Source organism: Balaenoptera musculus, chromosome 1 (assembly GCF_009873245.2).
Source record: "Balaenoptera musculus isolate JJ_BM4_2016_0621 chromosome 1, mBalMus1.pri.v3, whole genome shotgun sequence".
NCBI classification, from domain to species: Eukaryota; Metazoa; Chordata; class Mammalia; order Artiodactyla; family Balaenopteridae; genus Balaenoptera; species Balaenoptera musculus.
Genome location: NC_045785.1, coordinates 26207939 through 26279093, shown reverse-complemented (window position 1 = coordinate 26279093; position 71155 = coordinate 26207939). Strand labels below are relative to the sequence as shown.

Genomic DNA, 71155 nt, shown 5'->3' with positions numbered 1-71155 from the left:
TTACCTCGTTAAAGGCTCTATCTCCAAAAGCAGTCACATACGGGGTTAGAATTTCAACATGTGAATTTTAGGGGGACACATTTCAGTCCATAACACCTCCTTTTGCTCTGGCTATATAACTTTTTATACAACCCTGCCTTCCTGGCTGCATCAATTGGCTGAGGGGCAAGCACCTGATCCAAGCTTGGCCAATCACAGTGCCTTGTTCTCCTCAGCTATGATGATTGGTCCGTCAATAGGCACATGACTCAAACTGGCTTTACAAGGGAATTTATTTTACAATTTGGATCTGGGATCCCGATTTTTAAATAAAAGGCTAGATAGTAAATATTTTCAGCTTTGGGGGAAGGGGAGATATGGTTGCTTTCAGAACTATTAAATCTGTGCTAAACCCTGTCCTTGCAGGTGAAAGCAGCCAAAGACAATATGTAAAGGAACAGTCCTGGCTGGATTTGGCCCATGGTGGGCTGGAGTTTGCTGACTTCTGATCTACAGCATAGAATGATGGATAAAATGTGGGCTCATGCTGTGGTTTCTCCGTTCAAATCCTGACTTCATCATCTGCTATCTTTGCAAAACTATATATATTATTTATCATCTTGGTGTATCAGTTTCCTCATCTGTAAAATATGGACCAAAAAAACACAATTTTGCACTAATCAGACTGGGCAATGCCAGCTGCTGTAATAAACAACCCCAGTATCTCGGTGGTTTAGCACAACAAAGAAGTTATTTCTTAAGCTGTTCAGAGTCCACTGCTGATGGTCAGAGACGGGTGGGACAGTGAGTATTAGCTCTGCTCTGTGAAGTCATTCGGAGACCCACACTCATTCTACCTTGTGGTCCCACCATTTTTTTTTTTTTTAAGATAGCAGTCATCTTCTCTTTTTTTTTTAAAATTTATTTATTTATTTATTTATTTTTGGCTGTGTTGGGTCTTCATTTCTGTGCGAGGGCTTTCTCTAGTTGCGGCAAGCAGGGACCACTCTTCATCGCGGTGCGCGGGCCTCTCACTATCGCGGCCTCTCTTGTTGTGGAGCACAGGCTCCAGACGCACAGGCTCAGTAGTTGTCGCTCACGGACCCAGTCGCTCCGCGGCATGTGGGATCCTCCCAGACCAGGGCTCGAACCCGCGTCCCCTGCATTGGCAGGCAGACTCTCAACCACTGCGCCACCAGGGAAGACCCGGTCCCACCATCTTTAACATGGTTTCAGCGCTGCCCCGTCTTTAGTCAGCTGGAGGACTAAAGGAAGAGAGAGCACAGGAGAGTATTCGCTCTTAACTGCCTTGGACCACAGGTCACTTCTACTAATATTCCATTGGCAAGAACTAGTCACGTGGCCCCACCTAGATGCAGGGGTTCTGGGAAATGTAGTTCACTTGTGGGTCAAGGAAGAGAAACTGGATCTGATGAGCATCCAGCCAATCTCTGCTCTGGACTCCAGGTTATGATAAGGACTGAGAGAAAACCTTAAAGCCTTAGAACAGTGTCTGACTCTCAAAAGCACTCAATAAATGTCAGCTATGATTACTTGTAGTAAAGCCACACTGATGTCATCTTAGAGCAGCTGCGGCCATGGCCCCTACTGAATGGGAAAGCCAGAGTGAGGAAGAGATGCCGACACACAGAAAGAGAAGCCAAGGTGAGAGACAGAGGCCAGAGAGGGAACCCTGATTGTACTAAAGTGCTGCTGCAGTCAAACCTGTCCTTCTCCAGTCTTGCTCGTCTGCAATGAATATCAACAATAATAGGAAGCTAACATTTATTGAGGCCTTATTATGTGCCAGATGTTTTGCGAAGTTCTTAATAGATGTTAATAATTTTCAAACTCAAACCACAACCCATGGCAAGGGGAGGGGTCATGAAATCATTTTAAGGAGTTGGTACCAATATTTTTTCAATAAACAAAACAGACTAGACTAAACTAGAACTGGAACTAGACTAAACTACAACAGAAAATATTGTTTTACAGACTTGTTTCATAGTATGTGTATACTGGGTCATGATATAAAATATCTTTCTTACTGTGGGTTGCAGTCTAATTACTCCTCTAATTCATTGACCCTTCCCAACAACCCATTGAAGGAGGTATTATTATAAATTCCATCCTATAGATGGGGAAACTGAAACACCAAGAAGTAACCTCACTTGCTGTAGGCTGCATTGTTAGGAAGTGGCATAGTCATTATTTGTACCCCCGCAGTTTGGCTCCTGGTCTCACTCTAAAATGTACCTTAATATCCTTCTTTTTTTTAAATTTTTACTTTATTTTTTGGCCACACCACATGGCATGCGGGATCCTAGTTCCCCAACCAGGGATCGAGCCCATGCCCCCTGCAGTGGAAGCATGGGTCCCTAACTACTAGCTGGCCAGGGAATTCCCCTAATATCCTTCTGATAAGCTGATGACTTCCCTTTTGGCTTAAGCTTCTTCAAGTTGGATTTTGGTGCTATGCAAAGCCAAGAGCCCTGACCAATGGAAGCAGAGAGGAGAGAGCATGGACAGAGCACTGGATGTGGAGAAAGGAGGTGGGGTCCTAGACTGGGCTCAGCCTGGAGCTGCCCAGAGACCTTCAGCAGGGCATTTCACCTTCCCGAGTCTCTGTTGCATCCTACTGGAAAACAAAGATGGCAATAATGTCTCCCTCAGAGGCTTTTGCCAGGAAGAAATGAGGTGACCTAGGAAAGCACCAATCCTGTGCTTAGCTGTGAGTACCTGGGGAGGGAGGTATGGGGTGGTGCAGGGGCAGGGACAGCATCTGTAAAGGTACAGAGGTGACACTGAGCAGAGTAAGGTGAAATCAACCAGCCGGAACCAGAGGATGGGAGGCCAGGCACAGCAGGTGTCACAGGCCTCAAAGGCCAGATGAGGGGTGTGGATGGGATCCATTACCCATGCAGAGTCTTGGGAGGTTCTGAAAGGGTGAAGTGGGAAGTTCCCCAGTGTCCTAAGGAACAGACAGACATTTCCTATGAATTATACTTGAAGAATACACAGCATGGTGCCTCCATCACAGGTGGCTAACAGAAGAAAATGGAGTCAAGTATCTCAAACCCATGACTCAAGACTGGAGGTGGGAGGGGGGTGAGGAAGCCCAATGTTCGGGCGGAGGCCTCCGCAGTTCCCAGGGCTGCACTGCAGGCTCTGTGCAGAGCAGGAAGCCAGGAGCTGCTCCAGAGGGCAAGCAGCTGGGAGGCCTCCTCTGGAGAGCCACCCTTTGATCTCCCTGGCAGCCGAGGGGTCCCACTTCCTGCGTCCCAGAATGCCTGCTCTGGAAGGGACCTCAGAGGTCACGGAGCCCAACCCCATTGGACAGATGGGTCCAGTGGAGCCCTGAGAGGTGCAGGCCCTGGTCAAGGTCACACAGTGCTCACCCAGGGCGGCCTCAGCTCCTCAAAGCTCCTCCTGCTTCCTCTAACCCAGCGGGAAGCAAGCAGGGAGGGCCTGCTCTTTCCAGTCTCTGCTGTGGGCGTCCATTTCCCGTCAAAGCTGAGGAAGTTCAAAGGCTCCTGGAATGGTGCTGGGGGGGGCCTGGACAGCACAGGGTGGGGAGTGGGTCTTTAAGTCACAAAGACTACTGTATCCTCTGAGATTTTGAGTGGCCCGGAGCCAACTTCCTAACATCCTTTCTTCTGATGTGGCCCTTGGCAAAAGTTATGACATGGGGTGGAGGCAAGGAAACTTCAGGTATTTGAGCCACCACTATATTCTGGGCTCTGTGCCAGGCAAATCTTTCATAGACATAACAGCCTTTCAAGGTAGGGATTGATTTCTGCATTTTATGGATGAGGACATGGAGCCCAGAGAGGTGAAGTAACTTGCTTGAGGTCACACAGCTAGGATTGGAGCCCAAGTGCGTCTGATGCAAGAGCCTTAGCAGTGTTTAACTTCAGGCCACATCAGTGCCCAAAGAGTTGTGTTCTGGGTATCCGGATTTTCACCTCTGTATTAGGGTTCTCTAGAGGAACAGAACTGGTAGATAGATAGATAGATAGATAGATAGTAGATAGACGATATTTATTATAAGGAGTTGGCTCATTATGGGATTATGGAGGCTGAGAAGTTCCCCAGTAGGCTGAAGACCCAGGAAAGCTGATGGTGCATTTCCAGTCCAAGCACAAAGGTCCAAGATCCAGGAGAGCCAATCACAACAGTCCTAGCCTGAGTGCAGGAGAAGACCGCAGTTCCAGCTCAAGCATTCAGGCTGAGAGCAAATTTGCTTCTTCCTCTGCCTCTTTTTTTTTTTTTCAGGTCCTCCTCAGATTTGGTGATGCCCACCCACATTGGGGAGGGTAATCTGCTTTACTCAGTCTACTGATTCAAATGCTAATCTCTTCTGGAAACACCCTCACAGACACACTCAGAAATATTGTCTAAATATATACCTGGGCATCCCTAGTCAAGCTGACACAAAACACCATCACAACTGCTCCATTCGTTCATTTAACAAATACTTGCTGAATGTCTGGTAGGTGCCAAGTGCTTTGAGTACAGAGGTAATGAAAATAGACAAGATTTATTGGGAACTTGCTATGTGCCAGGCACTGTTCTAAGTATTTTACGTGAATGAACTCATTTAATCCTCACAGTTGTGCAAGGTAGAATCTATTAAATATCCCCATCTTATGGGGAGTGAAATTAAGGCACAGAGAGATGAAGGGATGTACCATAGTCCCATAACTAGGAAGTGATGGAGCTGGCAGTCAAACTCGGGTGCCAAAGTCAGTGCTCATGACAATTGCACAGCACTGCCCTGTTAGGCCTCTAGAAGCTCACAGTCTCATGGGAAGACAAACATGACTCCAGGCAATTCTATAAAGTGTGAGGAGAGGTGGGTGAGGGCATTGCAGGCATGCAGAGAAAGGGCAGGCCAAAGCCAATTCAGGTGGTCAAGAAAGGCTTCTGACAGCAAAACTAATGCCCAAAGAGTAAAGATTCAGAAAGGAAATAGATTATCCTGGGCAGATGGAGCAACATGGGCAAAGGGCACACCAGGGAAACTAGAGGATGTTCGGCTTGCTAGAGTTTGGAGTGAGGTGGGGAGTGCAGAATAGTGAGACTTGAAGCTGAAGAGGGTGGAGGGACCAAGGATCCTGACGGGCACTGAATGCCAGGGTAAGAAGTTTGGGTTTTATCCCATGGGCAGTAGGGAGCCTGGCTGTGTGGTCCTGGACAAGTCATTTTACCAGACAGCAGTTCAGTTTCCTTATCAGTAAGTTAGAAGTAAAAGAATCTACTTTGCAATGGAATAAATGAGACAATGCATTTGTAGTAGGAACCTCACAAATGTTAGTTTCCGCCCCCTAAAGGAAGACTCAATGTGCAGACATCCAGCTGAACAACTAGGCAAATGCCACAGGAGCCAGAGGCTCCCTGAGTGCCAATCTGGAGGCTTTGAACAGCAAGGAACAGAAACTCCAACTAAATATGATTTAAGCCATAGGAGTTCATTTTCTTACATAACAAGGGAGAGACATTCTAGAGTTTGGAAATTCAGTGGCTCAGTGATGCCTTCAAAGATGCATCAGCCTCCTTCCCCTGTTGGCAATGGCTTGCCTCATGGTTGCAAAATGGATGCAGCAGTGCCTGTCATCACCTGCAGACATGACAGTGTTAGATGAACAAGGTGTTTCCTCCTATGCATTTTTAAAAGAAGAAAACCTCTATTTGAAGCCCCCCATTAGACTTCCCCTCAGTTCCCATTGGCCAGGATTAGATCACATAATTTTCATTAAGCCAATACTGGCAAAGGGAATATAATCACCACGACTGGCTTAGGCCAATCGTGATTCATGCCCCAGGGCTGAGGAGGGGCCTGTCTCCTGAGTGCTTGGCCTCAAGAGGGTGGCACCCAAACAAAACAGCCCTTTCCAGCAAGAAAGAAGTAGGGATGGTTTTGGCTAGGCCATGAGCATTAACATGACTCCAAGGACCTGGGTCTAAGCTCTGGGCCAAAAAGGTAATTCCAGGCCACACTTGCTGGTGGGCTCAGGTGCCGAGATCATTTTATGACTCCTGAAGTCAGGACAGGCTGAGCCCAATGCCCTGAGTCTTAGAAAACAACCTCAGTGGGGCTGTGCCGCCTGCATCCAACTCAGTGCCTCTTCCAGAATCCATCACTCATTCATTCAATACACAGATATTAATTGGGCACCTGCTTTGTGGGGGGACAAATAATGAGCAAAACTCAATACAGACCCTGCCCTTGCAGAGCTTACCTTCTAGGTGGGGCGACAATCAAATAACCACACAGGTGTGTGTAAAATGACAATCATGATCCAGTTGTGAGCCGTTTCAGGCACATGATGCTAGAGAGGACATAGCAGGAGGACCTGACCCAGGCAGGGAGGTCAAGGGCTTTGGCTTCAGCTGGTGTCATTTTGAGCCCAGGCTCAGCCACTTACTGGCAGTGTGACTTTCAAAGGCAGTTTGCTTGACATCCCTAGGTCTTTGTCTTCATTGGGAAACAGCAGAAATAATGGTAACCATCCCCTGGGATGGGTAGGAAAACTAAATGGGATGCTGTGGCCTCTTTCGACCATCAAGCAATAATGCAGAAACCTCATGCTATCAACTATCCGGCAGTACAGCAGTGGTTGAGGCTTCCAGCTCAATTCAGACCGCACGCGTTTGAAACCCGGCTCTGCCTCCTTCTTCTAGTTGTGTGACATTGAGCAACTGCCACGTCTCTCTGTGCCTCAGTTTCCCCATCTGGAAAATAGCAATAACAAATAGAGCTGTTGTAAAGATTAAACAGATCATGTATATAAAGCTCTTAGCACAGGGCCTGGCACATAGTAAGCTCAGGAAATGTTGATGAAGGTTATTATTATCATTATTATTATTGTGTTGTTGTTTTGAAATTACTCATAAAAACGAATGTGAAGACATGGACGGATTAGAGACTTTCAGTCTAGCAATGCCAAGTCATTTTTCTTACTGATAGTTTAATGATAAAGGTGTTTGTCCTAGCAGTATGTGTATGGCTATGAATGTTAAACATCCCTGAGCATCTGTGGGTTTGATTACATCTCGATATTCCTCCTGAGTACTGGCCTTCCTATTTCTGTCACCTCCAGCACCATCAGTAACACACCTTGAGAAGCAACCATTGTTAGGTTAAACAAAGCAAGACCCAGCCAGCAGCCAGACGCAGCTGCAGCTTCCGGGCTGCTTCCAGCTTGCAGTGGTGTATAACCAATCGCAAGCCGCGGGATGCAAATTGTGTTCCCTAATTGATCCACCAAGCTACGCGCAGCTCAGGTTATGAAAACCAGCGCTGTGGAGGAATGCTTGCTCATGCAAACACTTAGCACTGGGCCCAGTGGACGTTAACTGTTCAGGGAACGCCAGCTATTGTTTTTGATACTACATACCCTCCAGATGGTGGGAGCATCAGACTTTCCTGTAAGCTGGAGAGAACCCTCACCAGCTTTGCTTTCCCTTCCCTTTGTGAAGCCACTGAAGCCTCTTTAGTTAATTGTGTTATGTTATAACCACACCTACTTCATAGGGTGAGAGTAAGGATTATATGAGTTTGTGCCTGCAGCATGTTTGGAAAGGTGCCTGGTCCAGCATAAGCACTCAGAAACAACAACAATAATAGTAGCTAATGCTTACTGAGCACTTACCAGTTTCACTTTCCAGATTTAATCCTCACAACCCACCAAGAAGGTAGGTATTAATATCATTCCCATTTTACAGGTGAGGAAACTGAGGCATAGAAAGGTGAAATAACATGCTTAAAGTTACACAATAAATTTAAATTAGCTGCCATGATGATAGGTTTTTTCAAAGTAGAGTATTAATCTGAAGAATCAGCAGAAGCACAGCTATACGTACAAAATGTAATCGCTTGTGCACACAAAAAAAGACTGGCAGGAAAACACTTCAAAATGTAAATAGTGCTTATCTCTAAATGGTAGGGATATGGGTGGGTTTTTTCCCCTCTTTTTTCATTGATCTGTGTCTTCTAAGTTTTCCATTGGCAACATGTATTATTTTTATATTGGGGGAAAATAATCAAAATTAATGTTTTAAGCGGCTGCAGCAAGAGCCTAAATGGATGGGGAGCAGAGGGAGGGACACTGGTTAATAGACAGTTGCAATAGTTGACGGGGGAGAACCAGGGCGTTGACTCGGGAGTGTGAAGGAAATGGTGGGTCCAGGAGAATAGAAACGACTTTGTGGCTGACTGGATATGGGTGAGGGAGCTGGTGGGATCATTCCTTCATTCCACAGATGACTATTAAGGTGCCTACTAGTGATCTAGGAGCTGTTCTAGGAACCAGTTTGCACAGGACAGAAAAAACCCTAAGCTCATGGAGCTTCCGTTCAACTGTGAGAAGGAAGGTAATAAACAAGCAGGGCCTGAGAAGTCAGGTGTTAAGTGTTACGGAGAAAAGCAAAGCCAGGCGAGGGGGATAGAGAGTGCCAAGGTGGGGTGTGGGGCAGCTAGGGAAGGATTCTCTTTTAGAAAGAGTTGAGCAGAAATGAAAGAAAAACGAGAGAAGAAGCCTTACACGTATCTTGAGGAAACCCATTCTTGCACAAGGAGCAGCAGTCACAAAGACTTGGTGACAGGAGCGTCTTGGGTGTCATGGAAAAGCAAGGAGGCCAGGGTGGCTGGAAAGAGGGAGGAAAACAGCAGTAGGTGATGGGAGGGAGAGATAAGGGGCCCAAATGACGTCAGCCATCGTCAGGACTTGGACTCCTATTCTGAGTGAGATGGGAAGCCAGTGGAGGTTTCCAGCAGAGGAGTGACAGGCTTGGCCTTCATCAGAAGGATCATGAGGCGGCTATGTGGGAAATGGATGTCGGCAAAGTTGGAAGCAGAGGACCTGTTAGGACGCCTTTGCAATAATCCAGAGGAGAGATGACATTGGCTTCTAGGGTGGTAGAGCCACACCGGGCAGTGTTGGATTCTGAATATACTTTGATTAGAGCCAACAGCATTTCCTGACTTACTGGATGTGCAGTGCAGAAGAGGAGTCAAGGGTAAGTCCAAATTTGTGGCCCATGCAATTGGGAGAATAGAGTTGACATTGCCAGAGAACCCGATTTGTGGAAGGCAAACCAGGAGCAGCTGTTGGACACATTAAGTTTGTGATACCTTTCAGATATCCATGTGGAGATGTCAAGGAGACAGGTGAACATGCTGGAAAGAAGTTCAGAGGAGAGGTCAGAGCTGGAGGCAAAAATATAGGAGTTGTCAATGTGTAGGTGATATTTAAAGCCCAAGTACTGGATGAGAAGGTCCAAGACTGAGTATAGAGAAGATGATTACTGGGTTTCAGGCTTGGGTTGCTGGATGGATGGTTTTCCTTTTTCAGAGATGGAGAACACGGGAGGAGGAACAGATTTTGAAGGGAAGATGATGTGTTCTCTATGGACACACTGAGTCCGAGGGGCTCTAGGACATCACGAGGAATGGGGAGTGGCCTGGCAGGCAGTCGGGTCTTGAGGTCATGAGCTCAGGAGAGAGGTCTGGGTAAGAGACAGAGACAGAGGGTAACTGAAGCCCAGCAAATTTACATTAAAATAATGCAAATCTATACAAACCTGAGCCCTTTTCCCAATTCCCAGAGCCAGGGCAAACAGGTGTCAGTGCAGGTGTTCCAGGGATTAAAACAGGAATTTGAACCCACAGGTGAAGCCATCAACCATATATAATGTGAGGGAAACACTCTCAGAAAAGAACTGGGTGCGGGGAAAAGAAGGACCCTTGCCCTCCCCAGTCCTGAGCACCATCTGCTTCTCCAGGACACCTGAATGAGGGACTCTTGAGGGACCTAGAAGGAATCAGATGGGACAGAGATGGGGCTTGTAGAGTTGGGAGGAGGAAGGTGGCTCTCTGGTTTCTATTGCTGCATAATAAACCACCCCAACTTGGTAGGATAAAACCACATGTTTACTACGCTAATGGATTCCGGGGGCAGGAGTTTGGACAGAGCAAGTGGAAGGGTTTGTCCCTGCTCCAGGATGTCTGAGGCCTCAACTGGGGAGACTCAGTGGCTGGGGACTGGAATCATTTGGAGGCTCCTCCACTCACATGTCTGGCTCCTGGCCTTGGATGGCTGAAGGCTGGTCTTAACTGAGAATGCCACCTGGAGGGCTGATATGTGGCCTCTCAATGTGACTTGGGCTTCTCACAGCATGGCAATTGGGTTCTGAGAGGGAACATCTCAAGAACCAGAGTCTAGAGAGAGCCAGGTGGAAACTGCTACAAGGTGGAGCCTGAGAATTCACGTGTTGTCATTTCCCTCATACTCTATCGGTCAAAGCAGTCACAAGGGTAGGTGACATAGACCCCACCTTTCCATAGGAGGATTTTTTCAAACAATTTGCAGCCAGTTTCTTTAGTAACAGTTTGAGATAAAATTCACATGTCATACAATTCACTCATTTAAAGTATAAAATTCATTGGCTTTGAGTATATGTTCAACCCATCACCACAACCAATTTTAGAATATTTTCATCACTGCAAAAATAAACCCTATATCCTTCAGTTTTCACTTTACCCAATATTCCCACCCCTCTACCCAGCCCCTGGCAACCACTAATCTACTTCCTGTCTCAGTGGATTTGCTTTTTCTGGACATTTCACATAAGTGGAATCACATACATTGTGTTTTGTGACTTATCTCTTTTACTTAGCATAATTGTTTTCAAGGTTCATCTGTGTTGAAGGCACGTATCAGAACTTCATTTCTTTTTATGACCAAATGATATTTCGTTATATGTATATACCATATTTTGTTTATCCATTTATCAGCCGATGGACATTTAGGTCGTTTCTACCTTTGACTCTTATGCATAATACTGCCATGAACATTCACTTATGAGTTTTGTGGCCAATTTTTTAAACCATCACAGACCCACAGACAGGACATCCATGGGTGGACCTCAAACAGGATCTTGACATGTCTTAGCTTTATGACCTTCAGCAAGTCACCCAACATCTCTGACCTTCATCTGCAAAATACAATGATAAAATACCCCTGGACCGGTGAGGATGAGTGAGCACAAGGATGTAAAGTGACTATTAAAATGATAATCTGAGAGATGCTATGTAAGGAATCCTATGGGTTGCCCATCCAACTGCACTCCCTTTCTTGGTGACAGAACCTTGATTTTCATCAGGTATCAAAGCAGCCATCTACCTCATGAGTCTGGACCCCTCCTACAATAGCAGACGAATCATGATCAGTCTAAGCCAATCACAATAATTCATTGTCCTTCCCTGTAAATGGTTTTGGATTGGCCTAGTGATGCAGTCCTGGTCAATGAAACAGAAAAGAGGCCTGCTGAGAGCCCTGCAGAAGATGAGTTTCTTAGCCCTTAAAAAGAGATGGAGAAGAAGAAACTATCCCTCTTTAGCAAGATATTTTCATGTCTTCTTGTGAAACTGTAGTAGCCAGCCTGCTGAGTGTGATCAAATGTGAAAATGGAAAGAAAATTGATGTCAGTCTTGAACTAACACAGGAGAAAGCTTGCCTCTGGATGACTTCTTTTGTAAGATAATAAATATCCTTTTTCTTTAAGGTCACTTTAGCTAGGTTTCCTGTAACATGCAACTGAAAAAATCCATACTTAAACACCTATCAGTTTCTATCCATCTGTCTATCTATCTCTCCCATCTACTTCCAGAGAGGATTAGTCTTATCTTACAATAAAAGACACATGGAAAAATCAGAACAAGGGTAAACAAGCAATGAAGGGAGACTTCTGTTTCTGACATCATGGCATACTAAATATCCTTAATGACCCTCCTGATTTTAAAAAAGCTGGAGTTATTTTAAATATATTTTTAAACCAATCAATTACATTTGTCAGCTTATATTTAAGTCAAGGGAGACAAAAAATCATAAATAAAGTATATAATCTATCAGAAGGTAATAATATATAGAGAAAATAATTCAGGGAAGAAAGATCAGGAATAAGTGGATTACAGTTTTAAATAGGGTGTTCAAGGTAGGCCTCATTGAAATGGTGATATTTGAGAAAAGATTTGAAAGTGATAAGGGCAATAGCCATATGAATATCTAATGGAAGAATGACTCAAGTAGAGGAAACAGCCAATGCAAAGAATCTATGGTGTGAACATGTCTGGAATATACAAGGAATAACAAAGAAGCCGGTATGACTGGAACTACATAAGTACAGGGGAGAGTAGAAGATGAGGTCATAGTAGTAATGGATATAGAATTCTAGACTGGCAGTTTTTTCCTTCAGCAATTTGAGATTCTCATTCATTTCACTGTCTTCCAGCTTCCATAGTTTCTGTGTAGAAGTCTGCTACAAGTCTTATTGCATATTCTTTGAAGATAAAATATTTTTTCCTCTGGCTGTTTTTAACATTCTCTCTTTGTCTTTAGTTTTCAGAAGTTTTGCTATTATGTGTCTGAATTCAGTTTTCTTTGTATTAATTCATCTAGAGTTCATAGTGCTTCATGCATCCTATGACTTGATGTCTTTCTTTGGTTTTGGAAATTCTCAACCATCATTTCTTTGAAAATTGCATCTGACCTATTTTCTCTTTCCTTTCATGAGATTTTAATTACACATAACAGACATTTTCACTGTGTTTCATATGTCTCTTACATTCTTTTCTGTATTTTTTCATCCTTTAGTCTCTCCTTGCTTTAGTCTCGATGTTTTCTTTTTGCCTATTTCTAGCCCACTAATTCTCACTTCAGTTGTGTCTAATCTGCTATCAAACCCATCTGTTGAGTTCTCAATTTCAGTTTTTATATTTTTAAGTTATAGAATTTATTTTTAATAATTTTCCATTTCTCTGCTGAATATCTCTATCTTTTCATTTAATTTGTTGATCATATTAATCACTGTTATTGAAAAGTCTGATAATGCTAATAACTGGGTCTCCTGTGGGTCTCTTTCTAATATACATTTTTTCTCTTGATTTTGTTGGTCAATTCATATCTCTTTGTATGTTTGGAAACTTTTTATTAAAATTTGACATCATGTATAAAAAATGTAGAGATAATTTGAAGCTCTGGCTCATGTTGCCTTCCTCAAGAAAGAATATACTTTCAATTTTGACAAGTAGTAGAGGCAGATCACCTTAATGCAATCAGGGATTGAGCTTACCCAAAGCTGGTCTACAGTGCTTATGATGGCTAGTCTATTTCTGATTCACTCAAAATTACATGAAAAATGCCATGAAGGAGGTAAACTGAATGATAGAGAGCAATTTGGGATTGGAGTGAGAGGTAGATGTTTCCTTAGCTAGGGTACTCAAGGAAGGCCTCTGTGAGAGGTGATATTGAGGCCCAACCTGAATGATGAGAAGGAAACAGCCATGTGAAGACGTAGGTCCTTCCAGATGGAGTGAGAAGCAAATGCAAGTTCCCTGAGATAGAAATGAACTTGGCAGCTTTGTGAAATAGAAAGAAGGCAGGATGACATTACAAGGTAGATAAGTGTCAGATATTAGCAGCCCTGGCAAAGAGCGTGGATTTCATTCCAAGTGCAATGGGAAATTATTGAAGAGTTTTACACAAGGGAGTGACATGATCACTCATGTTTTTGAAAGATTACCCTGGCTGCTATTTATGAGGGAACAAGAACTGAAGCAGAGAGACCATTGATAAGACTATTTGCAGTGATCCAAGTGACAGATGATGGTGGCCTGGACTAGGGTGGCAGTGCAAATAAAGAGAAATAGATGGACCTGAGATATATGTTGGAGGTAGGATTGACAGGGCTTGTTGCTGGGTTAGGTATGGGGTGGGAGGACAAGGGCTTGGGTGGATGGTGGTGCCATATACCAAGATGGGGAAGTACAGGAAAGGCATAGGTTTGGGGGATAAAAGTCAAGAGTTCGGGCTTCCCTGGTGGCACAGTGGTTGAGAGTCTGCCTGCCAATGCAGGGGACACGGGTTCGAGCCCTGGTCTGGGAAGATCCCATATGCCGCGGAGCAACTGGGCCCGTGAGCCACAACTGCTGAGCCTGCGCGTCTGGAGCTTGTGCTCCGCAACAAGAGAAGCCGCGATAGTGAGAGGCCCGCGCATCGCGATGAAGAGTGGCCCCCGCTTGCCGTAACTAGAGAAAGCCCTCGCACAGAAATGAAGACCCAACACAGCCATAAATAAATAAATAAATAAATTTAAAATGCATTAAAAAAATTAAAAAAAAAAAAAAAGTCAAGAGTTCCATTTTGAAGCCATTTACGTGCTATACAAGTGGCATTAAGTTGATGTCTTTTGGTTGCAAGTATCAAAGTGGCTTAAGCAAAAATAGGAAATCGTTGGCTGACCCACTTGGGAAATATACCCTCATGAACAGCTGGATCCAGACACTCTGTCATCACTACACACACACACTTTCTATCTTTCTATTACCTCCTCCTCCTCCTCCTTCTCCTCTCCCTCTTCCTCCCCCTCCTTTTGAGGGATGATTTAAGCTTTGAGTGACTGCAGCCATGCCCCTCTCACTGAGGAAACTGTCTACAGCAGGAGAAAATGCAGCCATCACACCGCCTGTGCTCCTATCACTGTATTCTACTGCCCGATCACTCACACTGTGTGAGATTACTTACCTACCTGCTTATCCCTCTAGGAACAAACTAGACACCCCTCAAGGGTTAGGACCACATCTTATTCCCTCTGAACCCCTAGCTTCGTAAAATGAAAAGTGAATCGGCTTTGGAGTCAGACACCTGGACTCCACAAGGCTCTGACATTTAGTAGCTGTATGGCCTTGGACAAGTCACTTAACCTCTCTGAGGCTTATTTTTCCTCATCTAATGATTAAAAATGTATAATTGGATAGGTTATGAGGATTAAATAAGATCTTGAAGAGAAATGCCTGGTACAGTTCAGGTACTCTGTGCTTTGATAAATGAGGACATAACGAAGGCTGTAGCACCCACCCTGGGTTTGTTGTTAGAGAAATGGGTGGGGAGATGTGAAGCTGGAGTGGAGCCTGGCAGCAGGGGAGGGAAGCCAGCTAGGGGCAGCAGGCAGGGATGCCTGATGCTCACCGCGCAGTTTCCTTGGTCAGCCCCACCCCAAACCTGGCCTCAGGCCAAGCCTGCCTGGTGGGGACACTCTCCAGGGTCCCCACCCTAAGCCAGGACAGGCCCTGGCTTGTACCCCACTCCTCTGCCTGTGGCTGGGGTTTGCTAAAGCCACATGCATTCCTGAGGCATTGATAGGATTCTGGAAGCCACGCCCACCACCCACTGCCTACCTCAGGCTGGATAGGAGATGAGCACAGGCCTTCCCCCTCCACATGGCAGGGGCTGCCGGCCAGGACCCCCCTCCACATGCACACGCCCCTGCCTCTTCCTCCCAGAACCACAGACAGTGCAGCTTTAAGGAGCCCCAAGGAGCCCCCAGCACCCTTCTTCAGATGACCCTGGTGCTGCCAATCTGGTGGGGGGGCCTCACCACATTCCCCAGGTAGCTCCGACCACCTTCATCCTTCCTTTCCTCCGCTCCAAGTCCACATATTTTAAAAACATGCTCAGAATCCTTTGGCTTTAAGGAAACCGTGCCTAGGGTGACCTAATGGTGGACAAATGTACCCATCATCCTCCGGGCATCTTCACCTTGATGAAAGCTCCGAGGACTCTGTGGGCCCGGGACCCAGGTGGGAACCCACTGATCTTGATGGGTGCAGGACACAGTCCAACCATGACTGTGGAGGGTGGTGGGGAAAGAGGAGAGGAGTTCTTTGCCTCTGGGGTCAAACAGAGGGCTGTGCCCTAACTCCCTGACTCTGCACTTGTCACCTGGGGCAAATGGTTTAACCTCTCTGAGCTCCGGTGACCTCATTTGTAAAATGGAGATTGACAATGAGGTAAGCAAGGATTAAATAAAGTAACGTCTGTAAAGAGTTTAAGGAGGCTGGGCACATAGTAAGCAATCTATAAATGATGTTACTGCTATCATCATTAATAGAAACAAAGGAATAAGAGTCTGTAATTCCTGTCTCAGCCGTGGGACCAGGTTGGAGATTGAAGAGACTCCCTCCAACCCTGCTGCCGTTGTAGAGTCCCAGGACCTCATTGCCTCTTACCTGCCCACCTCTCCTCCCCCAAAAGCCTGCCCCTTAGGGGCCTGGGTCCAGCCCTCTCCTGCAGCTCACTGCCTTCTCTGCCTAATGACTGATGATTCATCCCAGCTCCAGGCCATAGTTGTTCCCATCAGAAACCCATTTTTCTGGTTTCCCCTCCTGAGTCGGGGGCCCCTTGGGCCCTGCCTTGCTCCTAGCATAAGGGAGTGGTAGGGGACCCTGAGTCATATAAAGGTCTCCCTCTCGTCCCTCTCCCCAGGCCTGGGATCTAGAGAGAGTTGGGAGAGCAAGGGGAGGGGAGCGATGGGAAAGGAAGCAAGGAAGGAAATGATCCCCTCCCTTGGCCTGAATTAGATCTAGAACAGGGATGAACCCAGATTTTGCAGGCCTGAGGGGTCGGGAGGTAAGGCAGGGAGGAGGGGAGAGGCTAGAGCCATGATTTCCCACTGCTTGGGGGGGGTGGTCCTGGAAGTCTCTCTAGGACCTCAAACTCAGCACAGTGCAAGCAGAACTCTTCTCCTCTATGACCAAACCGTACCTCCCCCAGCTGTCGCTGCAGTCCCTCAGGTAGAACACCTAGGAGCCGCCACCCCACTCCTCCTCTGGCCAACGCATCTCACGGGTTGCCAGGCGCTGACCTTTTCTGCCTCTCTCTCACTGGTCCCTCCTGCCCACAAGTCTTTCCCCACTGCCCTGGGGTGGGTCCTCATTAGCTCTCCCCCTCCTCACTGGTCTCCTCTCCTGCAGTCTCTCTCCACACAGCCAGCCCACGGGGGATCTTCCTTAGACACAGAACTGATCAAACACAGGGCAGGCTTGGGAAGAAGCAAACCCAGCCGTGACAGCAGGAGGCAGTGATTCCCTTTGTTCAGCCAGAGAGTGAATGGGCCTGGCGTGTGGGTGGGGGGAGTGGACTGGGTGGGCTGGGCTGTAATCTCCCAGCACCTCCGCGTGCCAGACTACAACATTCCTCTGTTCACTGTTCCTTCACCACACCCTGGGAAGGTGGGTATCACTGAACCCATTTTACAGATGAGGAAACCAAGGTAGGGAGGTCGCAAAGGTTGCACACAACCTACAGCTGGGAGGTGACAGAGGTGGATTTGGAACTCAGTCTTTAGAGCCTGATTCTCTTCAGTGTTCACAGCTGTCTCCAGAGACTGAGGGGAAATAATCTGTGTTGGGGGGCCCTTAGGAATCAGTGGACCAAGAAGCTCTCTGGAAGGGTCTTCGTGGTGTGTGAGAGTGTGTGTGTGTATGTGTGTGTCCAGCCTGGAAGTGAATCTTGCCCACTGCTGCCCTCCGCTGACCAGAGGCAGAATTGCTCCAGTCTCTTGGGAATCTGACTGCAGGGGACCATGTTGCCGAACTCTAGGGACCCTGAAAAACCAGGTGGTCTGAGGTTAAATCCCTAATATATAAAGAGCTCTTAAAAAGCAATGAGACAAACCCAACAGAAAAATGGATAAAGGACATAAACAGGCCATTTCACAAAAGAAACCATCCAAATAGTTAATAAGCTGATGATCAACTTCACTAATAACCCAAGACATGAAAATAAAAACAATGAAGTGACATGTTCACCTATTAGATTAGAAATGGATAATGCCTTCTGCTAAAAAAGGGTTTTGACCAAGGCAAGCCTCGTATGTAAGTTCCATTGCTTACGAAAACTGCCACCTACCAAAAAAAAATGAGTGTTGAGAAATGGGCACTCATATTGTTGGTAGAAGTGAGAACTGGTACTAATTTTTGGAGGATAGATGAGCAATATACGTAAAAAACTTTAATGTTCACATTTTGGACCCAACAATTCCACATCTGAATATTTCTCCTAAAAATGCAAAAGGACATATGTTTAAAGATATTCATTGTAGTAGTGTTCAGGGTCCATTCGTTGAGAAAAATAGAGAAAAATAGGGAGCCACATAAAATAAAGAGGTGACTAGGGTTTGCCCATGTTCGGGCTGATCACATTTATGCATTTGCATAAATATAATGGTATATTTGTATGTGAGTATGTAATCAACATTTTTAAAAACTTTAATAACAAAATATTTTTTACATAGATTCATGACATATTATTAAGTGAAAAAAATTAGATATTTTAGATTGCAACATAGTTAAAATATCAATACTATGATCTCATTTACACAAAATTATGTGTGTGGGTGTTTAAAGTATGTGTGTGTGTGTGTGTGTGTGTGTGTGTGTGTGTGAGAACAGAGGAAATTGTCTGCAAGATTGCTGTCAAAATCTTAATGGTGACTACCTTTGCATAATAGAATTGCACTTGAATTTTACTTTCTCCTTTATACTTCTCTTATGGCTTAAATTTTTAACAATGAACCCATGTTATTGTTATAATGAAAAGAGTAATGCTATTTTCATTTTAGGAAAGGAAGAAATCAGAGGGTCTTGCTTCTCCAAGAGGTGGAGCCCAGTGGTAGGGCTGGGGGTGACCCTACTAGGAGGGCATGCTACTGGGTTGGGACATTAAGGAGAGAGAGAACCGGGGCCAGATCTGCTGGCCCACTGTGAAGGTCAAAGGAGGGCCTGCTGGTCTAACACCCTCACTTTGAGGCAGGAGTTGATCGATTAGGTGGTGTTCAGAGAGGGCAAGGGACTTGGCCGAGGTTAGACAGTGAGCCAGTGCTGACTCAGACACCAGAATGCAGGCCTTCAGACTCAAGGCCAGGGCTCTCTGCTGGCTGTGCTCACTTCATAAGGCAGATCGGGAGGTCAGAAGTTAGGTCACCTTTTTTTTTCTGGCCACACCACGTGGCTTGTGGGATCTTAGTTCCCTGACAAGGGATTGAACCCAGGCCACAGCAGTGAAAGCGCTGAGTTCTAACCACTGGGCCGCCAGGGAATTCCCAGAAGTTAGGTCACTTTTAAACAGCATGTTTCCACAGATTTGGTGCTGCCACTGATTTGCTGGGAGAACAATCCTCTCCAACTTAGTCTCATCTGTGAGCCTGGAAGTCACAGCTCCCTGGGGACATCTTTGTACCGAAAGACCTGTCACTGATGGTGACCAGGAAGCTGAGTTGTAGGGGAATAAGAAATGGCCTCTTCCCTCTGTCCCCATGGCCTCCCCTCAACCGTCCTCACCGCCCTCCCTGCCTCCAGTACTGCCGTGATAGTTCATTTTCTATACCGCCCTCAAGGGATACATCAAAAACACCCCTCCAACCAGAGTCACCTCTGATTGGAAAATCTTTCTGTGGTTCCCCACTGCCCTCATTCAAGGCCTTCAGTGAGTGGCCCCAAACCATGTTTGCAGCCTCCTGCCCATCCCCTCCAGACCTCCCCCGGGGTCACAGCCTACGTGCTGACTCTAGAATTTTTTTTTTTTTCAGTCCCTCTAGCATGTCTTTTTACCTCCCCGTGCATTTGCTATGCAACCCCTTCTATGTATTATAATATTTCTGCTCATTCTTTAAAACACCATCTTAAATAAATGTCCCCCTTTCCAGGAAGCCTTCCTGGACTCCCACAAGAATTTTTAAGGAAGTGCGTTAAACTATTCCTACAACCTTTCCTGTGACTTCAGTTACTTCCTGCTTTTTCTTTACTTCATTTTTCTTATTTCACATCTTCTTTTGAATTGATTTTTCAAAAATCCCCTTTCTTTGTTCTCTCAGCTAGCATGGAAGTGAAGCATACATAATGCACACTTAAAATTGAGAGTTGAGTAAAAATCCCTTGCCTTACTTCTACCAACCAATTCAAAATCAGATGTTTTCAATCCATTTTATAATTATTATCATTATTGCTTATTTAGATTCACTAACACGTTTGCCAGTTTCTTTGTTCATCATTACCTCTTGCTTCCCACACTTTCCTTCTGGGATTTTTTTTAACAGCTTTATCGAAGTATAACTGGCATGTAATAAACCGCTCATATTTAAAGTGAGCAATTTTGGGCTTCCCTGGTGACGCAGTGGTTAAGAATCCGCCTGCCATTGCAGGGGACATGGGTTCGAGCCCTGGTCCCAGAAGATCCTACGTGCTGCGGAGCAACTATGCCCGTGCGCCACAACTACTGAGTCTGCGCTCTAGAGCCCATGTGCCACAACTACTGAAGTTCGCGCGCCTAGAGCCCGAGCTCCGCAACAAGAGAAGCCACCACAGTGAGAAGCCCATGCACCACAACGAAGAGTAGCCCCTGCTCGTCGCAACTAGAGAAAGCCCGCGCGCAGCAACGAAGACCCAATACAGCCAAAATAAATACATTTATATTAAAAAAAACATTAAAGTGAGCAATTTTGATACGTTTTGACATATATATACACCTGTGAAATCATCACCACTGTCAAGATAATGAACATCACCCCAAAAGTTTCCCTGTGCCTCTTTGTAATTTCTTCCTCCTTCCCTCCACTCCCTGCCCCACCCCATCCTCAGGAAAGCACTGATCTGCTTTCTGTCACTATAGATTAGTTTCATTTTCTAGAATTTTATTTGAGTGGAATCATAACAGTAAGTACTCTTTTTTTGTCTATCTTCTTTCACTCAGCATAATTATTTTGAGATTCAGCTATGTTGCTGCATATATAAATAGCTTATTCTTTTTATTGCTGTGTAGTATTCCATTGTAGAGATATACTACATTTTGTTTATCCATTTACCTGTTGATTTGGGACATTTGAGTTATTTCCAATTTGGGCTATTATAAATAAAGCAGCAACGAACATGTGTGTACAAATCTTTATGCAACGATGGTTTTATTTCTCTTAAGTACCTTGGAGTGGAATGGCTGAGTTATGTGGTAGGTGTATGTTTAACTTTTTAAGAAACTGCTAAACTGTTTTCCAAAATAGTTGTACGTTTGGCAATTTCCCCAGCAACATAAGAAAGGTTTATTTGCTCCACATCCTCACCAGCTCTTTGAATGGCCTTAGATGTTACAATAGGTGCACTATAGTATCTTACTGTGGTTTTAATTTGCATTTTAATGACGACTAACGATGTCGAACATCTTTTTACGTGCTTGTTGGCCATCCACATGTATTCTTTGGTGAAATGTCTGTGCAAATCTTTTACCCATTTGGTGGGGAGCTATGTTTTTTTTTATCATTGAGTTTTCAGAGTTCTTTATATTCTGGATAAAAGTCCTTTATTAGATATGTGATTGCAGATACTTTCTCCCAGTCTATGGCTTGTCTTTTCATTATTGTAACAGTGTCTTTCAAAGAATAGATTTTTCTTAATTTTGATGAAATCCAACTTATCAATTTTTTCTTGTGTGTTGTATCCAATTTTTTTAAATTTCGGTATTGTATGCAGGAAATCATTGCCTAATCCAAGACACAAAATATTTCTTCTATGTTTTCTTCTAGAAGTTTTATAGTTTTATGTCTTACATTTAAGCCTGTGATTCATTTTGAGTCTTATTTTTGTTCTTGTTTTTTGCCTATGGACATCCAGTTGTTCTAGTACTATTTCTTGAAAAGATAATCCTTTCTCAACTGAATTGCCTTCATATCTTTTCAAAAACCAATTGGCTAAGTGTGGCTCTATTTCTGGGATCTCTATTCTGTCCCACTGATCTATTCGTCTGTCTTGAAACCAATACCACACTGTCTAGTTACTGTAGCTTTGTAGTAAGTCCTCCAACATTCCTCTTCTTTTTCAAAGTTGTTTTTGCTATTTTATGTCCTCTGTATTTTTATATAAACTTCAGAATTAGCTTGTCAATTTCTACACACACACACAACCTGCTAGGGTTTTCATTAGGATTGTGTTGAGTCTATAGATGACTTTTGGGTGAATTGACATTTAACAATATTGAGTCCTGTAATCTAAGACCATGGCATAGCTTCCCATTTATTTAGGTCTTCTTTAATTCCTCTTAGCAATGCGTTGCAGCATTTAGTGTATAGGTCTTACGCATCTTTTGTCAGATTCATCTCCAAGTACTTCATATATTTTATTATATTGTAAATAGTGTTTTAAGTTTTAATTTCTGATTATTTGTTGCTAATAAACAGAAATAAAATGGATTCTTTCATATTAACCTTGTGTCAAACCTTACTAAACTCAGTTGCTTTTTCCAGTAGCACTGGCAAAAATCTCTAGTATAATGTTCAATAAAAGTGATGCGTGCTAACATCTCTACTTTGATTCTGATCTTAGGGGAAAGCATTCAATCTTTTACCATGAAGTATGATAGAAATTGTAGGTTTTTCATAAATGCCCTTTATCAAGTTGAGGAACTACCCTACTATTTTTAGAGCATTGAGAGTTTTAATCAAGAATGGATGTTGGATTTGGAAAATGTTTTTTTTTTCCTGCATATTAAGATGATCACATGGCTTTTCTTTCTCAGTCTGTTAATATGATGAATTATATTGATTACATTCCTGGGATGTATTGTTCTTTTGACCATCATGTAGTATCCTGTTTATATATTGTTGAATTCAATTTGCTGGCCTCATAAAATGAATCGGGAAGTATTCCCTCCTCTTCAATATTATGGAAGATTTTGTGTAGAATTTGTATTATTTCTTCTTCATATGTTTGGAAGAATCCCTCAGTGAAGCCATTTGGATCTGGAGTTTTCTTTGTGGAAAGGTTTTTAACTACAAATTCCATTTATTTAAAACTTGTAGAGTTGTTCAGGTTATCTATTACTTCTTGAGTGGACTTTGGTAGTTTATATCTTTCAAGGAATTTGTCCATTTTATCTAAGTTATCAAACTTAGATTGGCAGAGTTTTCTTTCAGTACCTTAAATATCTTTGAAGATCCATTGTCTTTTAGTTTGCACTGTTGCCAGATACAAAACTGGCTGTCATTATTCTTTTTCCTCTGCATGCAGTGCGTCTTCTTACTCTGGCTGCTATTAAGATTTTCTCTTTATCACTTGTCTTAAGCAGTTTGATATGATGTGTCTTGGTGTATTTTTCTTTATGTTTCTTATGTTTGTGTTTTATTGAGTTTCTTGGATCTGTGAGTTTATAGTTTTCATCAGATTTGGAAAATTTTCAGACATTTCTTCAAATTGTTTTCTGTCCCTCCTCCTCTCTTTTCCCTCCTAATATACATATCTTAGGCTGCTTTAAAGTTATCCCACAGCTTATTTATGCTCATTCCATTTGTTACAGTCCTTTTTTTTTCTTTCTATGTTTTATTTTGGTTAGTTTCTATAGCTATGTCTTTAAGTTCACAAAGCTTTTCTTCTGCAACATCAAAACTGTCATTAATTCAGTTCAGTGTATTTTTCATCTCAAACATTGTAATTTTCATCTCTAGAAACTTTTTTTTCTTCCAGTTTTATCGAGATATAATTGGCATACAGTACTCATCTCTAGAAATTTGATTTGGGTCTTTTTTATATCTTCCATGACTCTACTTAACATGCTTAATCTTTCTTCTAGCTTCTTGAACATATGGGATTCAGTTATAGTAAGTGTTTTAATGTCTTTGTCTCTTACTTCTATCATGTGTCGTTTCTGGGTGGTTTTGTTTTTGTTTTTTTTGGCCTCACTGAATGGCTTGTGGGATCTTAGTTCCCCAACCAGAGATCAAACCTGCAACCCCTGCATTGAAAGTGTGGAGTCTTAACCACTGGACCACCAGGGAAGTCCTTCTGGGTGGTTTGGATGGATTTTTCTCTTCCTTATAAGTAGTATTTTCCTGCTTATTTACACGCCTGGTACTTTCTTATTGGATGTCAGATGTTGTGAATTTTACCTTGTTGGATGCTGAATAATTTTTGTATTCCTATAAATATTCTTTAGCTTTGTTCTGGATATGGTTAAGTTACTTAGGACTAATTTGACCCTTTCAAAAGTCTTGCTTTAAAACTTTTTTGGTGGGCTTCCCTGGTGGCGCAGTGGTTGAGAATCTGCCTGCCAATGCAGGGGACACGGGTTCGAGCCCTGGTCTGGGAAGATCCCACATGCCGCGGAGCAACTGGGCCCGTGAGCCACAATTACTGAGCCTGCGCGTCTGGAGCCTGTGCTCTGCAACAAGAGAGGCCGCGATAGTGAGAGGCCCGCGCACCGTGATGAAGAGTGGCCCCCGCTTGCCACAACTAGAGAAAGCCCTCACACAGAAACGAAGACCCAACACAGCCATAAATAAATAAATAAATAAATAAATAAAAAAAAAACAAAAAAACTAGCTGTTTAAAAAAAAAAAAACTTTTTTGGCAGGACCGGAGTAGCATTTAGTCTAGAGATAATTTTCCCCACTACTGAGGCAAAACCCTTTTGACTACTGTACTCAGTGATATTTTCCACTCTAGCTGTTGGGAATGGCACAATTCCTGGCTATATGTGAACTCTGAGAATTTTTTCCTCTAATCCTTCTGGGAGGTTCTTTCCCCAGCCTTGGGTCATTTCCTCATATGCAGTACTGTGCGTCTCTTCCCCACCTGGTAATTTGTCCTGCAAACTCTAACTTCTTTGGCCTCCTTGGACTTCCAGCTCTGTCTCCTTATCTCAGGAAGACCTCCAGGGTCTGTCTGAGTTCCCTCTCCCTGCACTGTGACCTGGAAACTTTCTCTAGGCAGTAAGCTAGGGCAATTATAGGGCTCACTTTGTTTGCTTCCCATCTCTCAGAGATCACTGCCCTTTGTTGTCTGATGTCCAATGCCTTGAGAACCACTGTTTCATATATTTTGTCCTTTTTCTTTTCTTTTCTTTTCTTTTTTAGTTGTTCCAGGTAGGAACGTAAGTCTGGTTCTTGTTATTCCATCTTGACTGGTAGAGGAATCTTTTCCTCTGATTTTAATTTTCTTCTTGCTGAAGTTCATCCTTCATACATTTTTGGAGCAAAAGTCTGAGATAAGATTCCCTTATCTCTCAGTCTCTGTATATCTGAATATTTCTTTATTTTACACTCATGCCTACATGCTGGTTAGCTGAATGTAGGATTCTAATTGTTTTTCTCATCACTCTGAGGCTATTATTCCATTGGCATCTATTGTTGCTGGTGAGAAATTGGCTTCAGGCAAATGTCATTCATTTGTGGATAATCTGTTTCCTCTATAGCAGCTTTTCAGATTTATTTCTTTATCTTTATGATTTTTTTAGTTTCTCTACAACATCTCTAGGGATGACATTTTAAAAACCTACTCAGAACTTAGTGTTTTTTTGTTTTTTGTTTTTGTTTTTGTTTTTTTTAGAAATGCCTTCCTTTTTTTTTTTTTTTTTTATAAACAGTTTCACTTAATTTTTATTTATTTATTTATGGCTGTGTTGGGTCTTTGTTTCTGTGCGAGGGCTTTCTCTAGTTGTGGCAAGCGGGGGCCACTCTTCATCGCGGTGCGCGGGCCTCTCACTATCGCGGCCTCTCTTGTTGGGGAGCACAGCCTCCAGACGCGCAGGCTCAGTAGTTGTGGCTCACGGGCCCAGTTGCTCTGCGGCATGTGGGATCTTCCCAGACCAGGGCTCAAACCTGTGTCCCCTGCATTGGCAGGCAGATTCTTAACCACTGCGCCACCAGGGAAGCCCAGAACTTAGTGTTTTTCATTTTAGGGGCTCATTTTTCTTCATGTATAGAAAATTCTCCACCATCATTTGTTCAAATGCTGCTTCTTCCCTATTGTCTCCTTCTGGGACTGATTAGATAAGTGTTGGAACTTCTCGTTTTCTCCACCATGACTTTTAATTTATCTTTCATATTTTCCATTCCTCTATAATGTTAGATAATGTTTACTGAGTACTTACTATGTGCTATAAGAACTATAACTTGTTGATAGGAACTATAAACTCATTTAATCCTAATGGCAATACCATGAGGTAGGTACTAGTATATCTTCATTTTACCTTTGGGAAAACTGAGACCCAAAGAGGTTTAAAAACACACCTAAGGCCTTATAACTAGTAAGTAATAGAGTTGAAATTTAATCCTAGGTGTGTGGCTTCAGAGCCCATGCACTCTGCTAGTATTCTATAATAGCTGTCATAATTTCATCTTTTTGTGCTGCTTTATGTGCTGCAATCTGGGTGATGTCTTCAGACCAATTTGAGTTTATTAATTCTCACTCCAGCCTGTGTCTAGTCTACTTTTCAAAACATCAAATGGGTTTTTGATAGTTTATTTCTACTATGTCTATTTGGTTCTTTTTTTCATAAGCCATATGCCTTCTATTCCTAATTTTATCTCTTTAAACATACTTCTATTAAAGTCTTTAAGATTATTCTGTTACCCTAATTTTTGGCTTGTGCACCATTCAGATCTCCCTTCATTAAAAAACTTGCCATTCAGCCACAAGGGGTGCAGTTAGCTGACAACCTAGGGATGTTAGTACCTTCAGGATCTGCCTTGGCTTTTGAGTTGAGGCCATGCTCTTCCTTGACAGTCTCCAAGCAATGACTGGTTACGAACGGGGTACTAGAGTCTCGCCATTTTTGCTCAACATGGGACTTCTCTAATGGGCAATATTTGCTCTGTAATTCCCCTTTGGGTTAGCTAAGACTTTGTCAGATCTGCGTCACGTCCAAGGCTCTCACTGCCCAATCTTGCTTCCTCCTCTCTTATCCTTCACAAGCATTACCCCTCAATAAACCCCTTGCACTCCTAACTCCATCCCTGCATTTATTTTCTGGAGGACCCAACTAACACAGCATGTGAATTATCCAAGTTGTTTCATCTTCTGACTTTATCTCCTAGAAGTCTTTCTCTTCTCATACTTTGTAATATTTTACTAGTGGGAGTTGTTTCTAAAGAAGTTCCATGTGCCCTAAGTTGCAGAGGAGTGCCATGGGTAGTTTCACAAGAAGCTCCATTCGCTTAACCTGTTCCATGACAAATTTTCTTTCAATTTCTTGGCTAAGGTTTCCCCCAAACACCAACACCACCACCACTGTATTTTTATTACAAACTTAACCCTCATACCCACACTATTACAAACTGTGATTACAATTATTCTCAGGTGACTCTTTTCTATCTACAGCTTTTGATCTCAGCTATATATTTAAAAAGACATTTGTTATATTTTATCCACCGTATCTATTTATTTACAACAGGATATGAAAGGGGCTTCTTCTTCACCGTAGTATCCCATACTTACTGAAAGGAAATCCCCAAACACACATTAAGTATATGTAGTCTGTTAATTGCATATAACAGGTTTTCCATATAACTGGTTTCTCTGGTCATCCTATCTATCTTTTTAACTTTTAATTTTGAAATAATTATAGATTCTCAAGAAGTTGCAGAGAAGTCTCGAATGCTCTTCATAGTTTCCCCCAATCAGGAATCTGCATTTTAACCAAGTAATCAGATGGCTCAGATGTAGATGCTGCCAGTTCCACACCTAACCAATGATGCTCAGAGGTGGTATATAAACATCCCAGCTCCCTCACCCCTCACATGGGTTATTTCTGAAGCATGTGTTTGGTACCATTTCCTAGAGATTCCCTGATGGATGAAGCTTTGATTACCAACTGTGGTAGCTAGCTTTTTTTTTTTTTTTTGGCTGCATTGGGTCTTTGTTGCTGCACGCGGACTTTCTCTAGTTGTGGCTAGCAGGGGCTACTCTTCGTTGCAGGCGCTACTCTTCGTTGCAGCAGGCGGGCTTCTCATTGCAGTGGCTTCTCTTGTTGCGGAACACAGGCTCTAGGCGTGTGGGCTTCAGTACTTGCAGCACGTGGGCTCAGTAGTTGTGGTGCACGGGCTTAGTTGCTCCGCGGCATGTGGATCTTCCCGGACCAGGGCTCGAACACGTGTCCCCTGCATTGGCAGGCAGATTCTTAACCACTGCGCCACCAGGGAAGTCCCGGTAGCTGGCTTAATAGTACACTCTCCTTACCTTAAGGTAAGACAACCTTAAGGAAGGTTGTCTTCCTTTCCTTCATCACCTCCCACTTCTCTCCCAAAGTAACTGACACTTCTCAAATAAACGAAGTGAACTCAAATCCTTGTCAAATCTGGACAGTTTGTACCAGAAGTGGTGTTAGGAAACAGGTCCTTACAATGGAATTCTAGAGTTGGGTCACTTGCCAGTCAATGGCAACAAGACCCGGTTGTTGACAGTCCTTGACATGTCGTAGAAGCTCTGTTATAAGGACACTTGTGGTGAATGGGGGTTAGGATACAAGTGTAAGGGGATGTGACGGTTTATATAGCCTCTCTAACATCTGAGAGATACAGAGGCAATGGTACTTAAAAGAACTTGTGGAGTTTGTTGGTTGTTGTTAAGTACCATTGATGTGGTGAATGAAGAAAATGATATGCTGTAACTAACTAGCCAACTACCAATCTAGGTCATGGCATGAAAACCAGAAGACTTCTATGACAGCATTTAAAAATCTCCTAATCTCCTGCAGCTGGAGGGAAGAAAGGGCTGAAAACCAGGTCCAGGACCCAATGATTAGAGTGGCAGAAGTGTCCCACTCACCTTTGTTGGAGGGTAAGAGGCTACCCCTCCTTACCTGGAGAACAGGCAGAGGCCTCACCTAAGACAGATACCTTGTGAGAGGATACCTGCTCTCTTTAAGGCCTGCTACTACGTTCTCTTGTGACTTCTAGGCTAATCACTAAGGTCAAGTCCCAGCATGGCACCACTGAGAAGGTACTATCTCTGCTTAGAGAAATTGGATTTTTACAAAAAGAACCGCAGGATCTGACTAATAAGGAGCAAGAGAAATCTGGAGAACATACCTGGGAATGTATATTGAGGGTGTTGAGTGAAGAGAGGAATGGAACATGGGGCTGGATTAGAGAAGTTTGTTGAGATGGAGGTACTTTCCTGGGTCTCTCGGTTTATCATCTCGGCAAGGGCACCTGGAGCTGCGATGACTCCTTGAAACTTGGAGAAAAAGAAAAAAACAAGATCAGGGTTCAGTCAGGAGACAGAAACCACAATACTAATTTAAATAGAATCTAATGTAAAGTATTAAGTAGGTATAACGATATTAACTAGGTAACTGAAAAGGTAAAAAGCGTGATCGCTAAGTTATCACAAAGGCAGCAATTACAGGAGCGATGCCATACTCAGGGCTGGTGAAATAAGGTAAGAGGGTGGAATTACCAAAATTGAAAAGCTTAGAGGAGGGATTCCAAGAAACTAAAACTCCGATCTCTGAGGAGGGGCACCAAAGTGTTGGAAACTGGTGCTGCAGAGTACTGGGAAAACTGCAGAATGGATTCAGCGGCCATGAAGGGAAGTCACTGCTGTGCCAGGGTGAAGAAGCTTCACTAGGGTGATGCTCGTGGGAACAGGAAGCCGACAGGAAGCCAATAGGAAGAAGCAAGTCCCTCCTTCGTGCTTTAGCCTTATCAACTCCCTTCTGCGCTCCTTATTGGCAGGACATAATGGGGAGCAACTGGAGATGCTGAAATATGATTTTCTGAGTCCTGGCTCCAGTACTAAACAACGGGTTATAGTGCTTAGGCAATAGCTTAACAACAGACAGAAAGAATAGCTACAATCAATGATGTAGCAACACATGAACTGCCAGGACTGGAAGAAGCAGTCAAAAGGCTCAGAGAAGTCGGCTCTCTAGAAGAAAAGTATTACCTGAAACCAGAGGACCCTCCAGCTGAGACGTTCTCAGCAAGCTCCTTTCACTGGAGCAATAAGAAATGAGCGCGTGAAGGCATCAGGGAGCAGCCCAGTGGCGGCTGTCCTTTCTAAGCTAAGAGGATAGTAGGTGAGGCTGCTACGCGCATGGACCCCCTCGTGTCTGTTAATGGTGTGACAGTGGGATTCCAGAACTGCAGAGGCCAGGCGGCAGCACCTAACCATCAGAGGCAAGGTGGATGGAAAGTCTACCAAAAGGCCTTTACCCAGGGATCCAAAGCTTCGCTAATAAACCTTGGAGTTCTGATCTTGGTTCAAAAGGAGACGTGGCCCGAGTAAAGGACACTTCTCGGCAGTGGTGATGGTTTGGTTGATTAATCAGGAACCTGCAAAGGGCAAGACTGAAAACTTGGAGTTAAGGAAATCTGGAGAAGAAGCTTGTGGATTGACCTCTGAGGGTAGGTACAAAGTGTGTGGATCTCGGTCTCATTTCAATGTCTACCAGACAGTGCTCACTGCAGAGGAGGCACCGAACAGCCAGTTAGATAGCATGGTTCATCCCACCGAAATGAGCCATCCTCTCACCTCAGAGCATGCACAATGGGCGGGTGGGCCAAGCAGCCATGGCGGCAAGGATGGAAGGCATGCGTGGCCCAACTGCACAGGCTGCCCTCACCAAAGCTGATCTAGGCATTACTACTACTCAGTGTCCAGTCTGTAAGAGCAAAGACTGATGCCAAGCTCTTGATACGGTACCACCCCTGAAGGAGAGCACCCAACCACAGGGTGACAGGTTGATTACAAAGAACCCAACCGTTCCAGAGGGGCCATGATTCTTCTATGACTTCATGGGATTGATACAGGTTTGTGTTCTCAATTCATAATGTCTTGGCTAGCACTACTATCTGAAGGCTCCCAGAGTGTCTAATTTCTCATCATGGGATTCCCCCAGTAATACGACCATGGAGGATGTGGGCATGACCGTATTATCCACCGGTCCTCCTATACGCCATAGCAACCAGAAGCTGCCATCCTGAGAAAATCTTGGAATAATCACTTGAAGGTAGAACTAAGGCATCAGCTAGAAGGTAAGGTCGAGGTGCTGTCCTTACGATATATTTATATACCTTCAGCCAATAGCCATTATATACATACATGCTGTGTTCCTGATCAGTAGACTATACAGCTCTGGGAACCATGGAAGTGGCCCTTCTCACCATTAATCCCAGTGTCCCACTTGGTAAATTTATGCTTCTTCTCCCCAAATCCTTAGGCTCTGTTAGACTAGAGATCCTAGTTCCCAGAGGGTAAGGGAAGAACACTGCTACCAGAGGACACAGTAATGGTTTTACTAAATCTAAAATTATATGTGCCTCCTGGCAACTTTGAGCTTCTCATGCCAGGAGACCAGCAGGCAAAGAAAGGGGTTACAGAACTGGCAGGGGTAAGTGATCCTGGTTGGCCCAGGCGAGGGGCATCTAGAATGGGTGATAGAGAAGGAAGATGGTGAACATCACTTAGTCTCAGGACCAGCTACAGCAGTGGCATTTTGGCTTGTTCCACTAACCCTACTATTGTCTTCCTTTTTAAAAAATAGTGACTGGCCACCACCTTGAAGAAGCAGTGGAAGGACATGAAACTCAATGTGGGGTGCAAGTTGATCTGAGCAGGTACAAGGGAGGACTGAAACAGATACTGTCATTGCCCTGCCCTTATCCTTCAAACCCATCAGTGTGCCCCCAAGACTTCCAGCTGCCAGCATCTGCATCATGGCTGAGGGATCTTCTCCCCAGAACTGCAGGAAGCTGACTGCATACATCACAGGTCACAAGTGCTGGGGAGCAGCTTCAGCACTCAGAGGTGATGTATAAATGCCCAGCTCCCTTGTCCTTTGGCTGGGATCCTTCTGAGGCATGTGTTTTATCCCACTTCCTAGGGCTTCCCTGTGGGAGAAATCTTCGCTTGCCCTCTGTGCTAGCTGGCTTAATAGTGCAGCCTTAGAGGGCTGCCTCCCCTTCCCTGTATCACTTTCCCACTTCTCTGCAGTGTTACTTACACCTCCCAAATACACTATTTTCTCCAGGTCAGCTCCTGGAAGGACCTATGCTAAAGACACATGTGGTTCAAAAGGAGCAATGATTTAGAGAGTGAACTCATTTCTATTTTTAAAAAATCTCTCTCCGTCTCCCTCTGCGTGTTCCTCTCCTTCTCCCCCTCCCCACCCCCTCCTTTCTCCCCCTCCCCTTCCCTCCTCCCTCTCCCTTCTCCCCTCCTCCCCTGTGTGTGTGACACGCGCGCACAAGCATGGATAATACGTGAAAAGGGCCTATAAGGATATAAACCAAGTATTAACACTAGTTCTTTCTGGGTGGTGTAATCATGAATATTTCAAAGTTCCTTTTAATTTGTCTCTGTGTTTCGTTTTTCTGCAGCGACCACTATGTATTAGCCGCTATATTTAATTGGCAATTAGGAGATTACTAATGAGTTCAGTGGCGTGGTGGGGAGCAGGGCCAGGCTGCCATGGTTGATGAATGGCAGGGGAGGGTGTGTAGACGATTCTTTCAAGAGGCTGGGCTAGAGAAAGGCAATGAGGTGGTCGCTGAAGGGGGGGAAGTGGAGGGAGGGCTGTTTTAGGAGAAACTTGAGCCTGTTTATAGGCTGAGGGCAAGTAGCCAATGCCAAGGAAGGAAACAAAAATACAGAGTGGAGAGGGGGAGAACTGAAGAAGTCAGGTCCCAGAGGAGGCCTGAGAGGATTAGACCCAGACCCAGGTGGAGGAATTCGTTTTGAACAGAAGTCAACTTCATCCTCAAACCAGAGGAAGGGAGGTGAGGAGGAATAAAGTTATAAATGCACTGACTTCATCCATTTGTTTATTTTACACTCAGCGTCATTTCACAAAGGATTGACAGGTTGAAGGGGAGTGGCCATTGAGAAGTCCCCTTGGAGGGACTTTCTTCCTGGTGTGGGACGCAAGGTCCCCCACTGAGAAAGAAGCAGGGGTGTGTCTATGGGGCTTGAGGAGACAGGCAAAGGTTTGGCATGATGGGGAAGGGACAGAGGAAGGGGGGCTAGCTGGATGGTTTATAAAGACCATTGGATGGAGCCAAGGACCCAGATTTGGCCCAGCTCCAAGGTCCACAACTGTGGGATCTTCTCCAGCAGCTGGGGGTGGAGAAGCCCGTGCCTCTTACTTGCTTTGGCTTTAGGCAAGTCACGTCACTCCTCTGAGCTGCAGTTTCCTCATCTGCAAAGGGGAGAAAAATGACAATTCTGGAGGGCTGCTGTGAGGATTAAATAAAGCCACGGACACCAAGCACCTAGTGCAGTGTCTGGCACACAGGAGTGGCTCAATCCATGTTCATTCTCTTGCCCCTCCCCCTTGGACGGGACTGAATCAATGTTACCTGGACAGAAGGAGGCATGGGGGTTGGTACCTCATATTGATGGCTGCTGTTAGACACAACTTTAAATACAGGTGACTCTCGACATTCACGTAGTTATGTTCTACTAAGTTGCTGCAGAGACTGAAATAGGGAATACTGAATCATTGCCCCTTGAGGAAATACAGCGTTAGGTTCCTGCGAGCCTCTGGCCACATTTTCGTCAACCGATCAATACATAACCTTGTTTTATGTGTGTTTCTGTTTAAAGATGCCTTATTTAATATATGTTGTTGATTCATTAACGTTGAACTCACAGCCAACAGCACTATAACTCACGCCTGAATGAAGCTTATCAAACACACATATTTTCTCCCCAATGCCCATCACGGCCTTCGTGCACTTGGGAACACTAGACAGCACTTCAGTGCCACGCTTGGGGGTTATTTTAAAACAGCAAAATCACCAATAAAAAAGCCCCAATGTGAGAAAAACGTGGCATGGAACAGACCACAAAAAGTTGACAATGTGAGAGCTGAAAGAAGAAGGCAGAACGTCCCCTGGTTCCACCTCTCCTGGGAACATGCGTGTTGGGCAATCTAAATTTTTGCCACCCTGGGCCTGTGTATGTCCACAGATGACAGTGAAAACACCTCAAGTATTGATTGGGGGTTACAAGTAAATTTGAGGGGTAGGCAAACTTGCAAATACAGAGTGCATGAATAATGAGAATCAACTGTGTCTTTCTTTTTTCTTTTTTTTTAGTTGAAGTATAGTTGATTTACAATGTTGTGCCAGTCTCTGCTGTACAGCAAATATTTTTTCTGATTATAAAATTAAATAATAAACAAACAGAGCTATACAGTGTCATAATTAAGGTCCTCCCCCTACCCTAGCCCACAGATAAACATGCTTAGGATTGCTATAGTGTTCTAAAGATTTTTGCTATACACAATAATGCCTGTGAGCATGGGTAGGACTGTGTGTGTCCATGTCTGTGTATCTGTGTGTATTTGGGTCTCCCTTTTTCTTTTCACTCAACAACATCTCTTGGATAGCTGTGAAAAAACCTTTTTTTAAACCCCTGATGTTTTTTTTAGAGACGAATAGAAATGGGTGGCATACACTGCAGTCAGGGTTATGAAGTCTTGGTTCAGACCCCTCAACCGCATCAGGTTGGGGAAACAGATCCAGAAAGGGCAATGACTTGCCAAACTTAAGTATAACCAATAGTCTGCGGGAGTGTAGTGTTCAGCGTCTTAATGGAGATGGGGTAAGTTTAGAAGAGCAACAGCTAGAAGGGTGAAAAGACTAAAAGCTGGAAAGTATTGTGAAGGGTCCAAGAGACTGTGACTTTCAGCCAGAGAAAACCGTGCTCTACACTTCAGAAGATATTGGTGCTAGATATTAAGAGGAACTTAGCTACTGAAAGGATTTAGACAATAGCATAAAATAGTACCAAAGCCTCTTCTAAAAACAGCTGTAGAGTAGCATGGGGTAGACTAAGCTGCAGCAACAGAGCCCCCAAATACAATGGCTTCTGGAAAATGGAAGTTTATTTCTCATTCTCTAGTCCACATTGGTGGGTGGCTCCACTCCATGCAGTCATTCAGGAACCCAGGTTCCTTCCTTATCTTTGCTCTGTCAGCCTCTTTGAAGCATTATTGAAGCTGGGTTCCTTACACATCTGTGTTTCAACTCGAGGCAAGAGGAAATGGAGCACGGAAGAGCAAAAGCCTTAAGGACTATTTCTATTTACTTTTTATTGGAAAAGATTTAGTCACAAAGTCACACTGAACTACAAGAGTAGCTGGAAAATGCAGTGTCTGGTGGACTAGCCAGTTCTCCAGGTACTATATTGCTATAGAAGAGGAGGATGGATTACATGTTGAGTTAAATGAAACCCACTGTTTCATCCATCATCAAGCCTTTTTTCATTTCATTTCAAATGCTTCAATAATTTAGACCCTGCCTTCTTTACAAAAAAAAAAATTGGACGTGCATATCAGTGCATCATTTGGGATTCTTATGTTTGCCAAGTGCTATTAAACCTGCTTAAGCAATAAGATGGACCATCTCATATATCCAGAAGTCTAGGCTCTGCATCAGTGCACTAGCTCCTCTTCCCCAGGATTCTCCCCACCTCTGTCACGTGTTGGCTGCATCCTCAGGCTGGGAGCAATTCCAAGTATCACCACCAAACACATCCACATCCAGCCAAGGGGCCAGACTGTTTTTGAAAGGGAAGAGACCCTTTGCAAAAGCCACCTCCCTGCCACAGGCTTCCCCTCTGGTTTTTCAGGCCAGACTTGCATCACAGGTCTAAACGCAAACCATCACTGGTAAGAGGAATGCAACCACCATGACGGACTTGGACCAAACGGGATTTACCGCTAGAGCTGGGCTGAGGTCAGCCATTCCTTGGTCACGTGGGGAAGGGGGCCACCTGAACAAAATCAGGGCTCTGACTGCAAAGAAAAGTCAATGAATGGTTGCTGCATGAGCTACCAACTTGTTTCTGGCAATGATGGAGACATGGAACCAGGTAATGATGTGATGGAGGACACACAAATAGCAGAGGCATAAACCTCAAGCTTTTTCTTAAATTGTGCCTCAATAAAGTTTAACTCCAGTGAAGATATTGCTGGAGGAGCCAGAAACTTGGGGGAGCCACCCTCATGCCTCCTTCTTTCTCACCCCGTATTCAATCCATTACAAAATTTCGTAGTGTCTGTATTTTCAGTGCCCTGGTTTTCTCTCCTTATGCACTGTCATGGCCCCAGTTCAGGTCTCATCTCCTGCAGGCACTATGACAATGGTAATCTACTGGTGCGAAGTCTTCCTGAAATCCACATCTTTGCTACTGTTATTCAGTGACACACCTTCACTGTTCAAAGAGCACTGCACATATGCAGACACATCAGAAAGTGTCCCCGCCTTCATCTTGCTGATGGGATAATGAGCATCTCCTTGCTTCCTGAAACCCACATCAGACCAGGTCGGTCCCCTGCTTGAAAGCCCAATGCCTTCAGGAAATCCATCACCATGACCCTCAATGCCCTCCACCTCACCCTAGCCCCTTTCCCACCCCACCCCCAACAGTAGAGAACCACTTGCACTTCCCCAAATGTGCCTTCCCCTTTCACGCCTCCATGCTCTTGCACATGCTGCCCCCTCTGCCTAGAAATCCCTTATCCCCTCTCCATCTGGCATACAAGTCAAGGTCTCCTATTACTCTTTCTCCCTCTTTCCTGCTCCCTCCTCCCCCCTCCACCTCCACCGGCCACATATAGCACTCCAGAAATGTCTGCTGAGAGGAGACAACTCCTTGGGTCAGACATTAGTCAGGGCCAGGACTTTCCAACTTCTCCAGCTAGCACTCCTTAAGAAAGTGAAGAGGAAATGGGACCCCAGGGCTCAGGAGTGTGAGGGACTTGAAATTGCTCTAAGCAAGCAGGGTATTTCTTGAGTTTTATCTTTATATTTTATGCAAAAGTTGTATTCTATGAAGATTAAACAACATATCCGTGTTTGTTTTAATACAAAATATTTTTCCCAAATCTTCACATTGATGATCCAACAAGATATTCCTCCTTTATTCGTTATCCTCTCAAATTAGCTGTTCCCCAGCCCCCATCCGCCGCAGGGACCCCAAGCGAGATCTGGATGTTGTTCCAAGTGCACACCCTGAAGGAACAGCTGGGTTTCGCACCCCTGGGAGCTGGAGAATGGTGGGGGCGGGGAGGGGGTCAGCTGGCTGCAGGCCGGGCCACGCCCCTCCTCTCCCCCGCCCGCCGCGGGGGCGGAGTCCTTGAGGCCCCGCCCCCGGGGGCGGGGAGGGAGCCACCTCCGCCGGCTACTCAGGCTCGGCTGGTTCCGGGTTGAGAGGCTGCGCTCGGACCGGAGCAGTGGCCGATGAGCCGGCGGGGGTAAGGGGCCGCGCGGGGCCGGGTCTTGGGGCCGGGATCGGGCAGCTGAGCGTGCTCACAGCCCTCCTCTCCTCTGCCAGGCACAGCCGAGGTGAGGCTCTGCCTGGCTTCCCCCTCCCGCTGAATTCCCCATCCCCAGCTTCTCCCCCTCCCCCCACCGCACCCATACCGGTATTACAGCCCCCCAAGGCCTCCGCCCCCCTCCTAGATCCCCTTCTCCCAGCACACATCCCTTCTGACTGCCCCTTTCCCTAGAAGCTTCTTGCTAGGAGCACCTTCCCTCAGACACCCACGGCTCCCTCCCTCCAGCACCCATCGCTCCGGGTCACCCACTGCCTCGAGACCACCCTCCTGGGCTCGCTTCCCGGGTAGTCTCTACCCCGCACCTCTTGCTCGCGTTACCCCACTCCCAGACAGCACCCATTCCTTCTCCTGTAGCTCCTGCTTCTCCGGGCCTGCTCCCCGCACCCATCCCTAGGTGCTGCCCCCGACAGCGTCGCGCTCTCCAGCCGGCCCCCTGCATCTCGGGGGACCCTCTCCGCCGTCCCCGGCGCCATGGCGTGCAGCCTCAAGGACGAGCTGCTCTGCTCTATCTGTCTGAGCATCTACCAGGACCCGGTGAGCCTGGGCTGCGAGCACTACTTCTGCCGCCGCTGCATCACCGAGCACTGGGTGAGGCAGGAGGCTCAGGGCGCCCGCGACTGCCCCGAGTGCCGGCGCACGTTTGCCGAGCCCGCGCTCGCGCCCAGCCTCAAGCTGGCCAACATCGTGGAGCGCTACAGCGCCTTCCCGCTGGACGCCATCCTCAACGCACGCCGTGCCGCGCGACCCTGCCAGGCACACGACAAGGTCAAGCTCTTCTGCCTCACGGACCGCGCGCTGCTCTGCTTTTTCTGCGATGAACCCGCGCTGCACGAGCAGCACCAGGTTACGGGCATCGATGACGCCTTCGAGGAGTTGCAGGTGAGCCGCTTGGCGGGCCTGGAGCGGGGGCGGGGCCGGCCCGGGGGCGGGGTCAGGGTTGGACCGCAGGCAGGGCCCAGTCAGAATTGCCATGGGGCGGGGCCGCCGGCAGGGTCAGGGCCCTATCAGAATTAGGACGGGGCGGGGCCTCGGCGAGGAGGCGGTGTTGAGGGTGGAGCCTTGGGCCGTGCTCACCAGGCGGGGTCTCAGAGAGACCTGAAGTGGGGGGCGGGTGGGTCCATGGCTGGGGAGAGATCACCAATGGAGTGGAACGGCAGGGACAGATGAGATCAGAGCTGAACCAGGTACCGCCTGGACAAGGTTAGGGACGGAGCCAAATCAGAGCTGGGCAAGGGCAGGGCCACTGTAAGGGGTCATGGGGCTGGACCTGGAGACAGGACCCACGTAAGAAGGGTTCAGGACTGAGTTGGAGACAAAGACACAGATGGGGAATGGGACAAAGTCGGGACTAGACAGGAGGTGGGGCCACCATCCGAGGATGAGTCTGGACTATACGGAGTAGCTGAGCTGCAGGCTTTGGGGCACGATGACCCGGGGTTCAATCAGGTATGCATCAGGGCCTGGGGAGCAGTACCTGGGCTAGATCGCTCTGAGCAGGTCAGGGTTAAATCTAAGAGAGGGTCTAAATGAGTGTCAGCAAACTGCTGAGAGAGCAGGTTTGGGTGCCAGGGGCTAGGCCGAGGTGTATGAGGGGCTAAGGCTGGGATCAAGTTCAGATACTGTAAAGACCATTCTGGGTTTAAATCACGGTAGAGGCCAGGTTGAGAGTGAGGACAGGACTTAAAGACTCAAGATTTGGAGAATAAGGCCCCGAGGTGAGGTGATTCAAGAAAAGCGAGGGAGGAGGACCTCTAGAAGTCTCCAGGGACTTTTGGTGACCTCCTTAGCTCTGTCACCCGCATCAGGACCTTGAGGACTAAATGAAACAGTACATGCAGGGTAACCTGAACATAGTCAGCCTAGGACTGTAATTGGTCTCCCTTAAGCCTTCCTGTCCTCACGGACTAACTCCTACTCAACTCTCAAAGCCCTGCTCAAATGCCCTCTCCGCGTAAGCCTTCTCTAAGCTCCACTGGCCAAAACAATAGCATTAGAGCTGCATCTTCCCAATCTCTGTTAATAAGTATAATGTTTTAAAAAAAAATAGTGTTCCAAGATTAGCTATATTTGGGAAATATAGTATATTCTCTATACCCTCCTTGGAGGATTCTCAGTGTACATTTGCATATTAAAGGCTTGGAGAAATCTTGTAGCAAAGAAACCCATTTTGCTGTGTTTAATAAAATGATTCCCAAGGTTATTTGAGCCTGGAATCTTTTTCTCAAGCTAAACCATTTAAATCTAGCAGCCCATTTAAATCTAGCAGCTAAACCATTTAAATCTAGCAGCAGTGTGTTTGGCCTTGGGATACCAGGCTAGCACACAGTCCCCAAGAGAAGTCTCTTAGTCATCATATCTATGGCCCCAAAGCCTGCCACAAGGCCTGGCCCACAGTGAACATCAGTAAAGGCTGAATGAACGACTAGTCCTGACCTGAGCTGGCCCAGACTGTGGAGCCTTCGGAAGAAGAAGGTTTTTGACTCCTTAAGCAGGAGCTAAATAACTATTTTCCCTGTTGTAGGGGGTCACCTCCCCCCCTTATACATGAGTCTCTGTGAGCCAGCCTGCACCAGCTGATGCCCTGGCCCTAGGAGAAATGACTCCATGTTCACCTTACCCACTCCTTGTCCCTTTAATCCCCAACCACCACTGACTCCCTTCCAGTTTGGCTGTTTGAGGATGGAGAGCAAGAGTTGGGGGCTCTGGGAGCTTGCACAAGGTTGGCATTGACCGTCCACCCCCAGAGCCCCTTGTGCCAGGCACTGGTATACCCATCTCCCCGTCTATGAAATCACATAAACAGGGAGGAGGAGAGAAGCTTGGACAGGACTAGGTGCAGGTCGTGAGTTTGAAGGGACTCCATCTGAAACCATCTGCCCAACCTCTTCATTATGTAGATGTGGAGACTGAGGTCCAGAGAGGTGATGTGACTTACCCAAAGCCACACTGCCAGACAGTGAGAGCGCCGGCCAAGAAAGCTCAGCCTGACCCCGGCTGGATCCCGCCCCTGCTGCTCACCCCCTCCTCTCCCTGTCTGACTTGCTAGCTGGAGAGAACTCTGTGTTCCAAGGCTTGGTTCCCCTGTCTGCAAACCAGCAAATCCAAATTATTGTGTTGTGGTTTTTTTCAGTCCATTCCATGACCTGGGGCAGGCAGGAGAAATTGAACGTATATTTTCCCCCAGCGTTATTGAAACACTGTCATTCTTGGGTGAAAAGAAAAAGAGGACTGCCACTCACTTACCCTCTAGTGTACTGTCCTGGGGTCAGTCACACTTGGGTTCCAAACCTTCCTTTAGCACTGTCTGTGTAATCAGCACATCTCTTCATGGAAGCCTTGATGCTCTCGCCTGTAAACCGGGGTCAGGATGATTCTTTCCTACCAGGATTTTCATGAGGCTGACCTGAGATGAACCTGCTACTGAGATGCCTGGCACTTGGTAGGGGCTGGATCAGCAAGTGCTCCCATTCTTTCTCCTTCTACCTCTGAGAACTCATGTGCCCAGCTGGGCAAATGCCCAGACCTGCCTCTCACCTGAGCAGGAGGCCTTGCTTTGGTGCCTCCTTTGGGCTTGGCAAGAAAGTAGCAGAGAAACATGCCTCCCCCTGGAGAAGTAAGCTCCTGGGTGAGGTTCAAGCCACTCCCCACCCTCACCACCCCACGCCCTCTCTTCATGGGGAAGTGGGGCTCATTAGCTAGTTATGCACTGGAAATGAGGCTGAGCCTGCCCATCACACCCCTTCCTCTCCCAGCAGCTGGTGGTTTGTCTCCAGGGCTCCTGGAGCCTGGGCTTGGACCCCTCTCCTGGAGAATAACAGACTCAGAGCCGGCAGGGCCTTGGAGGTCGCCTGATGCAAACTTCATTTGACAGATGGGGAAATGCCCCAGGGTGGGGGGGAAACTTTCCCAAGGCCTTGAGGCCAGAGGAGACTCCTGGCTCAGCCGGAGTCTCCTTACACCCCGCTGCTTAGCAGTTGGCCTGGAGCTTTTTTCATTTATTATAAATCCTGGAGGCAGCAGAGCAGAAAGGTTAAAGGCTCTGGCTTTGTATTCAGGCAGCTAAACCTTGCACTCCTATTTTCTGGCTGTGTGACCTTTGGGAAGTTCCTTATCATCTCTGAGCCTCAGGTCCCTCATTCACAGCATAGGAATAATGGGGTTGAATTAAGTAAGATGACATTTGCAAGAACTTGGTACAGAACTTGACACATAGTAAGCACTCGATAAATGACAGCTCTAGTATGTTACATCATACTTGGCACTATTGACATTTGGGGCCAGATAAGTCTTTGTTATGCAAGGCAATCCTATGCATCGTAGGATGTTTAGCTGCATCCCTGACCTCCACCCACTGGATGCCAGTAGCACCACCCACCCCAAGCTCCGACAACCAAGAATGTCTCCAGGCTTCATCAAATGTCCTCTACGGTCAAAATCACCCCTGGCTGAGAACCCAGGCCTACAGAAGTCCTACTCAGCTTTCCAGGCTCAGCACAGATATCACCTCCTTCATGAAGCTTTCCCTGACCTGCCAGGCAGAATCGCTTTGTGCCCCAGATTCCAATACTGGGGTCAGATCCTGGCATCGTCACTGATAATCTGTGTGTCCTTGGTCAGATCACTTCACTTCTCTAAGCCTCCACCTGCTCGTCTAGAACATGGGGATAACCTGACCTTCCTGGGAAGGATGTTGTAGGGGTTAGGGAGGCTGTATCAAAAGTGCCTGATGCTGTGCCTGGCACACAGTAGCACACGACAATTTTTAAATATCTTTATTTTTTCTGATTATAAAATGAACATAATAAACAGAGCTATATAATGTAAAAGTTAAAATCCCCCATAATTCTACCCGTTGGAAAAACATGGTCTTTTTCTTAACGATTTGCTTTATAGTTCTACAGAATTATTGTTGTGTAAACGGCATGTGAGCATGTTTTGTGTGTGTGTGTGTGTGTGTGTGTGCACGTACCTTTCCTTTTTTTTCACTGCTGAGCACTGGACCATAGAGCAAAGGGGATGGAAGGAGCCCCATCTCAGAAGGGTTTGGGGGCTTCTCGGCCAATACTTACTGAGCCCTAGCCCACTGCCTGGGACTATACTAAGCACTTTTCTGGTATTGCCTCATTTAATCTTCATAACACCCTGTCGAGTGGGTACTGTAATTTATTCCTTTTACAGATAAGAAAACAGAGGCTCAGAGGAATTCAGTGACTTGTTTGGTCACCCAGCTGGTAAATGGCAGGGACAGGATTTGAAGCTTAGCTAACTGGCCACACATGGCCTCCAAGCTGCCTCTGAGGGCTGGGTAGTTGTCTCCCCCACACCCTGCCTGTCTTTGTATTTTAAGTGTACTCAGCACAGGGTCAGGCTAAGGACACAGTCTGCCCGTGCCAGCTGATGCACCGAGGGCAGGTGCTGGATGTCATCTTGCTCAGGCATGCCATCCGGCTCTCTGGCCATCTCAGCTTCCTAACCTCCAGAGGAGGGATTGGATGCAGTCCCAGCCACCCCCTCCAGGTCTCATGTGACCACTGGAGCCCTTCCCAAGGCCTCCTTCATGCCAAGGGAGACAGCAGTGGATCAGCCTGGGATGGGAGCCCTGAGGAGTTGGGCATGAGGCTCCAGAGATGCCGAGGCAGCCACACGGGGAAAGAACAGAGCTGGGGGACCGGATTCAAATCCTGGTGCTGGCTTCTTCCAGCTGAGTGGAAGGTGCTGCCTTCTCTGCACGCTTTCCCAACCTGGGAAGTGGAAATAAGAACAAAACCGTCCACTTAATGTATAAAGAGGGAGAGAGAATTGCTGCCTATCCAGAGACAACTGATGCGAAGGCGCTTTATTTTGTACTGTGGACAGGGAGGCAGCCAGGTTGTCTGCGTCCTGGGGAAGTGGCCTCTGACGTTACTTTTCCCAAGAGAGGGCAGGATTTGTGTGCAAAGAGCAGCCTCCATGGGGGCGAGGCTGGCAGTGAGTCAGACCCCGGGCTGCTGTTAGCATCTCTACTTCCCTCTTCACAGGTGTGTCAGTCAGCAGCCAGGAAAGCCTGTTCATCCAGGACACCTTGGCTAAGCACAGGCCACGGTGTCAAAACTCAGAATTGAAGTTGGGGCCCCAGGATGTTTATCTTCTAGAGAGAAAAGGATCTGGTAGGAAGTGACAACAGAAACAGTAACAACCCTATGTAAAAAAACACTAGTCAGAGGGTATTGGACACTTGTTATGTGCCAGGTGCTGTTACGGGCATTGAATCCTTACAGCGGCCGTTTTTCCTTTCCCTACTCCCCCAGTGGGACTAGGATCAGCCCCATTTCACAGAAGAAGACGTTGAGGCTCAGAGGCTCAGTAACTTGCCGAAGATCACACTGCAAGCAGGAGGCAGAGCTGGGATTCAGACTCAGGTCTGTCTGGCTCAGAACTCAACCTCACCAAAACGCTAACTGCCTCAGGGAGCATCCAAGTGGGGAGGGACCTCAGAAACCATCCACTTCCATCCTCTCCCCACTTTACAGATGGGGAAACTGACTTGCCCGTGGTTGGTCCAGAGCCCAGCTCCCTGGAATCTCAGTCCAGTGCTATTTTCACAGCATCATTTACCTTCCAGACCTTGAATTCTGCTTGAACACTGGGGCAGGTGTGGAGGATTTGGAGATGGTTCTATCTTGGATTCAGGGATTCATTCAATAATTTCTTCAGTCGACACTCCTGCTATAGCTAACTGAGGGCCAGGTCCTGGGCCCAGGAGAGAGCAGGACAAGCTTGGCCCTGCAGTGGTTCTTGGGGGATAGGCCCAGAAGCTGCAAGGTCATGTCCTAGGATCCTCTGGCCATAACTGAGGGTTGCCCAGGTCCCCCTGGAGCTGACAACTGAGCTGAATCCTGAGAGCAGAGAAAGGAGACGTTACAGACAGAGGGAATAACTACATCCACAGCCCCACTGCCTGGTGCAGAGAGTGCCAGGGGCAGGCACCCTTTCTCGTTTAATCCTCACAGCAGCCCTAGGAGATGGGTCTCATTGCCCCCTTTTATACATAAGGAAACTGAGGCTCAGAAACTGTGCCTAAGACCACACAACCAATAAGTGTCGCTGAAGCTAGAATTCAGACTCAGATGATCTGAGTCAGCCAGGGGCAAGCATGGAGGTGAGCCAGTGGTTCGTTGTAGCTGCAGGGGAAGGGGTGGGAAAGTGAGGCTTGACCAGCTCATAAAGGGCCTTGAATGTGCCACGCCTACCCAAGGAGCTTGGACTTGATCCTGGAGATTCGGGGGAGCCGGGAACAGGTTGGAGCAGGCGAGGCTGGCCGGGTCGGTGTGCATTAAGGGGCAGCGTGCAGGTGGGACGGGTGGGGGGCAGCCTGGAGGAGTGGGGAGCAGCCATGAGGTGCTGCCTGCCAGAGACCGCGAGGCTCAGAGGTGTGTGGACAGGGTTGGGGCTCAGAGGCAGAGAAGATGTGCGAGAGTTCAGGTCTGTCGGGAGGGGCAGGAGCGTCGGAGGGCTGTGAGTAGAAGAGAGAAAAGGGGGGAAAGGAGAAAAGAGGCAAGTTCAGTTTGCCATGTGAAGATTTGGCATATCCTTGGTCAGAGAGGGCAAGAGAAGGCAGTAACTGGGCACGGAGAAGGTGGGGGGGGGCCTTGAGCACCTACTGTGTGCCGCGTCATGCTGAGCCCTTCAAGGGTGTCGTCTCATTTAATCCTCATCACATCCCTGCGAGTGGCTCCGGTCCTCATTTTACAGATAAGGCTCTGAGAGGGGAACACTGAGAGGGGAAGAAATGATCTACCCAAGGGCACACAGGCAGGATTCAAACCCAGGTTCTTCTCACACCCAAGTTCATGCTATTTCCACTGGGCAGCACTGCTTGGTGACCGGGGGTCAGGGGCAGGGGGTGTCGGTCCCTGAAGCCAGGGGAGATGGCTTCTGGCAACAGCTTTTTCCTCTGGGCCGGGAGAGGGATGGCCTTGTAGGAGGGGAGGTCTGGCCTTCGGGGCATGTGAGCCCTGGCTCTCTGTTCTCCCCCTCAGTGGCTGCCCGAGTCCTGGCCTGTCCATGCCTGTGGGAGCCCCAGAGCCTCTCAGCTGACATATTTGCATAATTGTGTGCTTAGGTCTGCACCAGCCCTGACTCTGCCCTCTCTCCAGAGGGAGGGGTACAGAGCTATGGCTCTGCCCTCAGAAGGGCGCTCCTCCCATCCCTGATTCCTGCCCTGCCCCAGAGTTGATGGGGCCTGATGAGTCCGGCTTCCCCAGGCTGACTTCCAAGGCATCCTCCACCCCACCCACAGTGTCCTCACCCCTGCTAGCCCCACTGGCCTTTCCAGCTTTTGACTCCACCCACATACCTGGCTCCCGCCATCCCCAACTGCCCCCCACTTCCTGCACGCGCCAGGTGTGCCCCTGTTCTCTCCACCTGGAATGCTCTGGCCCCGCCCTGGAGACTTGAAGGGACCCTGCCCATCCATCCATCCATCCATCCATCCATCTTCCCTGATCCTCCTGTCAGAAATAAACTCTCTCCAAGAAACTCCCACAGTTCTGAGTCCCTATTGCACATACAATTTTTTATTTTTTATTTTTGACTGCGTTGAGTCTTCGTTGCTGCCCGCGGGGTTTCTCTAGTTGTGGCGAGCGGGGGCTACTCTTCATTGAGGTGCAGGGACTTCTCACTGCAGTGGCTTCCCTTGTTGCGGAGCTCGTTGGGCGCCTAAGGCTCTAGACGCGCGGACTTCAGTAGTTGTGGCGCGCAGGTGGGCTTAGTTGCTCCGCGGCGTGTGGGATCTTCCTGGACCAGGGCTCGAACCCGTGTCCCCTGCAGTGGCAGGCGGATCCTTAACCACTGCGCCACCAGGGAAGCCCCCACATACAATTATAATTATGGTGAAGATAATGACAATGACTACGAGTGACTGAGCGTTTCCTGTGCCTCACTTCAGGTCAGGTATTAAGTCACCTAATCCTCACAGCAACCACAGAGCCGGCCCTGTCATTAGCTGCACTTCGCAGGTTTGGAAGCTGAGGTGGGAGGGACGGTGTCACACACACAGCCGGCTTCCTGGTGTTCCCTCCGCGTTGTCCTGCTCTCCCTTACAGTCTACCTATCTGCATTTCTGCCTCCCCTAGAAACTGTAGACTCGGAACGGCTGGCACACCGCCTGACCGTGGGTGCCCGGACGTGATGGCTGTATTGAACTGAGCGGGAGGCAGAGAGGCCGAGCGGTTTCCAGCATGGATTTTGGAGTCACTCAGATCCGCACTTCTGACTCTTATGAGCTGGGTGACCTTAGGCAACCTGCCTGACCTCTCTGAGCCTCCATTTCCCTCTCTGTGAGACTGAAGTGATAAAGGCACTAACCTCATGAGGCTGTTGTGAGAATTAAGTGACATGATGCCTGTGAAATTCAAACCCAAACCATGCCACCTCCAGACATGGTTCTGAGCCTCTGGCATGGCCAGCGTCCTTCCTCACAGTTAGCTCTATTGCTTAGGAGTTTATCAACAGCTTCCTGTTTCCTGTCTGATCTTTGCTGGGAGGAAATTTTCCAGTTGGTTCTCTGTAAAGCTGTGTGGCCATGGGCCACTCAGTCACTTTTCTTGGACCTGAGTTTCTTGTTCAAGAAATCCAGATGGTTGGACCAGATGGTCCCTGGGGCTCCTTCCTGCTCTGGCCATCTGAGGAGGAAAGAAGGGGCCTGGACATAGTGAATGGTGGGGACGTGGAGAAGTGACCCAGGAGCCTCACGTGGGACATGGCGACCTCTCTGTCTCCCGAGCAGCCAGTGTGGCCAGGCTCTCCACTGTGGTTAAACACTTCTTACTGTTATCTCATTTCACCCTCCCAACCCTAGGAGGTATTGTTATCCCCATTTCACACACGAGGGACTGGGGCACAGAGAGGTTAGGGTACCTGCCCAATGTCACACAGCTAGTGGGTGGCAAAGCCAGTCTCCTAACCCAGGGAATCAGGTCTGGTCCCAGGCCTGGAAGGAGGGAAGGCAGAGGAAGTGACAAAGCACAGGCTGCCTCCTAGTCTTGCTCTGTGGGTTCTAGGTTTTGTTTTTCCTAAGTTAGCTGTTCCCTCAGGCTCAGTAGCCCACCTGAGGAGAGCTGCCTCCCTGGGGTCTCCTCCTACCCTTTTGGAGGTGAGCTCTGACCCAGCCCAGCCTCCTCTGTGGGCAGATTCATTCCGCAAACTCTGTGCCTGGCCCTGTCCTAGGTACTGATAGTGTGAAAATCTATCTGACACAGTCCCTGGCCTAAGAACCCATATCTCATGGAGAAGACTGACAGGTCACCTTGCTGTTAAAATGCAGTGTGTGCCAGATAGTGTGAGGGAAGGCTCTGTACACAGAGGATTGTCTGAGGACAGAATGGAGTTTGGGGTATGGCTTCTCAGTGGAGGTGATGTCTGATCTAGATCTTACGAGATGAGCATGAGCCTAACAAGTGGAGAAAACCATGTGGGTGAGCATTCCAGACAGAGGGAACAGCATGTGCAAAGGCCTGGCAGAGAGCATGGCAAGTTGTTCAGTGCATCTAGAGCAGCGCTATCCAGTAGAACTTTCTGGGATAATGGAAGTGTTCTGCATCTGTGCTGATACCGTAGCCACTGGTCACTTGTAGCTATTGAGCACTTGAAATGTGCACCCTGGTGCAACCGAGGAACTGAATTTCAATTGTATTTCATTTAAATTCATTTAAATTTAAATAGCCACATGTGGCTAGTGGCTACTGTATTGAACAGTACAGGTCTGGATGAAAAGAAAAGGCTGGAGAAGAAATTTGGGGCCAGTAGTGAAGGGCCTTGAATGCCACACTCAGGCTTCATGCCCTTCTTCCCAGACAATGTAGAAACCCTGCAGAGTGGCCCGGGGAGGAGAGGCAGGGACACATCTGTCCTGTCAAACGATTACCCCAGCTGCTTTGTGGGGCAGGGAGGAGCCTGGGGCCACAGTCCAGAAAAGAAGTGATGAAAACTGAACCGGGGTGGTGGGTATAGAGAGGAGAGAACAAATTCCAGGGCAAGCTTGATGACTGATTGGATTGGGGGCGTGGGCCATGTCAAGGGTGACCCCCAGATTTCTGGCTTGGATGGCAGCGGGGGTGAGGGTGCCCTTCACTGCGACGGGGAACGTGGAGGAGGGGCAGTTTTGGGGTCCCGTACCACTATTCCAGCGTCCACTGTTATGTGAGTGTCTATGTCCCTGTCTCCCCCAGCCAATCTGCACACCTCCTGAGGCATCATGGGTTGGGACTCGTACCCCATAGCTCTCCCTGTCGCTGACACAGCAGCATGTGGGGCCCAAGGAGGCCTCATTCAGCACATGTTTGCGGAATGGACGAATGAGTGTTCCATTACTCCCGGGATCCCGTTGTTCCCTGGCCCTGAAAGCAGGGAGGAATTTGACCGTGTCCCTGGGGTGCCCTGAGTGATGTGAGGAACATGGCCTCCAGGGCAGTTTTCTCAGAGAATCTGAAGAGCTGCCTGGGTGGCTGGGTCTATGAGGACCACCAAGGGGAAGGGTTGTAGCATTTGGTTCATCTCCTCAAAATCTGTGTCTCGAGCAGACTATGTCCCAAGCTGCACAGACCTCAGGCCGTCAGAGAGGAGTAGTCATTCTGTACTCTTAGGTGAACACGATCCGTCTGTTCCAGTGGCTCTGATGCACGTGAATCTATTAGGAATGACTTCCAGCTGTTAGTAATAGAGAGCTGCCCAGAGTAGCTGAAATTAGATAGGGGTGTATTTCTCTCCCACGTAAAACAGGTCTATAGGACGGGACCACAGGCAGTGGTGTGCCAGAGCCAGCTTGTCCCAGTTCCTCAGAACTAGTTGTGCAAATCTCTTCCCAGCTCTGCATCCGGTGACCTCACATGGAGAGTTTCAAATTGGCTGTGAGGGGAGCCTTTACACCAAGGAAATTGGCCAACAGTATAAATCGGGGCTGTTTTTCTTTTTTCCAGAGGGCAAGCTTCCTAGCACATCACTGAGTGCAGTGATGGTGTGGCTACCCCATCAGGGACCCAGGCTGCATCTTCCTTCTATTTCTCTGGTTTCAGCCTGTCACACCCATCTTTCTGGTTGCCTTACAGCCTGAGATGGCTACCAGAGTTCCAGTCATTATGTCTGTGTAAGCTCTCTACTCCCACAAAACCAGCTATTCCAATTTTTCTATCTAACTCGTATTTTCAAGGCTGGCTCCTCTTCATCCTTCAGCTGTCATCTCAGGTGTGACCTCCACGGAGAAGTCTTCCCTGACACGCTACCTAAATTCGCCACCCATCCCATTCGGCTTTCTTTTCTCTAGAGCATAGACCATAACGGGTAGCTCTCTGATTCTTTTATTATTTTCCTTGTTATTATCTGTCTTCCCCAGTAGACTGGAAGATCCCTATTAGTAGGGACTGCATCTGTCTGGTTCTCTGCTGTGTCCCGAGTGCCTCAACAGTGCCTGGTACATCATAATTGCTCAATAAATACTTGAGTGAATAAGAGATAGTAAGCACAGATCATTTTGTTTTCTACATGCTTCCCTTAGTGTGTCATCATGACCATTTTCTCATGTTGCTATTTAGTCTGTAAAATTAGTTGGACTAGATGTTTTCTGAGCGCCCTCCCTGCTCTGATGAGATGAGTGGGCAGGAGGTGAGTGTGAACAGGGAAGTCAACTCCCTGGCATCTATCACAGCACAGGCTGACTAGGGAGCCCGGGCCCTGCTCAGAGGCTGTTTCCATGGAAATTCACTCCCAAAGCAAACTTCCTTGAGCCCCGTCTCAGTGCCAGGCCATTGATGGGTACAGGGGATATAGAGAGAAAACGGTAGGGAGGGCCTGCCCTGCATGGGGATGGATAACGGACAGCCAGAAGAACAACGAGCTGTGATGCAATGGGCTACAAGTCCAGAAGTACTGGGGGCCACCAGCCTCCATACCCCATTCATTCATTTGGCAAATACTTATTGAGGCCCTACTGTGTGCTGGACACTATTCTAAGCATTGGGGATGGAACAGTGGACAAGCCAGACAAGATTCTTGCCCTCATAAAACTCACATGCCAATGAGGAGATGAACAGTAAACACAATGTCAAATAAGCAAGATCATGGATAGCAGGAGGTGCTATGGAGACCACTAAACAGGAGGGTGGAAGGGCTGCTGCTGCGCCTGGGCTGGTCAGGCAAGACCTCTCCGAGGAGGCAGCATCTGAGTTGATACGTTAATGCTACAAAGGAATCACAGGGAGAAAATCTGAGAGTGAAGTGCACCAGGCAGAGGAAGCAGCAAGTGCAAAGTCATAAGGCTGAAACGAGCCCAGCGCGAGGCACAGGAAGAAGACCACTTTGGCTGGATGGGAATGATGGGGGAAGGATGGTGGAGACAGAGGTGGGACTAGGGACAGGGGACTGAGGCACTTGCTTCAGGTGCAAAATTGAAGCAGGCGCCCAAAAACTCAGGAATCAAGATAATATTTAATACAATTTTTAAAAATCAAAATTAATGCCAAAACCCCCATGATGAACAAAATATCAAATTTTTAAATAAAGACAAGATGACTAGCAGTGTCATGCTGAGCCGTATAGGAAACAGATGCAAAGGAAAAACGAGTAATACCGATCCTGTCCTTATTTAAAAACTTGACCTGTTGTCTATCATGGATTTTTGTTGTTGTTCATCATGGGTGTCATCACTATAGAAAACATGTCACCTGGTGTCACGATCATGTCATCACTATAGAAAACATATCACCTGGTGTCACGATCATGGCTTCCAGAACCAGACTTCCTGAGTTCCATTTCTGGCACTACCCCTGCATGCTTAGCTGTATGCCTCGGGGCCAGTTTCTTGACCTCTCTGTACCAGTTTCTCCATCGGAAAAGGGGGCTGATAATAGTGCCTACGTCAGGGTTATTGAGAGGATTCAATGACAAGCCAAGGTCTAAGAACAGTGCCTAGCCCACCAGAAGCGCTCAGCAGATGTTGGCAGTCAGTCGTAGCCCTGGACAGCAGTACAGGCTTGGTTCCTGCCAGAGGATTCTAAGCAAGGAGCCTTGGCCAGCAAATCAGGTTGGGTCAGAAAGTATGTGGAGGTAGACTGGAAACAGGGAGACCAGAAGCCCCTAGGATGGCCAGAGAGGAGGCTGTTGCAAAACTCCAGATGGAAGATGGGAACAGACTCTGGAGATACTTAGGAGACAGACTGCGGAACGTGGTGGTTGTTAAACTGTGAAGGGAGGCGGGTGCTGGGGCAGGAGACGGACGGGGCCAGGATAGCTTCCAGCGCCCGCAGTGGACGGGCCTGGGCTCTGCATCACCACGGAATACCCGGGCCGGCTCTGGCCCGCGCCCCCATCCCGATCTTGTCTGTGTTCCAGAGGGAGCTGAAGGAGCAGCTTCAGGCCCTTCAGGACAGTGAGCGGGAGCACACGGAGGCGCTGCAGCTGCTCAAGCGACAGCTGGCGGAGACCAAGGTGAGCCCGCCCTGGACGTGGGGGCGGGGCTGGCTGTGGTGGGGGCGGGGCTTCGTGGGGGCAGAGCCAGTTGGGAAGTTGAGGGGCGTGGCTTTGGGCCTGCTATGGGGGCGGGGCTTCGAGGGTCCAAACTCCAGGTGTTAGGCCGGGGCATGGGGGTGGGGCTGAGGCTGGGGCTTCCCTGAAGGTAAATGGGGCGGGGACCCACTCCAAGATGACTGAGGGCAAGTGGGATCCTTTCTCCCTTCCTGCTTTGGGTGAAAGTTGAGGTGGGACCAGGGACCCTTTGGAAAACCCTGGCGTCCTGCGGGGCTGGAAGAATGTACCTAGTCTCTTTTTTTTTTTTTCCTCCCGTTGCTAAACACACCCATTGCCCAAGGAGCCAATCCTGAGAATGTTCCTTCGAAGCCCTCCTGATGATCTGTGGCTCAGCCCTGGTATCAGCTCCCCTCTTCAACTCTGACTGTGGAGATATAGACTCTGAAAAGTAGCGTCAAACCCTGCAGGCTCTGGCCACAGTGGTTTGAAAAGAAAAGCCTTTTTTCTTGACCTGAGAGGAAGGCCCTGGGTTCTGATCCAGCCACTACCGTGCTGTGTGACTTTGGGTAAACTGCATACTTATCTGGGCCCCTAGTCTAACCATCTGTGCTGTAGGGACTCTGCCAGGCTCCTTCTAGGCGTGATGTTCTGGATCCTAGCACACTTCCAAGGGGCTCCCTCCAAGTCCCCCACAGATACCTCTAACTGGGCAAGGCTTGCCCTGATTTCTGCTGCCCTTCTGGAACCAAGCAATGGGGACCCAGGCCTGGCTGCTAAGCTCTTGGGTGATTTCAGTGTGGCTCCACTCCATTTGCAGGGGTGCTACTGCCAGCAGCAGCTGGAGCAGAGCCTTAGGAATGCTCTGGGCCTCCAGAGGTCCCCCTGGGGCCCGGAGAGGCCATTGGAGATCCAGACCTGTGCCCCAGCTTGGCCACCAACCCACTGTGGGGTCTTAGGGAGGTCATGACGAACATTTCTTCAGAGAACATTCTGGAGTGCCTCCGGGCTGGACCCTCAGTGGGCAACAGATGGGAAGCGGTCACAGGACTCTGGCCTCTTTGCTTCTCACAGCCTCATTTTCCCCACCTGCCCGGTGATCCCACACCTCTCAGGTGAAGAGAAGCAAATGGAAACCTCTGTCTGGATGAGAGGGGAATATTGTGGTCTGTTTCTTCTCCCCAGCATTCTGTTCTTCTCTCCACTCCCCACCCGCATTGTTTTTCTCCACTGACCTTTCCCTCCCCTGCCTTCCTGTCCATCTGTCTACCTCTGGGGTGTCCTCTGGGGCCACCTTCCCCTCCAGTTCCCCCAGCCCTGCTTCCTGTCTGGACTGGGATGTTTATACAAGAAATGCCTATGGATGCTTTGGAGGTCATATTTCACCTGGTGCCTGACTCGGCTTTCCTGTGGCGCCTGCCCCTCCAGTGGCCCGGCCTGAGGGCCCGTCTGATCTCCCTCCCCCAGCCCAATGTTTTCCTTGGTCGGCCCTGACCGAGTGACGCATTCTTGGCAGGGTGTTGTTCTGAAATGGCCCCAGCTCTTCCAAGCCCCAGTGTGTTCCCAGGGATGTGGTGGGTCAGGGTGGGAGCTGCTCTCCCAGTCGTGACTGAAGGGATTGGGAGTGGGGCGGGGCTGGCTCTGCCCTAGAAAAAACTAGAGTAAATGGGACACACCAGTTTAGCTGAACCTTTCTCTGTGCTGGGAACTGTGTTCCCCATTCATTGTCTCGCCGAACCGCACAGAATGTCACCTCCATGACTGCAGGATTCCCCAGAACCTACACAGTGTCTAGCACACAGTAAATAGTTGTGGAACAAATGAGTGGGGGAAAAAGATACACCTTTTAAGGTAGGAATAGTTGTTGTCTCCATTTTATTGGCAAGGAAATTGAGGCACAGAGAGGTTGAGGGACAGGCCTAAGGCCCCACAGCTAATAAGTAGCTAATTGAGACCTTACTGTCCAGTTCTGTCTGAGCCTAGTGCATATTCCAGCCTCATGCTGGAATGTCCTCAGCGAGATCTCTGGCTTTGTGGGCTGCAAGCCGGGTAGGCCTGGAGAACCCATCAGGGACATATTTCAGGCTCCTGGGGTGGCTGATGTTCCGCTTCTGAGCTGCCCTCTCCCAGCCTCTTTCTCTCCTCTTGTCCTGGGGACACTGGGCCCCTACGTGAGAGAGAAGGTGGAGTCTGCACCCACCTCTACAGAGCAATCTTGGGCACGACCCCTCCCTCCTTTACCTCTCAAGCAGGTCCTGACCATCAGCCTTGTGCCAGGCTCTGGGATGCAGGGCTAAGGAAGATGTCATTCCTACCAGGAGGGGTTCATCCACTAACTGGGAAGCCACATAAAATGTGGGGCAGTATATTCAGAACATTTACAAAATGCTCTGGGAACATTTAACTATTTAACTGCCTGGAAAAGTTAAGGAAGGTATCACAGAGAAAGTGGCTTTTGATCTGGGTCTTGCAGGATGAGTAGGAGTTTGTCAGTTGAATAAAGCATTTGCTGGGGGAGGGGTCCACTCTAGGCAGCTGGAATTACGATGCAGCAGCACTAGAGAGGTAAGCTGGGATCAGATTAAGGACTTTGAATTCCAGGCTAAGAAATTTAGCACTGTACTAGTCATCAAGGAGCCAAGAAGGGTTCCTAAAGACGAGATTGGCTATGACCCAGTTTGCACGTTAGAAGGATCACTCTGGCGGCAAGTTTGTTGGCAAAGATGTGGAGTTGACACGTGGAACCAGTGAGTTGGTGGGACCCAGGGGCATGCGTGGAGGAGGCAGGTGGAGAGATGAATGTGGCGCTCAGGAGACATGTAAGACCTTCAAAATGGACTTGGAAGCCATCCTCAAAGCAGGGGGAGTTGCGGGGTGTGACCAAAAGGAGCCAGCCTGGACGAGTCCTCGGGAACAGGGGTGGCAGGGAGGGAGCAGCCACAGAGGTGGGAGGCAAACCAGAATTTTCTATCAGTAGAGGGTGGCCCTTGGGCCAAACGCTGCTGCAGATTGGCCGAAGAGGAGCCGGAAGGGGTGGCCATGAGATCTGGGGCTCTTTGGAGGGCAGTGGCGGACGGTGCAGGAGGGCAGGCCCCAGCTTCCCCACCGTGACCTGCCGCTGCCGGAGCCTTGGCCCTGCCTGGGTGAGGGGGCTCTGGGAGGCCACAGGCAGCCTGGCCCTTCATCCCCAGCCTCTCCGCCACCCCCTTTGTCTGCCCTGCGTGCTGGGTGGGCATGCGCAGGGAGGCTGGCCCACTGCCAGCAGCTCTTCCTGCCACAGGCAGCCGGCAGCCACGAAGACTGGGAGGGAACAGGCCCTAATTGAGCCTTTGTGGAGCCTCCCACAGAGCCCTGGGCACTGATCACAGCAGGGTCTCTGACTCTGTGAACTCCCAGCCAGAATCCCACAAAGTCAAATTGCAGAGGCAGGCCCCACACGCTGCAGCTGCAGCTGAGCAAGCCGCACTTGTGTACCCTGTGTCATCCTGCCTTGTGCTGTCCCCTCGGCCCGCTGCCCACACCCCCCAACTGACATCCTGCCCATCCTTCCGGCCCCAGCTCAGAAGTCATCTCTCCATGAAGACTTCTAGGTTGTGGCTGTTCCAGTATTTTAATAACCAGGCTCTGGGTCTGCACCTCAAACAATACCATGCACTTTGTGAATGTTCCCTCACTTACCATAGACCTGCAGTGTCATTGTATACCCTTTTCCCAGATAAGAAAACTAAGGTTCAGAGATATCAGGCAACTAAGGTTGCCACAGCTGGAGACCCAGAGCCATTGGGCACCAAAGCTGTGCCCTTTACCACTCAACCCCTCCTGGGCCTGGCAGTGCCCTTGGGGGCAGAGAGAACCACGAAAGTCCATGCTTGTCTCCTGTGACGATGGCTTTAACCCCCCAGCTCTTGTTCCCTGGCCAGAGGGTCTCGGGGTGGCGGGACAGGGTTAGTGACCACCAAGCTTTGCCCAGCACGTTGCCAAGTATAAAGCTCTTTAACGTCTGTAATCTCGTCATCTTTGCTTGGGCCCCATGAGTGATTTTTTTAAAAATAGAAATTTAAGGGAATTCCCTGGTGGTCCAGTGGTTAGGACTCGGCGCTTTCACTGCTGTGGGCCCAAGTTCGATCCCTGGTTGGGGAACTAAGATCCCACAAGCCATGTGGCGCAGCCAAATAAATAAATAAATAAAATTTTCACTGTCTCCTAGACTGAACTCAGCATCCTCTCCCTGCCCCCCACGTCTCCTGCCAGCTTCCCCATCCCTCCCACCACCAAGCCAGAAATCTAGACATCATCCTTACACCTGTCTCTCCTGTACCCCTACAGCCAGCCAGTTGGTCACCAGGGTCAAAGAGGCTCCCCTACAAATGTCTTTCAAGCCGTGTCCATCTGCTGCTCCCCTGGTTCAAGCCTCATTGTCTCACCTGGACCATTTCATTAGTTTCCTAACAGAGAACAATTATCTGCTGTCCCTGCTATGCCAGTTCTCTCCTGCCACCATGCTTTTCATGTGCCATCCCCTCACCGGCATGCCTTTCCCACCCTTTCCTCTGTGCGTGCCAAGACGCTCGGTTTCCTCCTCTCACCCGGAGATCACCCCATCCACTCTCCCTGACGGACCCCTGATGACTGTCTCCACAGTCTTCCACCAAAAGCCTGCGGACCACCATTGGGGAGGTCTTTGAGCGGCTGCACCGGCTGCTGCGGGAACGGCAGAAGGCCATGCTGGAGGAGCTAGAGGCAGACACGGCCCGCACACTGACTGACATTGAGCAGAAAGTCCAGCGCTATAGCCAGCAGCTGCGCAAGGTGCAGGAGGGGGCCCAGATCCTGCAGGAGCGGCTGGCTGAAACTGACCGGCACACCTTCCTGGCCGGAGTGGCTTCGCTGTCTGAGCGGTAAGTACCTGCCTGCTGTGGGTCTTCTCCAGGGGGTATCCCCTCCCTGGCCCTTGTGGGATGGTGGGATTGGAGGCAGATGGGGTGGTTAGCAGAGAATTCATTCATTCAAATCTCCATCAAATACACAGGACATTTGCTATGTGCCAGAGCCTAGGGTAAAAGCTTTATGTATTCATATTATTTTATATATAATATTTATAATCATATAGGATATTACTTGTTTTATGTGCTTTATATTATATTACAAATATGTGTTTTATATTATCTATTATATTATTTATAATAACGTTGATATTATATATAATAAATAATAATATGTAAATTATTATAATCCTAATAGCCCCTTGGAGGTAGTTACCACTGCCATCCCCATTTCACACATGTAGAAACTGAGACACAAAGAAGCTACAGCAATTGGCCAAGGCCCTTCGTCTAGTATGTGGGGGAGCCAGGATTCAAGCCCAGGTCTCTCTAGTTCCATAGCTGCCTTTAATAATAATAACACTTAATTATTGGTTTGTTAATGACCAATACTGATAGCTAACATCATGTATTCAGTGTTGACCTTGAGCCAAGTACCGTGCTAAGCATTTTACATACATTATGCCATGTAATCCTCACAAGCCTAGGAAGCAGGTGTTATCATAGTACCCATTTTAAAGATGAGGAAACTGAGGGCAATAGCTAGAGAATTAGGAAGTGGCACAAGCAGGCACTTGAGTCGGCGCTTGGGTCCAGCAGACTCCCCACACATGACCTCGCCCTATGCCAGCTGCCCTGAGGTGCTGGGACAGGAATCCAGCCCCCAATGTGGCCTGCTCTCTTGCTCTCCTTCCAGGCTCAAAGGGAAAATCCATGAGACCAATCTGACCTATGAAGACTTCCCAACCTCCAAGTACACAGGCCCCCTGCAGTACACCATCTGGAAGTCCCTGTTCCAGGACATCCACCCAGGTAAGGCCCTTCCTGCCACTCTCCAGTAGGGCTCAGGAAGAGGCAAGGATTATCACGGGTTGGAGCTAGATGGGGGCCAGCCCAGCCCACCCCTTGCTCTACACATGACATGGGGGCTGGGCAGAGGGATGAGAAGAGTGCCTTGCTGAGCACCTACTATGTTCCAGGGCCTGTGCTGGGCACCAGCACAAGAAGAGATAGGTTCTAATAGTGTACCCATTCTCTACATGAAGAGACTGAGGCCCTGGGTGGTTCACTCATTCACTCTATGAGTACAGGATATATCAAGCACCTACCTCACACCAGGCACTATTCTAGGTACTAGAGATATAGCAGTGAGCAAAACAGGCAAAAATCCCTACCCTTGTGCATCTTACTTACATCCTAGGGTGTGAGAGAGAAAGAAAACAAAAATAAGTAAAATACATAGTTTTTTAGATAATGATAAAAGATAAGGAAAGGGGCTAAGGGATGTTGAGGTAGGATTGAACGTTTAGTAGGGGATCCAGTTAGAAGACCTCCCTGAGAAGGAGGCAGTAGAGTAAAGACCTGAAGGAGGAAAGAGAAGAATGAGCCACATAGGTATCTGAGAAAAGAGTGTTCCTGGAAGTGGGAATAGGAAGTGCAAAGGCCCTGAGGCAGGAGCAAGCCTGGCATGTTCAAGGGACAGTAAGGAGACTTGCGTGGCTGGAGTGGAATGAGTGAGAGGGAGGGTGGAGGTGAGGAGGTCAGGTCAGTAGCAGTAGCCAGACCATGAGATCCTGGAGGCCCATATGAAAACTTTAAATTTTATGCTGAGTGAGGTGGGAGCCATTGGAAGGTTTGGGGCAGTGAAGTGACATAAGCCGGCTTAAGTTTTTAAAGTATCCCTCTGGGGGCTGGGTTAAGAATAGACTGCAGCGGGTAAAGGGTGGAGGTTAGGAGACTACTGCAACAATGCAAGTGAGAGATGATGGTGGCCTGGAGCAGGGTGGTGGCAGTGGAGGTGGTGAGAAGTGATCGGATTTAGGATCTATTTTGAACAGGGAGCCAACAGGATTTGCTAACGGATTGGATCTCAGGTGTGAGAAAAAAAATGACAAGGAAGACTACAACGATTTTGGCTGAGGTGACTGGGAGGATGAAGTTGTAATCACGTGAGGTTCGCGATGCCAGTTAGAAGTCTCAGTGCAGACATGGAGAAGGTCGTGGGAATGACACGTCTGCAGTACGGGAGGTGGGTCAGGGCTGGCGTTGTCTACATGTGGACGGTATTGAATGAGGTCACCTAGGAAGTGGGGGTAGAGAGAAAAGAGAGAGGGCCACTCTAACACATGGAGCCCTAGGCCGCTCCTAGAAGTCAAGGACAGGAGGGGGACCCAGCCAAGGAGGCCAAGAAGGAACAGCCAGAGAATAGGAGGAAGACCTGCGTCTGTCCTGGAAGCCAAGTGTAGAAAGTGTTTTGAGGAGGAGAGAGTGGATAGTGGTGGCAAAGCTGTGACCCCAAGTGTGGGAGGATCAGAACTGACTGTTCTCCGGGTCTTGGTGACCTTGACAAGAGCTGCTTTGGTGGAGCAATAGAGGCAAAAGCCTGACTGGAGGCCGTCCAAGAGAAAATGAGAGAGGAAGTGGAGACAGTGCTTTCAACGAGTTTTATTTAAGGGAAGGAGAGAGAATGTGGCAGTGGCTATTTGTTTAAGATAGAAGAAATGGCAGCATATATGGGGGGTGGGGGGCATGGAAAAGATCCAGTAGCAGAAGGCAGAATTGAGGGTGAAGGAGAGAGAGTTGCTGCGGTGACCGCCAGGAGTGGAATCTGCCTCTGCCTTTGCTGGGAGCCAGGAGAAGGTAGAACAAATGGGCCCCGAAGCAAAGGGGGCAGTGGTGGGGGCTCCTGGGAATTCTCTTCACCTCTCCCAGTAAGGCAGGAAGCAAGGTCGTCCTCTGAGATGAGGATGGGCTAGAGGAGGTCGTGGGAAATCTGCCGAGAGAGGAGAAAGTCTGAAATGGGTTTCTAGTAGAGTTAGTAGACCCTGAGACTGGGAGGTCAACGCCTTCCCGAGATCACACAACCCACAAGGGCATCAGAGTGGAACCTATTGGCAGCAGGGAAACTTCTGTGTTCCTGAGTCAGGCTCAATGTCCTTTAGAGGTGAGACAAGGATATAGAGGAGACTTCTCCCTAAGAGGTAGACACTGTTATTATCATTTTTTAGATGAGGAAACTGAGGCACAGAGCTGTTAGGAACTTGTCGTGGTCACAACCTGTAAATGGTACAGCCAGGATTTAAACCCAGACACGTCAGACCCCAGAGCCTGTGCCCTTACCTACTAAACTAACCAGGCATTCTCTGACCTCATACTACCAACCCAGGAAGACTGCTGGGGAGACTGAGGCTCAGAGAGGCTCACTGATTTCCCAAGGTCACACAGCAATCAGTGCTCTTTCCACCTATCTGGATTCATTCTTTCGATCTACAAACACTGAAAGTCCTTCGAGGCACTTTCAGGATCAGGGGAGACAGATGGGACAACAGACTCTGGTAGTCCAGTGGGACCAGGGCCATGATGAGGGACTTACACTGGGTCATGGGAGCCCAGAGGGACAACAGGAGGCTCTGGATGGGGTGAGGGAGGAGCCAGGGGAACACTGAGTAGATGATGTTTGAACTGAGTGCTGAAAACTGAGGGCTTTCCCACTCAGGAAAGGGTGGGGCCTGGAGGTGCCTTCGGACAATCCCCGGCATTGGGAACTGTGTAGGCAAAGGCGGTGGGGAGGGCAGGGGCATGAATGATCCCAGGATGTTCACGATTGGCCTTCAGGTACAGATGGAGAAGGACTGAGGACAATCACTGAGGGTGTGAATGCTGGACAGGGATGGGGCTCCCCTCCAGGTGACTGAAGACCTCATTGGATGGATGCATCATGACCAATTGCACAAAAGTGAAGGGACATCTCCTAGAACCCTTAAATCTGGATCTGTGCCCTCATTGACAAAGGGGGCAGTAGTTGGGGGAAGGGCCCACTTTCCAGCCAACTGGGTGGGGCTCTTGGCTCTCCTCCTGGGGTTGTGGGTCTCTGTGTGCTCCCGGCCTTGGAGAGAGCTGCACACTGGGACCCAGCAGGGTGAGGGCCACACATGGGTGAAGCAGCATAACTGAAGGAGGCAAGAAGCCCCTCCAAAGGTCCTGTCCCCTCCCCTGACCCAGGGAAGCCCCTCAGGCAGATGGTCTCAGGAGCTCTATTTATCTCAGCTGCCACAGCTCAGAGAGGCAACCCAGGCACCTCAGCCTGACAGTCAAGGCCATATGAGATCTGGGCCCAGCCATTCCCTCATTCTCCCCTCTGTATCACACTCAGCCACACTGAACCATCTTTAGGTTTTACATGAGCCATATTCCCTCTCCTCCACACTTTTGCACATGCCATTCCCTTTGCCAAGAATACTCGACACAAACCTTAATCTTTGATGACTAACTCCTACTCTCCTTCACATCTTCGTTTATAAACACCTCCTCTGGGAAGCCTTCCTGGATTTCTCCAGGTAGCCCTGGGCTTTCCTGGTCTCACTGTTTTGTTAATGTCTGCATGGCTGTCTCTCTTACTAGACCATGAGCTCTGAGGGGTCAGGGGCTGAGTCTGATTCATCACTATGCATCCCCAGCAGCCAGCACAGTAAATGTTTGTGGATGAATGCATACAGAAATGAATGAGTCCTGCTCTCAGTTCTGTTACTATTGGGTTGGCCAAAAAGTTCGTTCAGGTTTTTCTGTTACATATGGAAAAATCCGAATGAACTTTTTTGCCAACCCAATAGAATAGGGCCTGGCATTAAGTATGTGCTCAATAATTATTTGGTGAATGAAGGAACTTGCTGCACATCCTTGGACAAGTCACTTCCTCCCTCTGAACCTCAGTTTCTTCCTCTGTATTATAAGGGTGCTAGTGTTCCCTTCTTGACTCCCTCACAAGTGAACAAATGGATGTGGGAATTTGCTGATTGCCCCAGAGCAGGGTTTCTCAGTCTCAGCACTATTGACATTTGGGGCTGGATAATTCCTTGTCTTGGGGGCTGTCCTGTGCATGGTAGGACGTTTAACAGCATCCCTGGTCTCTACCCAACTAGATGCCGCACACACCCCCTCCAGTTGTGACAACCAAATTTGTCTCCAGACATTGCCCAATGTCCCCTATGGGGCAAATCCGCCCCAGTTAAGAACTGCTGCCCCAGGGAAAGCTGCCTGTAGGAGAGGGGCTGAGGGAGCAGTAGGGTGTGCCCTGAACATCCTGCCAAGGACAGCGGCCCCTGGGGGTTCACAGAACAGTGACCTGGTTAGCTGGGCCCCTTCCTTTGTCTGTAGGGCCTGTGAAGTCACTCTGGCTCCTCTACCAAAACCAAGGCTCTTTTTGTCCAGTTGGGAGGGGCAGGTGCCCCCAGGGACCCAGCCCTGGATTCTAGCAGCTTCCTGCCTGCCCCCCTTCCAGTTCAGCCTTCCTATTGGGTCACCTGAGAACTCCATATAGCACCTGTCACTCCCGTGATCTGGAACCTCCACTCTCCACCACCACCCACACCCCTGCCCCACCTCTCAGCTGACATTGGAAACTCTCCTCCAACTGCCTGGCCTGATTGCCCCAGCTCCCAGGCACAAAATTCCTCCCCACCCAGGCCAGGTGGCCATTGTCCAGAGGACACCAGACACTACTTCCTTTGCTCCTGCCACCTCCCTCTCCTGGGCTGCTCTCTCATCCTCCTGCTTATCTGAATCCAATCATTTTGGATTCCAGCATGTTCACTGCCTAGCTGTGTGACGCAGGGCAAATGTCTGCCTTCTCTGAGCCTGTTTCCTCATCTGTAAAACAGGGATGGGGAAGGTGTGATTTGTCTCCCAGGGTAAGTAGGAGAATTAAATAAGATTATTTATTTGTGATAATAATCCTGGAGCTTAGTAAATGCTTGATACCTGTTTCTTATGATTATCATGAATCATCAGATGGTTCCTCAGTCTTGCTGAACAGGCTTTCTAGGGCCACATAAGGGAAAGGACATAGTGTGAAAGATCTTAGCTCAAGTTCCAGCTCTGCTTCCACCCAAAGTGGCAACTTGAGCAAGCCACTTAACTCAGAGAAATCTCCTTGGAGCCTCAGTTTCCTCTTCTGAAAAATGGGTATAGTAATTTGTGCTCCTGGAGCTGCTGTACTGGTCCCATGAGCTAGAGGGTGTGAAAATGTTTTTCGAATGCCCATACTGTGCAGCTGAGGGCCTGAGTAGGCAGGAGGACTGAGGGGCCAGACTTCTTGAAGGCCTGGCCAGAGGAAAGAGCTGATTGTCCTTGAGAACAAAGAGGCACAAGCCACTCGCTGCTAAGTGATGGTGCTGGACTTTGGGGTTTCTCTGCCGCTTGGGCCACTGCGGTATGTGGCTGATGGTGACCAGGAGACAGTTCCTGGGCCCCCCACAGTCCACGCTCCTTGCCTTTTGACCTTGAGGTCTCAGAGAGGCTTAAATGGATGGAGAACACACCTGGAGACCAGATGGACTGCCTCAGCGCCTGCTTTCTGTTTTTATAAAAGTGTCCCAGGACCTAGAAAAGAGCTCTGACCTGTAAAATTGTGAACCCCAGGGGACGGGATTTGTTTTGCGTCTGTCTGACGAGTCTGTCACCTCTCCTGAGAATAAAAGATGGGTGGAGGGATTGCCAGTCCCCACACAGGGACTGACTTCTCAGAGGGGGAAAAGGTATTGCCATGTCCCCAGCTGGGTACCTCTCTGGTCTAAAGGCTGTTACTCCTGTCAGCCCTAGCCTCCGGGAGGACTTGAGAGAGGCCCGAAGACAGGACCTCTGTTTATGAGGAGGTGGACCTCAGCCCACCCTTTGGGGTGTAAAAGCCCCCTAAGAATCAAGCCACACCCTTTGCCTAATAAGAATGCCAGGCCCTGCCCCTAGCCTCACCCTATGGGCTGTTGGGCCCTGCCCCCTGTGGATCAGGTCCCACCCCACCCCCAACCCCGCCTCTGTTGCCAGAACTGACCAATGAACGGCAGACCCCGCCCCTAAGCACACCCAATGAGTGGCAGGTCCTATCTCCGGCAAGTCCCCTGGGCTTCAAGCATGTGGGTCCGCGCCAAGGAGTTAGCCCTCAGTGCAGTGAGGATTTCCTCCGTCCTACAGGCCCAATCTCAGAACCACTGAAAGCCCACTTGCCTGCCTCCTAGGGTGTCCTCCCCACTCATCAGTGGCACTGGAAGGGCCCACGTTGCCCTATTAGGCTTAAGAGTATGGGGCTGAGCCCTTTGCCTGCGTGCTAGTCTCCCCACTGGTCCTTCTAACCTCGGTTTCTGCCTGTCGCTGGTCTCCTCAAATCATCCTGGGCACCACAGACATAAGGCCCAGTTTCCCGTGGAGCACTCAACCGCAGCTGCCCACCCCTTGGCAATGTGCCCGCTTTGTCCCTCTTGCCCCTCTGCCATAGACACCTGAGTATAACCCACATTCCACAGCCAGTAGGAGTGGCCCCATGTGTGTCTGATTAGATGATTCTTCTCTCCCGAGCTCCCCCTCACACATACTTCCTACATCCCCTCCACCTCCTACCTCTGGACCCCACTGTGGGAACACCCACATTCCACATGGCAGGAGCCTTCTGGTCTGACAGGCTGCGCTGTGACCAGATGACAGGGCGAAACGTTCACACACTGCCTCAGTGTCCTCCTTCTCATGGCTCCCGTCTTCTGTGTCCCTGGATAGAAAATTGTGTTTCCATTGACCCCTCTAGTCACAGGGCTCATTGTTTCCATACAGCCCTCTGACTTCTAAGAACCGGAAAGAAGAGTGTAAAACTCAAGACTAAATTTATCCCTGACAGAGCTCATGGAAGCAGCTTGCTGTAAGTCAATGGCCAGTTTTGTCAGTGGGCTGTGAACAGGAGCACAGTTCAGGGACTGGCTGTCACCCCCTGTTAGAGATGATTGCCATCACTGAGGCATTTTATTTCTCTGCGTATGTGCAGCCAGCAGAGGTGGCTCAAGTAGGAGGTGATGTTGCTCCTGCCACGTGCACTCATGCCTCCGCTCCGCCAGATGAGGAAAGCACCAGAGAGCCAGCTGGAGGAGTCCTTTCTTTGCTCCAAGGAACTAGTGACAGGATTCCTTCTCCTTTTCTCCCCTCTGCCTTACTCTGCCCTGGAAATGCTCATCAGGCTAATGAGAGCCAATTCTAGGTTCCTCCTTCTGGCTGAGCATCAGCTCCCTCAGGGAGGCAAGAGTAAACAGAGTCCTTGACAAGAGTTCATGAGACTTTGAGAGCTAGACCTGCTAAGCCAGTGTGGCCGGCCCAGAGCCGGGTGCCCCAGCCTGTGCTGCCTGCCCAAAGACCAACACAAGTTTAATTTGGTGAGCCTTTCTGGAAACATTCCGCATGCCAGGCCGTGTGCTGGGCACTGGGCCCACCAGGCAGAGCCTGGTAGGAGAGTATACAGTCCTTGCCCTCCTGGTGTACATGGGGGTAAGATATGGGCACAGAAGACTACCCCACGTATCAGGAGAGGGGCACAAACAAAGGTAAGGAATTTCAGAGGAAAGAGTGAGCATACCTGCTGGGCAGCCAGGAAGGCTTCCCTGAGGATGGGCCCTGGAACTGAGCCTCATGGGGTGTGATTACAACAAGCAGAGATGAGGCGGTGGAGGGAACAGTCTGGGCGAAGGCTTTGGGCCTGAGTGGGGTGGCGGTTGTTGAGTGAGAGGCAGGCAGTAAGAGAGCGCTGGGGCTGGATTCCACCCGGTCTTGATTAGTCCTGACTCTGCCAGTGTTTGCCTGGTGACCTGAGACTAGTCACATCTCCTCTCTGGGTCTCAGTTTCCCCATCTGTCAAATGGGAGAGTTGGCCTAGAATCAGTGGTTTTCAACTTTTTCAGACCCATCATCTACTTTTCATAACAAATAATTTGTAATGTCTCAAAGATAGTATGACCTTTTCACAAGTTCAAGTATATATACACATATACATATATATGTATATGAGTGTATATACTCTATGATATAAAGGAAAAATAGAAGGAAATTATTTATAATAAAATATTGTATATGTCAGTATGTAGATGCTCACTCACAACCACCCTAGAAAACATAATGAACGAGTCAGGTGCTCACACCATGGCTAAAACACCATTCTGCCTCAAATGCAGTCTTAAATAGGTAGGTTTTATTGGTCAATGGTGTTCTTCTTAGAGATGTATTTTCCAAAAAAGTGAACAATTCTCAGTGACATTCCAGACAAAAAAATTCAGTCTTCCCCCAGTTTATATGGTAATTGCATTTCAAAACATTCAGTATATATTAAAACTGTACAAAAAGTTATTTCATGTTTATATGTAAAATGGAATTAAACTGTAGCTTCAGGTCATTGTGAAGATTTTTCATCCACATGAATATCTGGTGGAGCGTCTGAAACTCATCGGTGGGGGCATGGGACCGCCCTGTGCATTTCATACAGGGCATTTAGCATCCCCAGATCCCACCTATTGAGACAACCCAAACACCCCAACAAATTTCCAAAGCACCCCATAGGGTGATTATCCAACCCCCGAATAATCTTTAAGCTCCCTCCCAGCTCTGAAATTACCCAATTCTGGACCACATTCATATTTATTCAACAAATCTTGTGGAGTGCCCACTGTGTGCCTTGCCCCAGGACACCATCCGTGAACAAGCAGCCATAGCTCCTGTCCCCTGCAGCCAGGTTAAAATCTGAAAGGACCTTAGCTGTCACCCTTCCATTTTACAGAGGAGGAAGCTGAGGCCCAGAGAGGGCAGGCTTGTATTCAGCACCACACAGCCTCCTGGGGGCCAACCAGAACCCGTCCTCAGGGAGGCGCCATAGAGTGGGTCCACCGCCTTCTCCCTACTCATCTTCCCTTCCTCCTCCATCCCCGGCAGTGCCAGCCGCCCTGACCCTGGACCCGGGCACCGCCCACCAGCGCCTCATCCTGTCCGACGACTGCACCATCGTGGCCTACGGCAACCTGCACCCACAGCCGCTGCAGGACTCACCGAAGCGCTTCGACGTGGAGGTGTCGGTGCTGGGCTCTGAGGCCTTCAGTGGCGGCGTCCACTACTGGGAGGTGGTGGTGGCGGAGAAGACGCAGTGGGTGATCGGGCTGGCACACGAAGCCGCGAGCCGTAAGGGCAGCATCCAGATCCAGCCTAGCCGCGGCTTCTACTGCATCGTCATGCACGACGGCAACCAGTACAGCGCCTGCACCGAGCCCTGGACGCGGCTCAATGTCCGCGACAAGCTCGACAAGGTGGGCGTCTTCCTGGACTACGACCAAGGCCTGCTCATCTTCTATAACGCCGATGACATGTCTTGGCTGTACACCTTCCGCGAGAAGTTCCCCGGCAAGCTCTGCTCCTACTTCAGCCCCGGGCAGAGCCACGCCAACGGCAAGAACGTGCAGCCGCTGCGGATCAACACGGTCCGCATCTAGTGCTGCGGAGGGAGACCGCAGGCCTGAGCATGGCCACCAGTGAGAGCCCTGCCCCGGACAGCGGAGGCCGGGACTCCAGCCCAGCCGGGCCAACCTGAGATCTCAGGCCAGTTGTTTACCCTCATTTCCCTGTCTGTAAAATGGGGGTTGTGCTCCACGATTCCGAAGCTCTTCCAGCATTGACGTTCTGTAGCTCTGACCTTAATGGGGATGCAGCTTTGGTCCAAGGATGTGACATGGCTTCTCCTCAGGGCAGCCCCTGCCCAACCCTCATCCCCCTCCTCTCAGGGGCAGGGGACTGCGTCCCTATGTCTCCCTCCTGCCCACATGCCCTAAGCTCAGGATGTGTCAGTTGTTGCCAGCACTTGGCTGCCTGAAAGAGACACAGAACCCTCTTATGCTTCCAGGCCTAAAACTTGCCCCTGATCAAGCTAGTGATGGGCCGTTTTATCCTCAGTCCCAGCCCACAGTGGACACAGGCGGTAGCTAGTCCCAGGGTTGCCTGAGAACCACCTTCTCCTTCCATCCCTGTACCAAGAGCTTCATGATTTTCCCACTTATCTGCGGGTAGAAGTGATGTTGTGGCCTGTGGAAGGCACCCAGTGGTTAAGCCCACATGTTACAGTCACTGTGCCACCACCTTCCTGCCCACAGCTCTTAAGACCAGATAATGGCACACCCCGACTTAGGACAAACATCACTGGATGGTGGAGGTCCCCAGCAGCTCCAAACAAGGGTCCAGCCAGGCCTCTGTGACCAGGCTAGGGTGTAGCGAGGCTGTGGGGACCAGTTATTTTAGTCAGGCCCTGAGCACTGGGGTGGGTGTCAGCTGGACCCCCCTCATCAATCTTGGCATCTGTCTCAGTTGGGATCCTGTTGCAGAAAACAAGAGCTGCTTTAGCTTTAGACAAGGATTTATTACCAGGTCCCTAGTGGCTTTGTAAAATCACTGGAAGGGCTGGAGGAGCAGACTCTGCTGAATTTCCAGGAACAGCTCCCAGCCGCCAAATTCATCATGTCTGTTGTGACCAGGAACACTGCTCCCATCTGCAGGAAGCCCCTGCATCAAGAAGCCGCTGGCTGCAGAACTACGCTGACTTTGCTACTGTCCACGCCAGTCAGTGGATGTCCTGAGGGCTGCCTCCCCACATTCAATTCAATTTCCGGATCCAAATGTCTACGAGGGATTCTGTGTGGGGAAACTTAAGTCAGACCCAGAACCTGGGCTGCAAGGGAGTCTGGGAAATGTACTTTTCTTCTTTCCAGCCTCATCCATACAAAAAAGGCACAATAGAAGAAAGTTAGAATGGATGTTGAACAAGTCCACCTTCAGTTTTTGCCGTTGGAATCCACCTCTGGGCCTTGGCTTTGAAGCAGCAGAGCCTCTAGGTGTCCTGCTCCATGGCTTTATCCTTGTTCGGGACAGGAGCCCCAGGAGCGGGCCTGCAGGACCAAGCTGAAATGTCTCCCAGGCCTTAGCTTTTCCTTCTAGTCCTGGGGCCTAGATTCTGAACTTGGGGTCTCTGACCACACCCACCTCAAAGGAGCCAGACTAGCTGAACTTGGGGGGCTCCCACCTCACAACTGCTGCCCACTGGGGCCTCCCTTGGGTGGGAGGATTCCTCGGTCTCACCCCACCCATTCAGCTACCAGAATCTGGGCCACCCCCAGCAGTATTTTTATTTTAAATGTTGCCCATTTTGTGAGTTATGATGAATTTGTATTAAATTAAAGTTACAGGCTGTGAGCGGTCAGTTCCATTCATTTTGACACACACAGAGGCCCATCTATCCTGGCCCAGGCAGCATACATACATCAGCATAGCTAAACCACAAAGCAACCCTACCAGGTAGATAGTATTATGCCCATTTTACAGAGGGGGAAAAATGAGGTTCATAGAGAGGACATGACTTGCCTACAGTCCCATGTCCCACACCTGGTAAGTGAGTTTAGAACTGAGTGAGCCCAAGGCACTCACGTCAGAACTTACCAGCCAGGGCAGACTGTCAGTCTTTGCCTGGAGGAGGGCATGGTGGTAGCCTTGGGAACAGACAGAGGGGAGATTATGAGACAGTGGCAAGAGCCTAGTCACTGGAACCCCACAGACCTAGGCTTAAATCCAGGCTCCGTCACTGGGTGCCTTTAGAGAAATGACTTAACCTCTCTGGACCTCAGTTTTCTCACATGGAAAATGAGGATAATCACACCAATCTCACATAATTTTTGCTCAGCGGCTCTGTCCTCTGGAGGAGAAGCTGCAAAGTGCAGTGCACTTAGGGAGGACCTGCCTCTCACACCAGCTGCCACCCAGAATCAGTGCCTGGAACTGTGTGGGTTTTCTGAACCTCTGGGCTGGCTCTGCCCCTAGGCAGTCTATCTTCTTCCTTGTGCCTTGTGAGGGGTGTGGGACCACCTAGGCCAGGAAGGTCCCCAGGTCTGCTGTGTTGAAGGAGGTCCATCCCACCTCTGACTGACGGGGAAGCAGCCTGGCCAGGAGACAGGGCCCTGCATGTGGACACACAGGCTGTTCACACTGTAAGTAGAAAGGCCACTGGGACCCCCTGCAGTTGTGCAGTGCAGCTGCCTTGGAAACAGGACTGCTGGACCTAGTCTTGTTCTGTGCTGACTCATTTTGTACCGTGAGGGTCCTTTCCACAGTCTCCTCACCTGCAGAATGAGGGAGGTTATACTGGATGCTCTCTGAGGTGGACCTTCACCTATACCAGGAGGCAGGGAAGGGAAGAGAGGGAACTACCCCAGTCATTGATTTATTTGCAGTTCTAAGAAGAGGGACATGAACAAGGAGGAGGAGGGGCCGTTGGCAAGGGCAGAGGGAGAGGTCTCTGATTGGCTGATGGAGAGCACCCCAGTTTACAGAGAAGTTGTAGGGGTTGATACTGGAACTAGAGTATCTCCACCCCCCACCTCCATGCTCTCAGATCCCTGTGACTCCCCCAAAGCCACACCCCTCTATTTTTGCTCAGTGGATCTGTCCTCTGGAGGAGAAGCACCCCATCCACGCTCCTTCTTTCGCCTTCCCCCACTCAGTCTCAGCACCAGGTCCAAGAAAGGCTGGTCGCTACCCAGTCTTCACTCCCAGTTTCCAAGTGTCTGGGAGTAACTGTAGGGACCTAATCTGAACACACAACTGGGGACTCTGGGAAATCAGGGTACCACTAAGAGGTATGATGTGTCCAGAGAAATCCTGAATGTAAGAATCTGGGGTTATCAGGCTAATACCAGGAACCCCACATTTAACAAGTAAGCAAAGAGGGGAGGTAAAGGCAGCACAGCCTTGGAGAGGAAGGAGGGATCAGGAAAGATCTTCCCCAGGGCAGGAAAGAATTGATAGAATGCCAGAAACCCCCATTTGCATCCCTGTTTGTGGTCAGCAAGCAAAGCGCTAGTACTTTTTGCACCTTCTCTAACATCAAGACAAGCCCATGAGGTTGGTATCGTTATCTCAGTGTTTGAGCTGGGAAACACTACTTGCCGGGGAACCCACAGCCAGTACTCAGCAGAGCTGGAAGTCAGACCCAGGCCTGTCCAAAGCTGAAGCCCAGTTCTTCACTTACCGCCCTGGAAATGCTTTTCAACTTTGAGGACCGCTTCAGTGACAGGCAGCAGCCACGAGAACTGTGACCCCCTGGGATTCAAGGTGGGAGCTTAACCCAGGCTCCACACCATTGAATTACACAACTGTACCAGGCTCCGCTACCTTAACAAGCCCATATGGGGGCAGAGCTGGTGTTTATTGTTTCGATTAAGATTACTTCATCTATTTAATGTAAAGAACTTTCGAAAGATTGGCCTTACTTCCGTTGTCCTTTTTTCATAATAGAAGCCTGTCAGGAATGGTATGCCTGTTAGTGCTAGACTTCCAATATTCAGCAAAGATTTAGTAAAAGGCAGAGCTTTAAATGGGCCTCCTATTTTTTGAAGATCTTGCTCATCATTTTAATTATGAATAATGGAGGCAGAGCCTAAGACTAATATAGCTTTAAAGATTGCTCATGTACAGACATTTTAAAATGTTAGGTATAGTTGATTCATGCCAATGGTTAAGATTATTAAACCTAGTTGTCATGAGGTTGAGAAACCAACAATTTTTTCATTGATGTATAATTGACATAAAACATTATATTACTTTCAGCTGTACAACATAATGATTCAAAGTTTGTATATATTGCAAAATGATCACCATAATAAATGTAGTTAACATTCGTTGCCATAAAAAAAAACAAAAAAAGAATTACACAATTGTGAGTCAAGTCTCAGCTGCAGGCTCCGCCTCATGTACCTCCCAGGTCAGAGGTGGACTCACGAAGGCACTATGTGACCCTGAGCGGGTCCCTCTCCCTTCCTGGACCTCTGTTTCTCCATCTCTATTAGGGAAGGGCTAGGGATCTAGTTA

The 71155-nt window shown here is 48.4% G+C and overlaps 1 protein-coding gene across 2 annotated transcripts; it reads left to right on the top strand.

Annotated features, from left to right (window-relative positions):
• Window positions 1-36758: 36758 nt before the first annotated feature.
• TRIM62 (tripartite motif containing 62) lies at window positions 36759-70930 on the top strand. 2 transcript variants are annotated; one of them, XM_036872131.1, is made up of 6 exons: window positions 36759-36842; window positions 37281-37805; window positions 51288-51383; window positions 56061-56317; window positions 57159-57274; window positions 66191-70930. In XM_036872131.1, the coding sequence occupies exons 2-6, from the start codon at window positions 37398-37400 to the stop codon at window positions 66739-66741; spliced, it is 1428 nt and encodes a 475-aa protein (XP_036728026.1). In that variant the 5' UTR covers window positions 36759-36842; window positions 37281-37397; the 3' UTR covers window positions 66742-70930. The 2 variants fall into 2 exon arrangements, with proteins under 2 accessions (XP_036728026.1, XP_036728032.1); XM_036872137.1 differs by having other exon boundaries at window positions 36811-36933.
• The last annotated feature ends 225 nt before the right edge of the window (window positions 70931-71155 follow it).

What these genes read in the sequence shown, in the direction of transcription:
- TRIM62 (XM_036872131.1), top strand. Translation starts at nt 37,398, where the DNA reads ATGGCGTGCAGCCTCAAGGACGAGCTGCTCTGCTCTATCTGTCTGAGC. An exon ending in GTGGCTTCGCTGTCTGAGCG is followed by an intron (nt 56,318 to 57,158) that starts GTAAGTACCTGC and finishes CTCTCCTTCCAG; the next exon opens with GCTCAAAGGGAAAATCCATG. An exon ending in GTTCCAGGACATCCACCCAG is followed by an intron (nt 57,275 to 66,190) that starts GTAAGGCCCTTC and finishes CATCCCCGGCAG; the next exon opens with TGCCAGCCGCCCTGACCCTG.